The 72,089-nt window shown below is 43.1% G+C and overlaps 1 long non-coding RNA gene across 1 annotated transcript; it reads left to right on the forward strand.

Annotated features, from left to right (window-relative positions):
* The first annotated feature begins 30,079 nt into the window (after nucleotides 1-30,079).
* LOC133820226 (uncharacterized) lies at nucleotides 30,080-35,428 on the forward strand. The gene is made up of 2 exons (XR_009886656.1): nucleotides 30,080-30,584; nucleotides 35,142-35,428. It is a non-coding gene; the product is annotated as an uncharacterized LOC133820226 (long non-coding RNA).
* The last annotated feature ends 36,661 nt before the right edge of the window (nucleotides 35,429-72,089 follow it).

Below are 72,089 nucleotides of genomic sequence, written 5' to 3' on the forward strand. Positions count from 1 at the left end.
AAGAAGAAGATGAGTGGAGGAGCTGAATTGGAGACTTAGGAGATGAAGGAAGCTTAGGGATGGATTCTCCATTTGAGGTAAGGAATTTTATACACATTTAAGGCTTGTTTCTGTTATGGTTTTATGAATTTAAGAATGGTTTAAGTTTGGTTTTGGGTTTTATATTTTCTAAAGTTGAAAATCAAAGATGTGGGTTTTGTGGATTTGATTGTGTGTTTGGTTTCTTTGATTGTGTTTCTGAGTTGTTAAATGGTCTATTTGAAGTTTGGAATTGGATTTTGGGGGCTTAGGTTTTGTTTGGGCTGTTTTGGAGATGTTTTGGATGATGAAATGCAGGGGGAAAACCCAGTTTTTCTGGGTTCGCGTTGGGGCGCCGCGGCCCTGTTCTTGGGCGCCGCGGCGCAAGGCTGAAAGCAGGAGGGGATGGGGCCTCTGACTTGATTAGCGCCGCGGCCCTGTAGGGCTGAGCCACGGCGCTAGGCCATTTTCAGGGGTTGGAAATTTGCATTTTCAGCTTTTGCTCCGGGGGTTCGGGGGATGTTTCCGATGAACTGTTTTAGGAATTTGGGAGTCCCGAGAGTGTGGGATTGGTCCCGGGAAGTGGTTTTGGGTTGGTTAGTAATGAGGGATGTTTCTTGCGTGTTGTGACTAGGTTCTTTGAGAGGCTCGTGCTTGAGGACCGTGCTCGTGGCTTTAGTGCATCAGGAGGCTCGGAATGCAGGTAAGAAAACTATAACACCCGAGGTTAGGGCTTGGCCCCAGATTGTATTATGTGCAAATGTTTAAACCTTAAATGAATCATGATGTGTGTGAATGATTATTTCGAATGTACTATATGTGTGATTATGATGAAATGAGCGGTAAGGGCCGAGTACGGCGTAAGCCGGGGCGGCCGTGGGCCGAGTACGGCGTAAGTCGGGGCGGCCGTGGGCCGAAAGTAACACCTAGCACATGGGATGCTATAGTCAGGGCGGGGCCCGGTGGATACATGTATTATGCTATATTCAGGGTGGGACCCAAGGGATACATGAGTTATCCTCGCGGTGAGAACCGATACCCCAGGGCTTTGGTAAGGCCTCTGGGGCGGCATGGCCGTGTTTGCTTAGTCTAATGGTTGACTTGTTTATATGTGGATTATCTGTTATGATAAATTGTATAAATGCATATGTTATGTTCTGCATGAGTTTTCTTGCTGGGCTTCGGCTCACGGGTGCTCTGTGTTGCAGGTAAGGGCAATGACTGAGTCAACCAACCATGAGTACGGAGAGCGTGAAGCGACGCGTACATGTTTGGCCTGCCCGACTGCTTTGGTTGGGGGTTTATTCGTAAATGGCTGTAATAATCTATGATTTTATGATTTCTCAAAATGTAACCTTATTTCAAGACGTGATTAGTTTTCAAACCTTATTTTGGGATCCCAAATGTTTAATAATAGAAGTTTTAATGAAACGACACATTTTCTAAGATTACAGCCTTAACTTTTAATTAGTCACACTTTTGTTTCAAAACCTCGGTTAGCGAGTTCTTTGCACACTGTTTTGTCTTAAAAACTCACTCAGTAACGGCTCTAAGGAAGTAGGGCGTTACAACTTGGTATCAGAGCGAGCCAAGGTTTATTGGTTCTGGAGATCGACCGAACATGTACGCTCGCTGTCAGTGACAAGCTCGACTCAGGGTTGGTTGGTATGAATGATTGACACGTTTGAATATATGTTTGAATGCCCTGTTTGCCTGCTTATTTATATGGAGCATGAGGAATGAGATGACATATGCATGAGATACTGATAGGGCCTGGCCCTTGACTATTGCATGTTGAGATTAATGCATGCTGAATGACATTATGATGTATATGGATGAATATTGGCATATTGGTTCGCGTTTTGTGTATATGCGATTAATTTTCTGGATGAAATTCATATGTTATATCTGTATATTGGCTTGTATGAAGCATGATGAGTATGGATATACTTAGTGATGTTTGAATCTGGTAGCTAAATGTATATCATTGTGGATTTGACCTAGTATGTGCTTGTGTGTGCATTATACCTGTAAATGTTCGGATCTAGTTGTGGATTGGTTCAGGGTATGAACCTCTGAGTTCAGGAGTTTGGTCGGTTTTGACGGATGAACTCGGGTTGATTGTTCCTAGAAGGGTTTTGGGGACCGGGTATTGTGTTGAAAGGGGATCCTAGCTATAAGTTGGAGTTGAGATCTCCAGTTATCCCTGAAGCAGCAGCAGAGAGTCACTAGTGTGTGAGTAGGCTGTGGAGTTTGTTAGTTGAGATGGGATAGAAGAACAGCGGATTTCTCTAGGGAAATAGCTGATTTATACGCTTCAACAGTAAGGGTTACCAGTGTTGGGTTACTGTGAGGAATGGACAGATAAGGGTACTATATGAAAGGCTTAAGGGGTGTTATCCTCTAGTGTCGAGGAAGGTACGAGTTGACAAGGAATTTACCAGTAGATGAGCAGAGTTAATTCCACCCTTGGTTAAGAGGATGAGATATCCTGATTAGAGAGTTGTGTTCAATGTTGAGGCAGGGAGATGCCTGGAAATGGTACTCGGGCTGAAGTACGGGCTTAATGGGTTGGAAAGAACCTAGGTGACGAATGGTAGGAAGAGATTTTAAAGACATGATTTGAACTGTGGAGACTGGTGGACTTATAAGTTTGGTTTGGACTGTTGGGGGTAACAACAGCGTAGATCGATGGGTTTGGTGATTTGGGTAATTCATTTCGGAAAGTTCTACTGATGGATGTATCCGGAATTGATGGCGACCCATTTAAGGATTTGAGATCGGGAATAGTCTAAGGTATTTGGACTGCTCTGAGGTATGAGTTTATCGTCTGCATGTGGATGGCGGAGAGGGCCATGTTGTTCGAGGAACTGATGGTTGATGATTAGAGCATGAGTGCTAGAGCCGCAAGGGCGGTGCTTCCTTTGATGGAATTAGTAAAGATAGATTCGTGATAATCAAGTTGAAAGAACCCCGGTTAGTGTTGTGGCTTCTGGATTGCCAAGAAATAGGGGAAAAGTCTGACCGATAAGATGGTACTCGTGTTGATAGAACGCGGCGAGGTCGGATTCTCAATTTTGAGGTAGAAGGACCCCAGACAGTGCTTGGGCACCTAATTTGAGTTTGGAAAGAAACATGAGTGGGAAGCTAGTTACCAAGATGGCGATAGGAACCAGGGAGGTTATTGGTATGCGTGAGGGAGAGGATGCCACCTGAGAGGAGGTCAGGCGAGGGCATGACGTCTGCATGGGATGACTCAGTATGATAGAATGGAATTCCCGTGGTGAGGGAACGGAGAACTTGAATGCCTCGCTACATTCGTATTTCGAGGCCGATTCCTCGAGGATGAGTATTTAACAGAATGGTTTATGCTTTGGACATATAACGAACTGGAAGGACTCGGTGTTGTGAATGCTCCGAGAGGGTGATGGACATAGAGAGGTTGTCTCAATGGTGCCATTTGAGAGGTTAAGGACAGTAATGCTTATTGAGAAGGAATTAGAAGCTCTGGCAGATGGGTTGTCGTGGACATCATCTGGAGTACATGAAGGAGACAGAGCTGACCAGTGGGAAAGCTATATGGTTATGCACAGAAAGATTTAGGTAATACTTCAAGGTCAGACTGCAGATAGGATTGGTATAAGGAATGTGGTAAAAGACGGTTTTGGCCGACAGAAAGCCTATTGAAACAATCGAAGGAATTTGAGCCTGGTGTAGCTAGTGTGTTATACTGCGAGGATTGCTAGTATCGTCGGGTTAGAATGAAAGGTACAATGTTGAATACAAGATGGGGTGATGTCCCCAAGAGTTGATCTATGACCTGGTTACTACCAGTTGGAAACCAAGGATAGAGACGTTTCGGTAAATTTTCTAGTCTGCACCGGGTTGGGTGTGAGGAGTTGGTAACAAAGATTCTAGAATGGCTCAAGCTACAGCAGCACAGGTAAGTTCTTTAGGCTGAGAATGCGTGAACGGTCTGGGCAAGTCCCCTTCAAGCTCACGAGCAGTACATGTGGATTACTCCCAGACGGAAATGGTGAGCAACGATTATGCGAAAGGCGTTGGTACCCAGAAGGCAGAGTCTCAGGTAAGGTCCTACGGATTGTTGGTTTGAGCGTCGTCAGGAGTACTCAGATTAGAGCTACAAGAAGAAAGGACAGGTATGAGAAGATTTGATCTGAAGTCACAAAGAAGCTAATGAAGAACGTCCGAAGAATTGAAGGCATAACAAGACTGGTAAGCGCGTCATCTATTGCACAAACATCTCCAGAGACGACTACATCAGAGATGAGGAGGACAGTAAAACTTGAGGTTAGACGGATTGAATGGTGTCAAATCAGAAAGAAATTCAGAAGACAAGGTAAGATCGTTTAGTATCTGGAATTTGTGTATGTTTTGGTTAAGTGAAGAGTGATGGCATAAAGGACTTGATCTATGATGAGGACGTGGACTTGTAGGGGTGTATCACAGATTATGCACGCCCAGGCGCATCTGGCGCGAGGTTGGATTGAACCTTGCGGGAGGCGACTGAATGAACCTGGTTGATACACTTGGAACGTTAAGTCGATTGTTGTACATGGCGTAAGGTACTTAAGTCTTGGGTATGAGTGAGAAAGGTTAACGCTGAGACACAGATGTGGTGAAAAGTAACAGACGGATGATCAGTGTTTGAAATCCTCGATTGAGCAAGGGGAGTTATAATTGGAGACGGAACTCCTAGCTGTGAGGCGTGTGTCAGTCAGGGGATAGCGCCATAGACTGTGATAGAGTGGACAAGGCGACGACTGAGTTTGGCGTAACGCTAGTAGGTATGATTAGCTGGTGAGTGTCAATGATCTATGGAATTCAAAGTGTTGGCTTGAGTTGATGCAGGGAAGGACCCTGCTAAGGTAGTACAAGTTGGGATACCAGGAATGGATGAAGGATCCAATTAGATTTGGTTTATGAACGAGAATTCTGAATGGATATCATTCCACCTCCTAGGGTACGTTGTACCGGGAGGGTCGAGCGGGTGACGGAATCTAGTGTTTTCCTTTGAACCCTGAGGGGTTAAGCGATGTGGTATTGTATCATGAGAATAGACCACTGTAGACCTTGAGTAAGGTGTTTGGACATGAAAAGTTTTAACTCAGTTGATGGAATTAATGTGGTTGGGTCCAGTGAACTGGTTTCAGGATGGAGCGTCGATGATATCGAATTGAGACCCTATAGTATTTTAAATTCTGGATTGGATTTAGAGAACAAAAAGAACAGAGTGGGAATCTGGGATTATCAGTTGATTGCAAGTGTAGTGGCAGTCTGAAAGCCTATCGGATATCTTAAGGAATTTTAGCGCTGAGTAGGCGAATACTTGAGGTATTAAGGGAAGTGTATTCCCTGTTGAGTTGGCCGTAGTGGCAAATGCTGGCGTCTTGTTAAAGTAACACGACATAGGACATGGTAAGAGGCGAAAGATAATGAATACTACAGTTTGGCTTTAGTTCAGAGAGAAAGCCAAGAAGGTCGTTGAAACTTCTTAAGGCAGGAGTGTTTGCCTATTTGAAAGAATAAAGAGCTGGTAAATTGCTAAGTGATGAGGAAATAAAGTTTCGGGAAGAAAGAGTTGCATCTCTGCGTGGTAACAGACGAGGATCTGTAAGGTGTTCAGAGAAAGAAGGGAGAGTTCTGACTCTTAATTCAGCGTAAACTAAAGTTGTACTAAGGGTTAGGCCAGCGGGGCCTACAAGTTGATCCCACCTAGTAGAGGTGATGACTTTTGAGTATCTCTGGAATCAGGAATAAGACAATGAATGGGTCATTGTAATCTAGGCAGACCTTGGGCTTCGGCAGGGTTGCAGGGTTAACAAGGAGCTATCAAGATATGGCTATTAGACGAGATCTTGCGGGGCAAGATTGTTACTCCTGAAAGAGCGTTAATGGGAACTAAAGTAAGGCGATGGACCTTGGAGATTATGGTCAGGTTGCGGGTTGCTGACTGATGTGTTTGGGTAAATTTCGAGGACGAAATTTTTATGAGGAGGGGATAGTTGTAACGACCCAAATTCGCTAATAAGGCTTGAGGGCCTTGATTAGCGTGCCAGGAGGGCACGAAGGGATTCATGTGTGATTTCATGAGTTAAATGCATGGTTATGATTTAAAGCATGTTATTTGGCTATTTGTTTAACTGAGATGCATGGCTATGTTTACTAGTATGCATGTAGGCCCGGATCGTGTTAGAAGGGCGTAATTGTAAGTTTGGCCATGTTGGGCATAACTATGTTGGTATGTGATAATTGTATTCCGTGAATTGTACCACGTGAGTGTGGTTTTATTATTGTGATGCACGTGCCGAGACGGTCCTAGAGAGCTAGTTAACTTCAGAGTCACAACGGGATTTTGTACTCGGCTCGGGAGGAGCCTAGGGGTACCTCGGGAATTTTATGATTAAGTTGAGATTTAGCGGGTAATGGTTATTGGAGATTTAGTAACCTGGGTAACCATTAGTTATTGCTATGAGTAACAAGTTTAGTTTGAAAATGGTAAAATTGAAATATTAGTGAAAGGACTAGAGTACCCTTGAGGACTTAGTTGGGAAAGGATCATTTGGAGGGGTAGCATGGTCATTTGGCAAGGGTAATAGGCAATTCTCAGCTGGGTTTTAGTGGGTCACGGTTTGGGTATTTAGGGGCATTTGTTGGTCTTGATAGAGTTGGAAGAGAAGAGAAAAGAGAAGGAAAAGTTAGGGCATGAAGAAGAAGAAGATGAGTGGAGGAGCTGAATTGGAGACTTAGGAGATGAAGGAAGCTTAGGGATGGATTCTCCATTTGAGGTAAGGAATTTTATACACATTTAAGGCTTGTTTCTGTTATGGTTTGATGAATTTAAGCATGGTTTAAGTTTGGTTTTGGGTTTTATATTTTCTGAAGTTGAAAATCAAAGATGTGGGTTTTGGGGATTTGATTGTGTGTTTGGTTTCTTTGATTGTGTTTCTGAGTTGTTAAATGGTCTATTTGAAGTTTGGAATTGGATTTTGGGGGCTTAGGTTTTGTTTGGGCTGTTTTGGAGATGTGTTTGGATGATGAAATGCAGGGGAAAAACCCAGTTTTTTTGGGTTCGCGTTGGGGCGCCGCGGCCCTGTTCTTGGGCGCCGCGGCGCAAGGCTGAAGGCAGGAGGGGATGGGGCCTCTGACTTGATTAGCGCCGCGACCCTGTAGGGCTGAGCCGCGGCGCTAGGTCATTTTCAGGGGTTGGAAATTTGCATTTTCAGCTTTTGCTCCGGGGGTTCGGGGGATGTTTCCAATGAACTGTTTTAGGAATTTGGGAGTCCCGAGAGTGTGGGATTGGTCCCGGGAAGTGGTTTTGGGTTGGTTATTAATGATGGATGTTTCTTGCGTGTTGTGACTAGGTTCTTTGAGAGGCTCGTGCTTGAGGACCGTGCTCGTGGCTTTAGTGCATCAGGAGGCTCGGAATGCATGTAAGAAAACTATAACACCCGAGGTTAGGGCTTGGCCCCAGATTGTATTATGTGCAAATGTTTAAACCTTAAATGAATCATGATGTGTGTGAATGATTATTTCGAATGTACTATATGTGTGATTATGATGAAATGAGCGCCAAGGGCCGAGTACGGCGTAAGCCGGGGCGGCCGTGGGCCGAAAGTAACACCTAGCACATGGGATGCTATAGTCAGGGCGGGGCCCGGTGGATACATGTATTATGCTATATTCAGGGTGGGACCCAAGGGATACATGAGTTATCCTCGCGGTGAGAACCGATACCCAGGGCTTTGGTAAGGCCTCTGGGGCAGCATGGCCGTGTTTGCTTAGTCTAATGGTTGACTTGTTTATATGTGGATTATCTGTTATGATAAATTGTATAAATGCATATGTTATGTTCTGCATGAGTTTTCTTGCTGGGCTTCGGCTCACGGGTGCTCTGTGTTGCAGGTAAGGGCAATGACTGAGTCAACCAACCATGAGTACGGAGAGCGTGAAGCGACGCGTACATGTTTGGCCTGCCCGACTGCTTTGGTTGGAGGTTTATTCGTAAATGGCTGTAATAATCTATGATTTTATGATTTCTCAAAATGTAACCTTATTTCAAGATGTGATTAGTTTTCAAACCTTATTTTGGGATCCCAAATGTTTAATAATAGAAGTTTTAATGAAACGACACATTTTCTAAGATTACAGCCTTAACTTTTAATTAGTCACACTTTTGTTTCAAAACCTCGGTTAGCGAGTTCTTTGCACACTGTTTTGTCTTAAAAACTCACTCAGTAACGGCTCTAAGGAAGTAGGACATTACACCAATGGTCGACTGATAGCTGTTGTTGTAGGAAAACTCTATCAAAGGTAGATACTTACTCCAGGATCCACCAAACTCCAGTACACATGCTCGCAGCATGTCTTCTAATATCTGGATTGTCCTCTCAAATTGTCCATCTGTCTGAGGACGATAAGCAGTACTGAACTTCAACTGTGTTCCCATGACCTTCTGTAAACTTCCCCAGAACTTGGAAGTGAAAGCAGGGTCCCAATCTGACACGATCGACCTCGGTGCTCCATGGAGGCGCACGATTTCTCTCACATAGAGATCTGAGTACTGGTTAATTGTAGATCATAGTCTTCCCATTATTATTAATAATAACTAATTTTACATTATCAATATTGTTATCCACCTTAACAACAACAACAACAACAATAATAATAATAAAATGCATATATTCCATATCAGTAATAAGATAAATATCCATAGACGAAACCTTTGTTTGTAAATAATTTCGCACAAGTTATAAACAATTACCATAAGTCCATTCATTATAATTATAACAAAATTTCCTCAAAATTATATTAACTTAACCATTATCTTTGGTGAACTATATTATTAGAATTTAAATCCATCATTCCTAAAATAAACTTAATAAAATATTAAGTTTTATTTTTAAACATATCAGTCGCACCTCATCATCTTTATCTCCTTCATTCACCAAAAAGAAAACCTAGCACCTCCTATCTTACAGTGGCACATCCCTTGTCCACCATCTTCCTCTTCGCCAGCCACCATTCTCTTCGTCGCCTGCCACTCTCGAAGTCGTCGCCATTGATCCATGCCGTCTTTGATTTGTGAAACTCATAGAAGGCAGCAATCATTGTGAAAGCTAATACTTGAAAATCCTAGAAGGTCACCGCAGTCAAAGTTGAGCGTCACGACGCCATCGAAGCCAAGCATCACGTACTTGAAAATCCTAGAAGGTTGTAGTTATCATTGTACTACCAATGTATATGATAGCTACTGTGTGATTTAATTGACTGGGTTTTAATGTTTATGAAACCATAGATGCAATGCTTGGGTCAAAATCTTCCCAAATCAATAACTTTCTAAATGAAGATCAATTATGTTCTTCAAATTTAAGATTGCTGACATAGCCTTGGAACACACATTCAATTAACTTGATCAATCCCGATGAATGTGTTCTTCAACAAAATTGAAAGCCTAAATCAAAGTGGGAGTACCAGCAAAAACGTTCTCTGATGCTTATTTTAGTATATGATTCGGTCTCTAATTCCACAATCAAGAAAATGTAAATAATGATTCCAAAGTCTCCATAATGATACCTTCGTCTACTATTTATAGAGAAAATAATAAGAAAGGAGATAGAAGGACTTGTCATGATTGGTCCATGTGTCAATCCTTCTAACGTTCCTTCCTGCTCTTTTTCTCTCCTTCAAACTAAGCTAATAGCTCAACGACATAGCGTCTTATCAGCCTTTGTTCTCATTGTTATATTGCTCACCATTAATTCATACTTCAATCAGTCATCTTTAATTAAATGGTGCGTTTAATCCAAGGCTAACATTCTTTCATAAAGCTCTTACGAGCTCTACGTGTTCAAATAAATTCTACTGAATTTTGTTCTATAGATGAAATTATTTTAAGCTCTACTTTCGAACATGATCGTTTTGATCTCTTTCTTTCTACAAGAAGCTATTGTAAACTTCTTCTTTGGCTCAGAGCTCTTCTCTCTGAGAAGGAAGTTTGACAAGCGTTTATCATCATTAGATACTACTGAGTTCTTTATCACAAAGAGCGCTACAGAATGTATTCTGCTCTGCTCTGCTCAACTCTTCTATTCTTTTATTAAATAAAACAGAGCGTTTTACTTAATTTATATCATCGAACTTTGTAGGAAACTTATTCCCTTACAATTTCCCCTCGTCTTTTTATTCGAGGCACTGAGCATCATTTATAGGCAGTTTATGACCTCTCCATTTTCCACACCCAAGTACTATGTTCAATATCACCCCAGTCAGTGTCAAACATTAAATAACATCAATCTATTCAAGTCACACCGTGAGGGAAAAACTTTATCTCTTTGCAACTGCCACTTCGTTCAACTTTTCCCTTTATATATTTACGATCAGTTAACTGGGCAAGACTTATTTTTATCCCATTTCTAAAATTCTCAAACCCTAATTTCTTCTGCCTTCAATTCTCTCATTGATGCTTTGTTCTTTTTTCACTAACCAATCTTCCTTTTAACCTTCTCTACGATCTACAATGGCCCCTAAACGCAGCTCTAAATCTTCTACTGCCTAATTTATCAAACCATTTGAGACCAAATATGTCGTGGTTTTTGAAGATTTGAAGGAAAAAACTTTCTTTCGGACATTTCAATCAAGATGGTGACTGTTTATGAACTCAAAAGATGGCACTCCAAAGATGTTCTTGCCCCGGGTGAGATAGTAATTGGAGCCAAACACCTGGAATTGCTTCACTTCCTCTTTCTCCCCATCTAATCCATATCTTAGCCATTACCGGTATCTTTCTCATTCAACTCATTCCCAAATGTTATTCAGGTGATTTGTGGTGCAACCATACATGGTACTCTGCACAGAGCATCAATATTTTTTCAAGACATTTTTTGCTGCCTTTCTAAAAGCATTCTTTCTCGTACGGACGGACAATCATTCACTACTTTTTACTTTTCCCACGAGAAAAATCATCATCTCTTCAAAGACTTTCCCTCAGTCAATAAAGGTTGGAATTAATTTTCGTTCGTTATTGGTGGGAACTGGTACCCTGCCTATGTCCCTTCTAATACATATTCATATTGCCCAGGATTTTCAGCCAAGGTGTGCCGCTTTTAGTCCCTTCATTGCCTTATTTCGTACCGTCCTAATACTTCTTATTCTGCGTCTTTTATCTTCTTGGGTATTCTTTTGAAAATTTCTTTCAGAAATTAAATGGCCCACTTATTGCGAATGGTCAAACATGTGAAGAACAACTGAAATCCTTCAAAATAATTCATGTGCCTAAGGATGATGCTATTAGAATTAATCTGATCTTCAATGTTCAATTGTTGTATTATATGACAAGGCTTTGCTTTCCCCATCTCATCGAAAGGCATGCAACTTTTCTCTTAGCTAGGCGGGATACTGTCAAAGAAAAGCCTTTCTTCCACCAATATAAAGAGTGTATTGACAATTACAAGAAATCAAAGGATTCTGTTCCCCATGCTAGTTTGCCTATAAAGGATATGAACACTCTGCTCAGCATTATATCGCAAGCATATTCCATTCAGAGCAACGATCCACCCCAAACATCAGACTCCTCAAGGCGTAGCTCTAAAGAACCATCCGTTTCTGTAACAGGCTCACCGTCCCAGTCTCATGATCTTCTTCAAAGTATTGGAGAGCCTAAAAATACTTCTACCACTTTAACTTTGATAGCTACCCCTTCTACCATTGACTCTTTTGAGGGTATATCTTTCTCTACTGGCGATGACTCACAAATCAGTCAGTTTAAAGTAGTCCCTTCCTCAGGGCGCACAAATAAAAAGAGAATAGGCGGTCGGCGAGACGTTTCTTCTTCAGGTCTAGAAAATGAAGTTGTTATTGAGGATGATCTGTTACCCCTAAATCTAAATTTCACGGGTCTACTCCTGCATCTAAAGCAGACCTCTCTGCTTCTGCTCCTCATGCTACGTATTCTACAACTTCATCTCTTGCCATTCCCCAAGCGACTTTTTCATCCTCTTCACCAACAAAATGGCCTCAGTTGGCTTCTCTTCTTCCCTAAAAGGATAAAGCTAGGCGAGCTAATCCAATTTTATCTACTATGCTTGCCAAGTTGAAAAACATCGTTACCCTTGATTCGAGTTCTACCTCATATGATGCTGCTAAGGTCTTGAGTCTTCTCCTTACATATTCTTCGATCATTGATTTTGCTCTCGTTTTTATTCTATTGTAGTAGCTTCTCAATAAAAGCAAGAAACTAGGCCCCTTACAACGAATGTTGTCTCTTCTATGATTAGTGCTTCTTTCGAAGCAGAGCCCATGCTGGAAGTTCTTCCTTCAACTGTTTCTATACCAGCAACTACCACTTTTCCTTGCTCAGAGCCTATGCATGAAGCTCTTTCCACTACTATTACTGTTTCTACAAATTTTAACTTTCTTCAACCAGAACTTTCACCCGACGCTCTTCTCACAACAACTACTACCTTTGCCAATGTTAACCCTCCACCAAGCTCTAATGCAATTACTACTCTTCCTTCTGGGAGCTTTTCTTCCCCTGGCGTGTTGGAGCAACATCTGAATGCTTCATTTCTCAACACTCCTCTATTTTACCCCGTTATAACCAGTGGGAGTACTGAAAGTCTTGCAATTAGCAATCTCCATGACTTGCAATTATCACAAGAGTTTTTAGAGTCTAAAAACTTTGATGGTTCTATTTCCACGACTTCTCCACCCATCAGCACCATCTTTACCATTGCTCTTGTTTAAGAAGCTTGTATCAGATGTAATTAATGAATTTAATGAAAATGAAAACATGGAATGGGTGAAGCAGATACGCCTGTTCAACATGATGTTTTTGCATAAAATAGCAATCCTTTCGACGAAACAGAGATTCTTCAATTTCCTTGTGCTCAATTTCCTCTTGAGGCTCTACGCATTCCAGAAGTCTTATTTGGCAACTTTATACGCGACCATTTAAATGAGCATCTTGCTATGGTAACATTTTTTGTCTCTATTTGTTATGATCATGTTACACTTATTGGTTATGCAAATAACCTATATTTGTCATGGTTCATGTTCAGGTTAAGTATTATAACTAGGTTTTTGTTGCACGTAACGTGGCTGTTTATGAGGATATGAAATAATCACAAGCCAAAATGGTAGCAATCTACCAGTCCACGATCCGGACACTAAATGATCACATTTCTCATTCACAACAGGCATTATCTGCAGCAAAGAATGTGGTGCAACAAAATAAAACAAAGGTGAAAAGCATTAAGGAATTTGCCACAAAGTGTGCTGAGCTCGAATAGAGGTACACAGAGCTTCAATCAAAATTGAATAGCACCTGTAAAGACCCGACTAATCTAAAGACCTCGGACCTTTAAAACTACTAATACATAACTACTATCTTTTGGATATATACATAAAATAATCAAACTTTATTATTAATACATAAAAAATCCAAAAGTGAAATAGAATACGGTATCCCATTGTTCATACATAAAGTAATAAAGAAAATAAAACCTTTATTTAAATATTCAAAGTGCTAAGTGCAAAATTTTTAACGACATAATTCAAAAGACTCAAAAATAAATAACGCCGTCCTCGATCGATCCCATCGGTTCATTCTTTTAATTCCTCGCCCAATACACAAGCCAACACAGATCCATCCCGCCTTCCATGTTTATTTTCCTGTACAATCTAAATAAAAATGAATGAGCCTAATGCACAGTAAAGAAAAACTACTAAAATCATAAAACATAAAATATAAAAATGGACATTAATATTAATGACCATTGACTCATTATCGTAGCATGTGATAAAAAACGCTATAGTCCTCTTAATTACTATTTTAAAGGTAGGGTTAGACACAATATAGTCTACGATAATAATAAAAATCTCGGGATTTTCTCTCTAAGCAACCATATTTCCTGAGTGACTAAAGACATAAAAAAACATACAAACACATAGCATGTAAAATCTAACTTATTTTCCATACCAAATTCGAGATATTGGAGACAAGTGCGGGATCGGAAACTCCGAAAACCAAACATTAAACCATAAGTTTCCTAAAGAAAAACTCTGAAAACCAAACATTAAACCATAAGTTTCCTAAAGAAAAGAATATGAAGAGAAGATATAAACCATCGAAATAAGGACTTATCAAAAATCTTAAGTTTCAAAGAAACAAGTACCTAACCAAAAGTCATTATAACGTGTTAGGATTTGAAGTAAAAGAAAAGAATGAGAAGAATAGAAATAGAGTAGGCCTAGGGATTAAGAGTACCTTCGATAGCTTAGAGCTTCGATTTATACCTCTGTTGACGCAGTTCTTCGCCAACAGGTAATTAAGAAAAGAAAGAGGAAGGGATTAGTGCTTATGTTGAACCGAAATAGATGAATGATCTTGGGAATGGAATGGTGACACAAAATACGTTTTTTTTAGGTGGTTCAAAGGTTAAAATCCTTCTACTCCACCAGTCAATATTATTGCTATATGCTTGGTATTCTTTTACAGGGTATTTTTTACATAATAGAATCCAACCCCTTGTAACTCCCAGGGTCTCCATATTTATAGGAGAAGACACCTGGGAGTTGGTAAGGTCATCCTGTGACCTTACCTATCATGTCAACTCTGTGACATTCATGATTAATTCCTAAATCTAACACATAAGTGTGGTCAAATCAATAGGTAAGGGGATAATGGGTCGCACGGCCCAACCCAGTCGTGGGTGTCTGAATACGCACGTTCACGCTGCGTGTCCGAGAAGTCAGGGATATATCAGACACGTGATGTCTAATATATGCACGTTTACCTTGCATGGTTGACTTTATAAAGGGTCACAGCCTCCAACTCTAGCTCGTACCACGAGCTGGATGCTTCCCTCTACCTGTGGTCTTCAGAGTCCAAACTTAGTCTATTCTTGGCGAACCCTTATGTTATCTCGAGCTGAGGAGGTAGGGCCTTACGATCCCAGCTCCGGTCTTGGGGATGTCCACGTGGTAAACATTATTAGGCCGACCCTCAAAATTAGGCCGTGTTCTCAGCTTGCTAACAGCCCGTGGGAAAACCAGGGCGTACATCTGCCCCCCAAGCCTCTGCTCGTGGTACACGACGTTGTGTAGGGCCACAGTAGGGGCTTTTAGGCTTCCCCATGAACTCTTCATATTCCACATTCTACGCAGGCACCGAATACGTGGAACATCGTGGTTGGTGACGGTACGTCTTCCGAGAACCGCATTTAATGGCCTAGCCTATACTCAGCCGTCGTTTCGTCTTTCGAGTGGAGGGTCTTGGATCCCACATCAGGGCAATCCAACAGTCCTCCTCATGTGGCCCTTCACGTATATAAAAGGGATGGCCACCTTACGCATGGGCCACCCGTTCATTTGAAATTTTTCAGAAATTTTCCTCTTCTTCTTGCTCTCAAAAATCCCCGTTTTTTTCTCTTTCCGGTTACCATCTTCGGCTTTCCAGAAACTCAGGTGCAAGGGCTCCTTCGAAGCTTTGGAATCACCCACTCCGACGAAGCCCCAACCCAGGCGATTCCTTCATCCTCTTCTCAACCAGAACACTCAGTAAGTCTTCTGACCGTGCATGTGTTGAAATTATATTTTACTGTAGCTTAGGTAAATATTTACTGTAGCCGCATGCAAGGGTTTGCTGGTTTTTTGTGGGCATGAAAGGTGAAAGTCTTTTAGGTTAGGGTATCTTTATAGTAGAAAATCATTTAGGAGCATGATTTACAGGATGCATTTTCTGGGGAAAATTTCTGGGTAGGATTTTTGGGATGTTAGTTCAAAATATCCAGTATTTTGGATGCAAAACCGGGTAGCTTAGGGGACACGCTTCACAGGCGGTTTTGCCTCTCTTGCCTATTGGAACTTTCCCTCCAAGGCAAAATTCTATCCTGACCCTCCTGACGCACGAATTCCGAGTAATCGGGGTTCTGTTGGGAGCACAGGCGCGTGTTCATAGAACCGCGTGGTCTCATTCTCCACGGACTGGGCTTACCTCAACTCGTGTCAAGGAAATACAGATTTTTCTCCATTTTTAGGTCGCCTTCTTTTAAAATTTCTTCTTTTTGTTCGCTAGGCGACCAGATGAGACCCAAGAAGAATGCTCCCAAGAAGCTTGTAGGCAGCTCGTCCTTCCGCCAAGACAAAGGAAAGGAGGTGATGGTCGAATCCCCTATCCCGAACTTCGGGCCAGCAGTGGAACAGGAGCTCGAGGTGGCTCCCAACGCGTTCTTTGAGGCAGAGAGGATCGTCTCAAAGATTACTGACCAGGCGAGGGTAAACAGAATATTCCTCTCCCACAACATCGAGCTGGGGAGAGGATCCGTGATTGCCCGACCTCCTGCAGAAGGCGAGCGGAGCTGCGCGCCGCTTAATGAGGCGTTCTCGGCCTGGAGCGACGAACATTTCAAGGCGGGGGCCTTCCTCCCGTTAGATCAGTACTTCGCTGACTTCCTCAATTACGTGAGGTTGGCCCCATTCCAGCTCCCCCCAAACTCTTATCGTTTGTTGGCGGGGTTAAGATACTTGTTCTTGAGACAGGAGTGGGAGGTCCCCACTCCTGCAGACATTCTTTATTTCTTCTGCCTCAAGGCCAGCTCGGAGCAGCGGGGGCGAGGTGACGGGTTTTATTACTTAACCCGGTTCCCCAACAAGGCCGCGGTCATCGAGCTTCCCAGCCACCCGACTGACTTTAAAGATCAATTATTTATGTCGACGGGGTTCCGAAACTGCGAGCTGCACTACTTCAACCGTCCTCGTAAGTGCCTTTCAATCTTAGCTCATAAGTTAAGTACCATTTAGCTCCTCCTGTATCCCTTTCTGACTTAGATTAATTCTGCAGCTATCTTCGCGAGGACAGAGAAGTCTGTGGTCCTCGGGAACCAGTACGAGACACTGGCGGGCTTGCCCCCAGTGAAAAGGACTATCGTCAGCTCGTGACAGACGAGACGATGGTGGCCTGTAAGCTGATCTTTCTAGGTCAGACTCTGAACCTAAGGAGGCTCCGGGCGCTTCCCCCAGCTCGTGACACCAGGCCTATCATTGTGGAGGAGGTCGCGGGGGATGAAGATGAGGAGGACGAGGTGCCTCTCGTGAGGACGAAGAAGCGGGCATTGGAGGTCGCCCAAAGAACGGACGAGGAGAGGATCCGGTCCGGAGCAGCCGCGGGTCCTTCTGGCCAAGGTAATCCATACATGTTTAGGAGCTTAGATAGGGCCACTGCCGACCCCCAGCTAGCTAGGTACAATCCCAAACAGATCGTCAAACACCATCGAAGTGACCCAGACTTAGATGAAACCCTGCTCCACTGCATCGACCAGCTCGTGCTGGATTACGAAAGTAACCGCCCTAGGGGGACCATAGTTGTAGATAACACCCTAGCTTTTAGGTCGGTCCTATTCGAGGAGTATGGGACTAACCTTCGGTCATGGCCCTCACTCCGGGAGGGTACCGTAGCTCCAGGACTTAGGCAATATGTAGAAGAGTCTAGTCCTGAGCCAGCCTCGGATCCAGAACCCGCGCCAGCTCGAGAAGTGATTGTCTTAGATTCCCCCAAAAAAGCTCCGGGGTCAATGGTCGTAACCGTAGACTCTTCCTCCAGCTCGGGGGGTAGGATTCCCCTTTAGTACATATATATACTTGAATTTTGCATTTTTTTCTTTTCTTTCCTTTGCTTTTGTTTTTGCATGAATGCTGACTTTGTGCTAACCATATCTTTGTTTTGACAGAAGAGATGTCTCAGTCCGGGGGTAAAAGTCTGTGGGCTGCGCTCATTGGGGGGAAATCCCCAGCTGGGGCCTCTGGGCCCAAAATGAAGAAGCTCCGGATGGCGAAGAAAGCCGCTGGGACCCCAACCAAGTCTCCTGCCAAGGAGAAAGAGCAGCCCCCAGCCGCTCAGGTCGTGGGAACTGTTCCTCCTGCTGCAGGGGGGAGCAGCATGCCCCAACCTCCTTCGCGAGCTCCGGCCTTCGTCCGGGACACAGGGGCAGTGCTCGGGACTTCGGCAATTTCAACCTCCGAGGTGCGCATCCCGGTTGACCCCCAGGACCTGGAGAAGATTCCAGAGGCCTTCCGGGGGACGGTGTATGAGACAGGGAACTACACCGTCAGTCACATCTACAAATTCAACGAGAAGGAGCTCAGGGACATTGAAACAAGAAGTCCGTTGGTGTGCTGGAATCTTCACTGGGCATGGCCCTAACGGTAATCTGACCTCAACCTTTTATGGTTTCTGGACTATCATGCCTTACCCTGTTTTTCCTTTCTCCCTTATCTTTTTTCTTTCTAAGGTAGTTGCCTCTCCGTTTTCGTAGAGTGCCGCCGCCCTTCATCGGAGCATAGCTAGGACCAAGGCCCAGCTCGAAGATATGCAGGGCGAGCATCAGGTGGTTAGGGACGCCCTGGCGGCCACGCAGGCCGAGCTGGAAGAAGCCCGTCCCAAGCTTCAAGAGGTCGAGGCAACCAAAGCCGCACTCGCTGCCGCGCGGGCGGAGCTAGACACTGCGAAGGCTGGGGCCGAGGAGGCCAAGGCCGCCCTCGCTGCTGCGCGGGCGGAGCTAGATATTACGAAGGCTGGGGCCAAAACCGCCCTGGAAGCCGAGCAGGCGGCCTCCGGCACCGCCTTGGAGGACATGCTCTATAACAGCTGGGCCTACAACCAGGACGGCGACTTCTCCTTCTTGGCAGCGGACGTCTGGGAGCCCTTGCTGGAAGGGTTTAAAGCTCGCCTCGAGAAAGAAGCATATTCCAAGGCCGGGGAAGTCTCCGGTGCAGCTGAGCAAGAGGGCGAGATGGCGACCTCCACGGGGTAGCCTGGTGGAGCTTAGGGCCTTCCTTTTTGCTCCCACTCTTTTATTCTTATATTTTTTTTTGTGTAACTTTTGCACGAGGTGTTTCCACCTCGAAACAATCCAATTATCAATTTTATTGATTTATTTCCTTGTCTTTGCGCACTTTAGTTACTATTTTGAAAAAACTTAGTTCGCGTTAATTTTTATCAATATCTCGTGCTCTTTAGGAAGAACAACAATCAATCGATTTAAATTAACTTCCAAGTTTTATGACCTGGTTATATCCAGGAACTTAATTTGAAAACTTAGTTCGTGTTAACTTCTATCAATATCTCGTGCTCTTTAAGAAAAGCAACAATCAATCGATTTAAGTTACCTTCTAAGTTTTATGACCTGGTTGTATCCAGGGTACAGCTTAGTTCGCGTTAATTTTCATCAATATCTCGTGCTCTTTAAGAAGAACAACGATCAATCGATTTGAATTAACTTCTAAGCCTTTTAAGGGGACCTGGTTATATCCAGGCACCATATGCCCCCCAAGTAACTGGGAAAGGGTCTTTCGTGGTTACTTAAGATTACACTCGTAAATATGTACAATCATAAACAAAAAAGTTAATTCTCATTGCGCAATACATAAAAAATGACCTTTTTGGCCTTACAAGGGTATCATTGATAATATCTCTTCAAATGGATGGCGTTCCAAGTCCGTGGGACTGCCCCTCCATCAAGCCGAGCTAATTTATAAGTTCCCTCTTTAATGACCTCGATGACTTGATATGGTCCTTCCTATTTCGGTCCCAATACTCCATCTTTGGGATCCTTCCTGGCTAAGAAAACTCTTCTGAGGACCAGGTCGCCAATGCTGAAGGCGCGCTTTTTGACTTTTGAGTTAAAATAACGAGTGATTTTTTGCTGATAATGTGCGAGCTGGAGCTGCGAATCTTCTCGTCTTTCATCAATCAAGTCTAAGGAAGTGCAAAGTAGCTCATGGTTGCGATCCTGGTCGTATGACTGGACCCTATGCGAAAGTACCTTAATCTCCACAGGGAGGACTGCCTCACTCCCAAAGGTCAAGGAAAAAGGAGTATGACCCGTAGGAGTCCGATGCGAGGTCCGGTATGCCCAGAGAACCTGGGGGAGCTGTTCTGGCCAGACCCCCTTCGCTTCATCTAGTCTCTTCTTAAGGCTCGCCTTTAAAGTCTTGTTGACGACCTCGACCTGGCCATTCGCCTGAGGATAGGCCACAGAGGAGAAACTTTTCACAATTCCGTACCTTTCGCAAAATTTGGTGAAGAGGTCGCTATCGAACTGAGTCCCATTGTCGGAAACGATTTTCTTGGGCAGCCTGAATCAGCAGATAATGCTCTTAACCACGAAGTCGAGGACTTTTTTGGAAGTTATCGTTGCCAAAGGTTCTGCCTCAGCCCACTTTGTAAAGTAGTCGATGGCCACCACAGCGTAGCGGACCCCGCCTTTTCTAGTAGGGAGGGCGCCAACTAAGTCGATTCCCCAGACTGCAAATGGCCATGGGGAAGAGATCATCTTCAGCTCGACTGGGGGAGCTCGGGCAACTGAGGCGAACCGCTGGCACTTGTCGCATTTTTTGACATAAGAGATCGAATCCTTGGATAGAGTGGGCCAGCAATATCCTTGCCTCAGGACCTTTAGGGCCAAGCTTTGCCCCCCAGCGTGATCCCCACAAAAACCCTCATGCACTTCCTGCAGGATGGCCTTTGCTTCGCCTAGAAGAACACATCGCAGGAGAGGTAGGGAGTGTCGACGTCGGTACAGCACCCCGTCTACTATCGTATACTTGGGAACTTGATACAACACTCGCCGCACATCATTGCGCCCTTCAGGTAGCCTTCCCTCGGTGAGATACTCAAGGATGGGGGTCATCCAGGTCGGTCTAGCGTCGATCATCTTGACCTCCGTCCGGACTTCTATACTTGGATTTTCCAAAAATTCTATTGGCACTAACCCCAAGGTCTCCGTTTCCCCAGAGGTGGCGAGCTTGGCAAGAGTGTCGGCATTAGCGTTCTGCTCCTGAGGTATCTGCTCGATCGAGCCTTGCCCAAACGCGGATAGCTCAACTTTTACCTTTGCCAGGTAGGCAGCCATCTTGGGTCCTCGTGCCTGATATTCGCCCAGAACCTGGTTTACCACGAGCTGAGAGTCACTGAAGCACTGAACGGAGCTCGCCTTCAGCTCCTGGGCTATCCTCAGCCCAGCCAGCAAAGCTTCGTATTCAGCCTCGTTGTTGGAGGCCTTGAATCCGAATCTCAGCGCCGAGTGGAACCTGTGTCCCTCAGGGGATATCAAAATGATTCCAGCCCCGGAGCTGTTCTCGTTGGATGAACCATCCACGAAGATCCTCCACGACGCCTGGGACGAGGTGACCTGGGGTGAGTCTTTTGCAGGATCCTCCCGGAATCCTATGCACTCTGCTACAAAATCGGCCAAGGCCTGACTTTTTATGGCAGTTCGTGGGGTGTACAAAATCTCGAACTGACTAAGTTCGATGACCTACTTTAACAGACGTCCCGATGCTTCAGGTTTTTGCAAAACCTGCCTTAAAGGCTGATCGGTCATGACGTGTATTGAGTGGGACTGGAAGTACGGCCTGAGCTTTCGCGAGGCCGTGATAAGGCAGAACGCCAATTTCTCCATCAATGGGTACCGGGATTTAGCTCCGAGAAGTCTCTTGCTGATGTAGTAGACTGGTTTCTGAACCCCGTCTTCTTCTCGGACTAATACGACACTGGCTGCATCCTCCGTGATAGCTATGTAGAGAAAAAGAGGTTCTCATGCTTTTGGTTTGGATAATACGGGTGACTCGGCCAGATGTGCCTTCAGGTCGAGGAAAGCGCTTTCGCACTCTTCTGTCCACTCGAACTTCTTATTTCCTCGGAGAAGGATGTAGAATAACAAGCATTTGTCGGTGGATTTTGAAATAAACCGATTGAGGGCCGCCACCCTTCCTGTCAGGCCTTGGACATCTTTGCGCGACCTGGGTGAGGGAAGCTCGAGCAATGATCTGATCTTGTCGGGGTTTGCCTCGATTCCTCGAGTATTGACGATGAAAACCAGGAATTTTCCCGACGCGACTCCAAAAGTACACTTCTGTGGATTAAGCCTTATGCCATACTCCAGTAGTATCTTGAAGCATTCCTCCAGGTCGGAAACATGGTTATAGGCAGTTTTTGACTTGACTAGCATGTCATCAACGTACACTTCCATGTTCTTCTCGATCTGGTTTGCGAACATTCTATTTACTAACCTTTGGTACGTAGCACCGGCGTTCTTCAGCCCGAACGGCATGACCTTGTAACAATAAACGTTAGTCGGGGTCATGAAGCTGGTGTGCTCCTGGTCTGCCGGATTCATGGCGATCTGATTGTAGCCTGAGTACGCATCCATAAAGGACATGAGCTCGTGCCCCGCCGTGGCATCCACCAATTGGTCAATCCTTGGCAATGGAAAACAATCATTGGGGTAGGCTTTATTCAGGTCGGAGAAGTCGATGCAGGTCCGCCACTTCCCGTTGGGCTTTGGGACCAGCACGGGGTTGGCGACCCAAATTGGAAACTTGGCTTCACGGATAAAGCCGCATTTCTTGAGCCGGGCTATTTCTTCCTCTAAGGCTTCAGCCCGGGTTGTTCCTAGGCGTCTTTGTTTCTAGGACTTTGCAGGAACGCTTTTATCCAGATGAAGGGTGTGCATGATGACACTCGGGCTGATTCTCACCATGTCCTCGTGTGACCACGCAAACACATCGAGGTTGTCATGCAGAAATTTAGTCAGCTCCGCCTTCCTCTTGCTACAGAGGTTTTTCCCGAGCCTGACCATCCGTGAAGGATTCTGCGAATCGATGTTTATTTCCTCGAGCTCCTCAATGGCCTGGAGCTCGGATCTGTCCTCGCCTATTCGGGGGTCAATATACTCACTTAAGATGATATTTTCCCCTTCGGCGCTCTGAGGTTTTTCAATCTCAGGACTAGCTAAGGGTTCCTGAGATTCCTCTCCACCACCTTGGATGGCCATTGCTAGCTGCCCGGGTTTTGATTTTCCCTTCATGGAAATGCTGTAGCATTCCCTGGCAGCGAGCTGATCGCCATGGACAGTGCATATTCCCGTGGAAGTAGGGAATTTCATCGCGAGGTGACGAATGGAAGTGACGGCCTCAAAGGCTATGAGTGTGGGTCGTCCCAAAATTGCGTTGTACGTAGCGGAGCAGTCGATGACCACGAACTCGAGGAGTTTGGAGACAGTCCGAGGTCCTTCTCCTAGGGTGATCACCAGCTCGATAGTCCCTATAGCCGCTGATCCTTCTCCCGAAAAACCATACATCATCATGGAGGTCGCCTTCAGCTCGGCGACAGTCAAACCCATCTTCTCCAGCGTGGACCGGAATAGAAGGTTGACCAAGCTCCCATTATCGATCAGCACCCTCCTAACCCTCCGGTAAGCGAGCTGAACTGCTACAACCAGAGGGTCGTTATGAGGGAACTGGACATGGTCCGCATCTTCTTCTGTAAAAATGATCGATTGCTTCTCCAATCGCTGCTGCTTTGGCAGGCGCTGCTCCGGGACGAACTCTACTCCATTATGTGGCTTGAGTTCGTTTACGTACCTCTTCTGTGCACCCCTGCTCGTGCCAGCCATATGCGGACCTCCAGATATTGTGGAAATCTCTCCTCCTATCATGGGAGGAGGGACGTCCTGATCTATCCGAGACCCGGGCTGACTGACCGGGACTTCCGGAGCAGGTCGACTTGCTGGAACCTTGTTCCGCGCGTACTGGGCCAAGGGGCCGGCTCGGATGAGAGTCTCGATCTCATCTTTCAAATGCCTGCAATCATCGGTATTGTGGCCAACATCATTGTGAAAACGGCAAAATTTGGAGGTGTCTCTCTTCCCCTTCTGGTGCTTCAACGGCTCCGGCCTCTTCTAGGGGAGGCGAGTAGAATTTTCCAGGAAGATATTCTCCCTAGAGTGGGTGAGCTCTGTACAAGTCGCGTAGACGGGCTTAAACTTGTCTACGGGCTTATTCTTCTTTGGGCCGTGCTGGCTGCCCTCGCCATTTCCCTTTCTTTTGCCTCCACCGAGCTGGTTGTTCTGTGTGACATTTTGGGTCGCTGCCACGACCTCCGTCCCCACTCCAGCGGGCTGCTCAGGGACCTGGCTGGTCCCTGCAGCTGAGGCTTCGGCCTCCTCCAAGTTGATCCATTCCTAGGCCCTATTAAGGAATTCGTTCACCGAGCTAACTCCCTTCCTTTGTATATCTTTCCAGAGCTCCCCTCCGACGAGGATTCCAGTTCTCAGGGCCATGAGCTTGGAGCTGTCATCCGCGTCTCTGGCCCGAGCAGCGACGTTCGCGAACCTGCCCAGGTAAGCCTTCAGAGTTTCGTCGAGCTGCTGCCTCACGTTAGCCAGAGAATCGGCCTTGACGCGGGCGGCCTGGGAGGCTCGGAATGCCCTTTTGAAATCAGCCGAGAATGCTTTCCAGGAGCTGATTGATTGCCTTTTGCTTTGCTTGAACCACTGCCTGGCTGGTCCAGTCAGTGTGGAGGGAAAGATTAGACATCTCAGCTTGGGGCCAATGTTGTGGGCCATCATCAGGGTGTTGAACATCCCAGATGATCTGACTGATCTCCGTCTCCATTGAACTTAGACAGGTGCGGCATACGGAAACTAGGTGGGTAAGCCGTTGCTGCTATGCTGGGGGCGAAGAGCTCCATCTCATCCCCTGAATCATATTCATCTTTTGCTTTCTCCGACAGGAGCTTCCTCATCAGCTCCTCCATCTGAGCCAGGCGCTCGAGGGTTTTGTCCTGATTTCCTTGGTTATTCCGGGGCTGCTCAACAACTTCGGATCCATTGTACATATTTGGTGGGTTATTGCCCCTCCTATCTTGAGAAAGGTTATTTGGGGCATTCCCACTGTTACGTACTTCGGACAGGTCTCCCCCTGAACGAGCATAGCTACCACCTCCCACTGGCTCTCCTCTGTGAGAGTTAAGGCGATCTCGCAGGTCGCCCCCTTGGGTGGCTCGAGGACTTTGTGCCGTGCTTAAGCGTTGGCGCAGGTCTCCGCCAGAGAGGTCGCTCCGGCGACTGCCGGTCCAGTAGCTCCCGTTAGAGAGGCTCGGAGTCCGTCTTTGGCGGTGAGGATCTGGGCTTTCTCTCGGCGCCCTGCAGAAGGCGGGTCTCTCCTGCTACTTCCATAGGCTGGAATATCTCGGACGGGCCGAGGAGGAGATGGATATCTTATTGGAGAGGGAGGATGCCTGACCGGAGAGGCGATCCTGGTTCCGTCAGGACAGATGAGGTTAGGTGGGGACCTCTCGGCCCTGCCAACTTGCGGGTCCAGCGCCTGGCGATCAGGACGAGGCGCAGGACGGTTGTTGGGGATGGGCTGATGCTGTGAGCCCTCCCCGTATCTCCTTCTGGAATTTCCTCGAGCTCTCCTGGGCGCGCTCGAGGCTGGTTGGGAGCTGGGAGTTGAAGTTCTGACCGAACGGCTGTATTGTTGTTGTTCGGCTCTAGGCATTTCTCCGAAGTTTGCCTCTCGATGGTGCGATGAAGGAATGGAGTTGGCTGTCGGAGGTCTGTCCGAATGGCTATGTCTGGACCGATTACCCCGGCGGGACTTATGAGCCTCGCCTTGCCTCTTTCCGACGTTAGCGTCGGTTGTAAGAGGGGGTAGTCGGGCCAACACATCCTTGATCTGCTGATTAGCTGTTGCTAGCTGGCTCCTCAGCTGAGCATTCTCCATCTCCACAACCATGTAATATCCTGGGTTTGGATTAGATGGCCGGGGCGCCGAACTTCCAGTGTCATCTTGGCCCACCGGCTGTTTTCCTGGCCGCTGTTGGACCTCAGGAATTTGTTCGTCGGGTATGGCGACATGATGAGCCTCCTACCCATCATGTTGTTCCGTCTCGTTACCGTGTCTGGATCGAGTAGTCACCATGGTTGGATGTTTGCGACAACACCAATCTAACTTGCTCTCAATGAAAGCACCAAACTGTTGACGTGGTTCTTCGCCAACAGGTAATTAAGAAAAGGAGGAAGTGATTAGTGCTTATGTTGAACCGAAATAGATGAATGATCTTGGGAATGGAATGGTGACACAAAATACGTTTTTTTTAGGTGGTTCAAAGGTTAAAATATTTCTACTCCACCAGTCAATATTATTTCTATATGCTTGGTATTCTTTTACAGGGTATTTTTTACATAATAGAAGCCAACCCCTTGTAACTCCCAGGGTCTCCATATTTATAGGAGAAGGCACCTGGGAGTTGGTAAGAAGGTCATCCCGTGACCTTCTTACCTATCATGTCAACTCTGTGACATTCATGATTAATTCATAAACCTGACACATAAGTGTAGTCAAATCAATAGGTAAGGGGATAATGGGCCGCACGACCCAACCCAGTCGTGGGTGTCTGAATATGTAAGTTCACGCTGCGTGTCTGAGAAGTCAGGGATATATCAGACACGTGATGTCTGATATATGCACGTTTACCTTGCGTGGTTGACTTTATAAAGGGTCACAGCCTCCAACTCTAGCTTGTACCACGAGCTGGATGCTTCCCTCGACCTGTGGTCTTCAGAGTCCAAACTCAGTCTATTCTTGGCGAACCCTTATGTTATCTCGAGCTGAGGAGGTAAGGCCTTACGATCCCAGCTCCGGTCTTGGAGATGTCCACGTGGTAAACATTATTAGGCCGACCCTCAAAATTAGGCCGTGTTCTCAGCTTGCTAACAACCCGTGGAAAAACCAGGGCGTACAACCTCAAACACCGAAATAACACTATAGCTTACTTCCCAAGTGTTTAGAAAAGCTTAGATTTGAAAGTTTTAACCCAAAACCCTAGTGTTTCTCTCTAGAATGAAAATAGCAGCTTGGAGGCTTTGAAATGTGTTTGAAAGATGATGTAATTGACTAAGTGAAGGTTCCTATTTATAGAGTTCAATGAGTGAAACTAACTCCCATTAAAATGAATAAAAATGGAATTTTTCGCTCAACAATTGCCCAGAACTTGATCAAATACATTCAAGAACAAGTACAAGCTAATGAGGATTGATCCTAGCTTTGGATTTCATGGAATTTCAAAAATGGCTCATGGAGTTGATATATCTCCCCCTATAGGTGATATATTGCCTGCCCTGTTTTCCTGAGGGTCCGTGGTTTTGTTCATATAAAGTCGATGTGTTTTTTCGTATAAGCATAGGCGATATATCGCCTCTATTGGTGTGATATATCGGCTTACACTTATGTACTAAACCACGTATTTGCATATTTTAAGCACCCTTAAAGTTGTTTAAACTACTTTGACTGAGTAATGCGAGATTCTAGCATCTGAGGGAAGGTTCTTGACTTCCTAGGCTTATCTTTGATTATTTTAATCATCTAGAATCTTTAAATTCTTAATAAATATACATGTGAAAAATGTCACATTCTTGATTGTTCTATTTAAATCTTAGGCTATAATAAATAATATTTGTAGGACCAACTTCAATAATTAAACCTTATGATAAAATTAATATTTCTAAACTATATGCTAAATTTATAAAATTCATAACTAGCTCTACAAGTTTCCAAATAATTCCGACAAATATCATAAAAACAAAAATACTAAAATTTCAACGCACTACAACTTAAAAGCTCAATGCAAAATACGATAAGCTTTAGCAACAATGTAAAGAAATTGAAGCGAAGCTCAATAATGCTGTTGAGAGCCATAAGAATTGCGAGAACGAGTTACTTGGCTACTTCAACGATGTCAGCAAGCGTGTGAATGAATTGGAGGCTTTTTGTCTCTAGTAAAGGTGACGACATTGGCAAACTGGAATGTCAAATTTTATTACATCGAAAACTTTACAAGGTTAAGGATGACACTGTTTAGTCGTATAAGACGAGCCTGAAAAAGACCAAAGATGACTTGAAGAATTCGAAATAAGAATGAGCATCATCTGAATAAAAAAATTTATCGACCAATGCAGACATGCAACAGGATTAAATTTCTCTGAGCATAAAACAACCTTTTTGGAAAAGGTATCTGACTCATTGCCCATTGCCTTCTTCATACTATTGGTTCCAATCTAACGTCATTGTTTTCATTTTTGGATCATCATCAGGAACTTAACAAGATTAAGTTCGAGGTTACTAGACCTCGCATCTCAGAAAGATATAGGGCATTATCGGTCGAGTTGATGTTGCTTACTATAAGCATAATCTTATCAGCCGCGATCACTAGAGCATTGCAAATAAGCTCAAGTTATTGCTCAGCTACTGTCATGACATGGGTTTGGAGATTTGACAGTACACGTCTAATTTCTACATAAAAAAGTTGGGAGATTTTTCTATTTCATACCCTACTTGACATCCCAAAAGATTAAAAAGTCTGGGTGACCCTCTTGGTTCCATTTACCTTCCAAATGGAGATCCTTGTGAGATTGATTGTAAGGATGCTCAAAACAATATAAAAGGCTAACCTTGCGCATAATCTACCATCATGAAAGAGTTCTGTGTAGGGACTTCTGAATGTTCCAGCTCTACTCCATCAATTGTCCAAAGACTATACCAACGTGCGCCATCCTAAGCATCTAGTACCTCAAGGGGGTGAAGATGGTACTGCAACAAATTGACCATGCGTTGTGCACACATTTTTGTTGTTATAATCTTTTTGTAAAAATTGTTACTATGTTTTGTATATACTTTGCAACTCAAATTTAAACAGTATTACTTATAAATGTTCTTATTTTGACTACCTGCTTTGCTAGTATTCATTATTACTTTGCATTATCTATTCAGCTTCTTTCACTTGCTATTATTTTCATGACTCGACGCTGCATAAACCATTTATACCTTTTGATTGGTCTAACCTTCATGATCGTTACAAGTGGTGGGAAATGCTCCTAAGTAAAAATCCTACAACATGAGCTTCTCTAACATGCTCTGCTCAATCACTTCCCCTTACACTTTACTTTTTGCAAGTAGGCGAGGACCAATGCATGTATTTCGATCTAGACAGTTGAGTAGGATATTTATAGAGTTTATTGGCGTACCATTTCTTGCTCATTTCAAAAAATGTTGGACAGTTGCCTTCTGTTATCTTTCTCATGCAAGCATTATGGGATTGGATTCCCTGAATTACGGAAAGAAATGATGATCCTCGCCACATGAGTAGCAAGGATTAACCCTGAACATCGCTTGTTTTGAAGACCGTACTGATCAGATTTTATATTGTTGAATCATAAAATTGGTGTTGTTCTTACTCGGTTGCCACCATTTTTTAACCAATCAAATACTTTCGTAAACAAACTTTTGGTTATCAAGCTGAAGTTTGTTTGTGACTATCCTCTACTACTTCTTTAACCACAGTCATGCTGCTTGTTAAACTAGGCTCTTATTCAGTTGCATTTACTATCATTTTTTGACGCTTTATCCAAGAGACATGTAATAAATGTTGTTCTATGATAACTTTGTCAATTGAGCTCTCTCTTCTTCTCTGCATTATTTTGTTCACTTAATCCATTGCAATGTCCTACTATTGGGCCATGATATGTCATTTTTCTTTCTTTTTAGTTCCAAATTTAGGAATCGCGTTTACTGCTTTGCCAAACAATTTTGCTTAAAGTCGCCAAGATGTCAACCTTTCACTAAAAAATGCGTACTTTAAGTAAAATCATACAAAATACAAACTATAATTTGCTCATTCATTCGAATGCTACACTCTATGTTTCATTCAGTCAAATTGTAATGAATACAAACAATGCTTTGCTCATTCATTTGAATGCTACGTTCTACATTTCATTCAATCGTAGTATAATAAATATATGCAATGCTCTGCTCATTCATTTGAATTGTACGTTCTACATTTCATTTGATCGTATTGTAATGAATATAAGCAATGCTCTACTCATTCATTCAACTGCTACATTCTATAATTTATTCAAACTTTGAAAACTACAAGCTATGTTCGACCCATTCAACCAGCCATTATATTTTGCATTTTAATCAATCGAGCTTTATGTCTATCACGTTATTACTATACAATTTCTCTGCTACTCAAACTTTTATAGAGTAACCCAGATCTGCTACTCGAATTTTTTGACGAATAATATGATACAGACCCTGAATCATTGTTAGCAGAACTGTTTCCTCTGCTCATCTGCCTTTCCATGTTTGATTGAGTTCGATTTGGAGGCGATGTTTGTAGGGTTATCAGGGTGTACTGGCTTGTTGGGGTCTCACCCATGAAACAACCACTGGATTAAATTTGAGAGACTGTGGTCCAAACATGTTGTGTGAATCTTGGTTCTCTGGTCGGAACAAAGGTTACCATGCTCTCATTATGCCAGACAGGCAAACACTTAGAGCACTTCGGAGCCGTTGTCTCTCTTCATTATCTTCCCTTTGCAATTGCGTGGAGGTTACCATTGTGTAGTCTTCTTGTAATAGGTTGAGAGGTCACCAACTCGAAGCATTAGACTAGCTAGAAGTTTTGTCCTTTCACTTCGCCGTCGTTGTCGTCCGAGAAGGGCCTCTATCTCCTAGAAGTTCCCTTTAAATGTCGGCCCGACTGTTGGGAGCCTTTCGACCAATTGGCAACCACTTATGGCTAGGAATTTCCCCAGCTTTGCTTAGCCCTGATTTGTCTTCTCATGCATGGATATGGCGTTTCCCCAGATTTGCTCAGCTTTGATTGCTCTTCATTTTTCCTGCAAATCATCTCACCTGTAGCGGTAAGTAGTGTCTTATTTCGTTTTGGATTTTTCTTTCTCATTCAAACTTTGATCACCATCATTTTTTGAACAAACATCATCATCTAAAGGATTGCTGAGAACTTTTGAGATTTATTTCACCAACTGTGATCTTCGTTTAAGCTCTTCATCGCTCCTTTGTTACTTTGAATCAAATTCACTCTGCTCACTTTCAATCTTTCTGTTTGCTAAAAAAAAGTGTGCTTCTTCTCTTTCTCTTGCTGAAAGGTTTGCCTGTGTATCCTTGACTGTTAATATGTGCCCATCGCTTAGGGTTTCTTTACATGTTCGTTACCATCCTATTTATTATCTTTCATTGCTCAGTAAATTCTTCTATCAAAGCCTCTAACTGTTCCTTACATCTCGAGATTTTCTAAGATTTTTCTGTTGACTAATTCTTTTTGCCCGTGCTCTATCTTTTCTCCAGCGAAGCTTTAGTATTTCGGTGGTGCGATACTCAAATCTCTTCAACATGTCGCTAATTATCTTTTATTGCTAAATATGTTGCTTATCATTCTCGCTATTAATCCGTGCAATCGGGAATCAGAAATTCAATTCTCGAAATCTATGATAAGGAAATTAAAAATTGTGAAGTTCTCAAAGTAGAGGAATTTTATTCATAAAATTGGATATTTATGAACAAATGATTATTTTTGCTCTACTACTAAAATATAAACAACTTGAATGAATTACTCTTTCAAAATTATAAGATATTTGCGTACTTTATTAATATCTATTGTAAGGTTATAAAAATACAAATATGGCTATGCTTATTATGCCAAAATCTATGTTTCATAAAGAATAGCTTTGCATTGTCTACCAGAGGTCATGTTACACAAAAAAAATAGCTCTGTTTCATCTGCCAGAATCTATTATCTAAAATATAGCTCTAATTTATCCGCCAGAGGTTATGTTCTATAAATAATAGATATGCTTAATCTAGCCGAAGCTATAGTTTTCGATTCATCAACTCTACATGTTGTCTAATTATTTATCTCTTCTGCTACTCAAAAATTTTGTGGGTGGCTCGTATCTTCTACTCCAACTTTTCTCCTTGTAGTTGTTGAAGATCCCTAGATTGTGAGTACTGGCATCCAGGGGATCGTGATCCTGAAGCAGCTCTATAGTTCTGGTGAGGAATATTGGCACCTGAAGTTATTTGCTAGATCATTGTTTTCCTCATACCACCATATATAGGGTTGCATGCTCCTACCTTCCTTCAAAATGATAAAATATTTTCGTACTTTATTAATATCTATTGTAAGGTTATAAAATACAAATATGGCTATGCTTATTATGCCAAAATCTATGTTTCATAAAGAATAGCTCTGCATTGTCTGCCAGAGGTCACATTACACAAAAAAATAGCTCTGCTTCATCTGCCAGAACCTATTTTCTAAAATATAGCTCTAATTTATCCGCTAGAGGCTATGTTCTATAAATAATAGATATGCTTAATCTGGCAGAAGCTATGGTTTTCGATTCATCAACTCTACATGTTGTCTAATTATTTATCTCTTCTGTCACTCAAAAATTTTGTGGGTGGCTCAGATCTTCTACTCGAACTTTTCTCCTTGTAGTTGTTGAAGATCCCTAGATTGTGAGTACTGGCTTCCAGGGGATCGCGATCCTGAAGCAGCTCTATAGTTTTGGTGAGGAATATTGGCACGTGAAGTTATTTGCTAGATCACTGTTTTCCTCATACAACCATATGCAGGGTTGCATGCTCCTACCTTCCTCCCCCCCCCCCCCCCTCTCGATTCATCAACTCTACATGTTGTCTAATTATTTATCTCTTCTGCCACTCAAAAATTTTGTGGGTGGCTCAGATCTTCTACTCGAACTTTTCTCCTTGTAGTTGTTGAAGATCCCTAGATTGTGAGTACTGGCTTCCAGGGGATCGTGATCCTGAAGCAGCTCTATAGTTCTGGATAGGAATATTGGCACGTGAAGTTATTTACTAGATCACTGTTTTCCTCATACCACCATATGCAGGGTTGCATGCTCCTACCTTCCTCCCCCCCCCCCCCCCCCCAAACCCACCCTCCGTTTTGGAAGACTTAGCCAATGGTTTGAGGTTGCTTGGTTGTCTGATTACATTGTCAAGACCTATGAGATTGCCTCCCTTAGCCTACCTTTATTCTAAGCCACTCCTTTCGAGAAATCACGGAGTGGCTCTCGCAGTGGTCTACAGTTACCTCTACTGGAAGCATTCAGTCAACCATAGGTTCTAATTTCTTTGTTGTCCAAATGGGGCTTAGTCCCCGAATAACTACTCGACTATGGATGACTGGTGGGGGTCTGGAAACCTACTGCGGTATATTTTGGCTGGCAAAGAATATTACATGCGTGCTCAGCCCTGATTGTTCTTCACACCTTTGGACACTACCTTGGCTTGCATTTGCTCAGCACTGACTGTTCTTCTTGATGGCCTCGAATCATATTTTGAAGAGCCTTTTCTAGTGGCTTCCTTGGATTCTTATTTCTCTCTTTTATTTGAAACTTGACTGCTATCGTAATTCTACAAGAAAAAATTGACGCTATAAAGCATCAAAACTTAGTTTCTATTGAATTTTATGCTTTTTTTCTTCTTTTCTTTATAATCTTCCATTTTTCTTGGGTGGATTTTTTGCATTTCTCTTATTTTTTGTTACCGGTCGACTTCACCTTTGTGAAGCATTGTATTTACAGTAACTCAATTATTAGGGCTTCTCCACAATCATCGATTATCAATCCATTTATTTCTCTTTAACGGTTGGTCAACATTTCCATCATTAGTGCCAACTCCTCCTTTCGATTCATGATTTCCCCATATTTGTTATTTCGAGTGTATGGCATTATTTGCGTGCTCTGACTCTACTAAGGGGAATCTTGATGTTTCCTGCAGAGAATATTCTGTACTAGCAAAACAGTTACAACAAATACATTTACACAGTACTTGTCTGTAGAATCCCAGAATGTTTACTCAGCTAGCTAGATAGTTAGTAGTAGTTTGTAGTATGTTAGATTTTGTGGATTTTGGTTCAAATCGGGACTTAATAGGACACTCGTAGCAATAGTTATGGATTTTATAAGTTTAACCTATAGTTTAGAAATATTAATTATAACATAAGGTTTGATTAATTTTTTTGGTCATAGAAATATTTTAATTATAACCTAAGGTTTAGATAGAACCATTAAGAGCATGACACTTGTCATAATCATGCTTATTTAAGGAGTTAATCATAGTTTAAATAAAAGAAAGTTCTAGAAACTCTAGAATCTTCCAGAGCCATTAAAAACATGACACTTGCACAATCTTGTTTATTTGAGGGATTTAAGCATTTTTAAATGGATAATTCAATAATAGAAGTTTCTAGAAGCTCTGGACCCTTCCAGACCTTGCTGGAATCACGTATTACTCAGTCAAACCTGATTAATCAACTATAATTATCCTAAATTCGTGCAAAAACGCGTTTAAATTATCTACGTATGGATAACGGAAAACACGTTGACTTCGCACGAACGAAACCACGAACACTCGGGATATAGGGTCAGGCGATACATCACCTAAGGTGGGTGATATATCGGCCCTAGGTGCAGTTTTTCGAACTTCGTAGAATCCAAGCTTGATTCATCCCTTAACCTTTTGACTTGCCTCTGAATGTTTTTGACCGAGTCTTAAGCATTTGATTGACGAATATTCAAGTATTTTTCATTTAATATTCATTATTTTATTCAAGCCAAAAATGAGATATTTTCATTCCTTGAACTCTATAAATAGGACCTAGTACCCAGCCATTTCTCTCATTCTTCAAGCTGTGTTCAGAGCCTTCAAGCTGCTAGGATTTCTATAGAGTGATACACTTGGGTTTTGGGGAATAAAAGCTTTATCATCTTAAGCTTTATAAACACTTGGGTAGTGAGATAAAGTGTGTTTTCGATATTGAAGTGTAGATCGGTTCTAGTTCATCCAAGGTTATATTATTCATAAGTTCTATTCTTTATGATTCCTTAGCTTTCCTTAAGTTTCTTTCAAATCCTAACTTCTGTTTATGGTTTTATGGTTAGGTGTTTAAGTTCTTTTATTTAAGGTTCTTCTCGGTAAGTTTCCTCTTGTTTAGTTTCCTTTTCATCTCTTTTCATTAGAAACTCACCATTCTTACTTTTGGTTTTAGGAGTGTTCTAATCCCACTCTTGTTCTCAAATATCCCGGTTTTGGTAAGGAAAATAGGATAGATTTTATATGTTTATATGATATATTATGTTATGTTATGTTATGTTTACGTTATGAATAATATGTTTATAGTCCTTGGGCACATGACTTGTCTAGCTCGCAAGCCCCGATAATTTATGGGCATATGACTTGCTTGGCTAGCAAGCCCCACAAATCTATGGGCACATGACTTGCTTAGTTAACAAGCCCCAAGAAGTATGATGGCCATTGTATTTTTATATGATATATGTTTTATAGTCTTATGTATATGATTTATGTTATATGTTATATGTTATTAGTAGATTTTCCTTGCTGGGCATTATGCTCACTCCTTTTTCTTTTAGTGTGATGCAGGAAACTAGATACGGAGGCGGAAGGATTCTTGGTGGCTTGACTTGTGTATTGAGGATGAATGGAATGAATGGGCTGCGAGTCGATCAAGGATGGCATTTATTTTAGTTTCTGCATTATGTTTTCTTTTGTAATTCCACATTTAGTTTTGAACAAATAATTTAAAGTTATGTTTTATGTTTTATTAAAACAATGGGTACCCATACCACATTTTATATTTTACTTTGTAATTTGCACAATATTTATGTTGAAGTTTTAATAAAGTTGTTATTATTTCTTATGTATGCTTTCTTCAAAGTAGTAGCTATGTCTAGTAGTTTTAATGGTCCAAGGTCTTAGAAAAGTTGGGTCATTATAGTTGGTATCAAAACAACGGTTCATTTGCAGGAAGTTCTCCTTGGTACACACGCTCAAGCTCCGAATCTAACCGCCAATGTAAGTGTTTATGTTATTAGCTAACGTTTTAGCCTTATGTTTTCTGTTAAGAATGGATGTAGCCTTAACCTATGACGATATTCGAGCCATTAAGGCCTTAAAGAGGATTAGAGAGCCAAGGAATATAGTAAGGGTATCAGAAAGAATCACTCGGAGATTACTTTTATTCCACAACGAGATAAGTCACCTCCAAACGACTAAACAAATCATGATGAGAGCAACGGAGCAATATGTTTTAGTGATTAGACTTTTTAAAGATTTTCCTATTGTAATTGCAAAGAAATATGGGAGACAATAGATGATGAAGATGAATTATGAGTAGCTATGAGATATTATTTTCTCATACTTAGGTTTACCTCTAAGATGGAATTCCAATTCACAAAAGAACAAAAAAAAAAAAAAAAAGCTTTTTTACGAATCTTCCTAGAGGAAATTTTGAGGCTCACGAAAATGATGATTATGAGGAGATAGATGATGATATGTTAGATGAATGATCAGATGTAGAAGATCCTGATTTTTAGAATAGATTAGTTTCTTTCTTTATTTTATTTATTATATTTGCATTTATGATTGCACTTAGTGAAAACTGTTTTTCCAAATAAATATCATTGTTATTTTGATGACATGTATGAGTTTGATTTTTTTTACAATCATAATAAATAATAAATTTAATAAATAATGACCAAGTTCGGCGAGGGTGGATACAAATCAATGGATCGGGTTCCATATTAAGAGTTTAGGGGGCCATAGTAGTGGGAACGATTTTACTGATCCTAGCCCTCCCTCAATATGGTTAACTTTGGATCAACGATGAGTTTCGAGCCTGAGAATTAAGTCATATAGGATAATTAGAAACACACTTACAAAATAATAAAGATGTCTTATTTTTCTAAGTTTAGAAACACACCCTAATTATAAAGAAGGCTTATATAACTTTTTCATAAGAAATCATAATTAATAGGTCTGAGTTATGATTGCTTAGATTAAGTTTTTGCCTTAGAGCCTATTAGGGTAAGTTCTAACATGTTTTTCTTGACTGTTAGAATTCCGCTGAAGATGTCGCTTAGAAGGTCTGCTTGCACCAATGCCAATGCCTCCAACGCCGCTCCTGAGAGCAATGAAGCCCCTCCAGTTCACAGAAGGGGAGTGTGTGCTACTGCCAACCATATGAACCGTCGCCGCTGCTGGTTGACAACACTACAAAAATTTCCAGGCTACGACAGCAAGTTGAGGAATTACTGCAGCAACAACGACTACAGGCTCAGACTCAGACTCAGCCTTCACCTCAACCGCAACTGCAGCAATGGCTCTAGCACCCCATCAAGTAGGTTCTTATGGGGGATGGCCAATGGCAAGCTATGCGCCATATCTAGCTCAGCACATGGAGCCAATCTACGAGCGGTTCCGTAAGCAACACGCTCCGAACTTTGAAGGGACAACCGACCCCTTCAAGGCAGAAGAATGGCTCAGAAATGTAGAGCAGATCCTAGCGCACATGAATCTTGGCAATGCGGACTGCATATCCTGCATTTCATCTCTTCTCAAGAAGGATGCTAGAATATGGTGGGACTTAGTTCAGCAGACTCACGATGTCGCCACCATGACTTGGACTCGATTTGTGGAGCTGTTCCACAAAAAGTACTACAACTCAATTGTCATCGCTACAAAAGTTGAGGAGTTCACTGGTCTGAAGCAAGGGAACTTATCAGTAGCAAAGTATGCTCGGCAGTTTGACCGACTAGCCAAATTTGCACCAGAGATGGTTCCAACTGACTTTCTGAGGGTTACCAAGTTCGTCAGAGGACTTAGACCAAAGATTGAGTTAGGGGTTAAGCTAGCAAACTCGGGATATACTACTTATGTCGATAATCTAGAAACGGCTATAGAAGTAGAAAGGCTTCAGGCGAATGTTAGTAAAGAGGAGGCCAGTGAGCTTGAGTCTAAACAGCAAAGTCAACCTCAGAATGGTCAAAACAACAACCATCAATCCAGCAACAATAATGGTCAAAAGAGACAACATCCTGACAATAAGCAGTCCGATAACGATAAAAGGGCACAGACGAACAATGGAGGTAATAGGCCGGGTTATGTAGAATACCCGCAATGTGCTAAGTGCCAAAAGAAACATCCTGGTGAGTGTCGTGCAAATACCAAAGGATGCTACAATTGTGGTCAGGAAGGACACCAGAAGAGAGAATGTCCCCAGCTCAAGACTGAGGAGAAAAGGGACAACACGATGGTTCCTGCCAAGGTCTTTGCCTTTACCCAAGGAGAAGCTGACGCTAGCAATAAAGTAGTCACAGGTCAGATTCCTATCCTCAATAATGTATGTTCTGTATTATTTGATTCGGGAGCCACTCACTCGTATATCTCGTTAGGAATGATAGAGAAATTAGACAAACCTTGTGAAAGATTTAGAACTAGGTTTGTAACAGAATTGCATTCGGGTGAAATAGTCCTATCATCACGGATAGTATGAGGTGTACCGATCAAAATCGAGGACGTAGAACTAGAAGGAGACTTGATAGAACTTGAGATTAAAGATTTCAATGTGATAATGGGAATGGATTGGCTAGCACGGCATGGAGCAACCATCGACTGCAGACGTAAGCAAGTAATGTTCGAGACTCCTGACGATCAGAGACTATGCTTTATGAGAAAGGTTTCAGGGCTACGTACACCACTTAGTTCATCTCTCAAAGCTCAGAGGATGATAGAAAAAGGATGTCATGCATTTTTAGCCAGCGTCATGGATGTGGTAGAGGAAACACCACTAAAGGCTGGAGACATCCAAATTGTAAAGGAATTTCCAGAAGTATTTCCTGATGACTTACTAGGATTGCTGCTGACTCAGGAAATTGACTTCACAATCGAACTGGTACCGGGCACCGAGCCTATCTCCAAGGCACCATACCGGATGGCACCTACCGAACTCAAGGAGTTAAAGACGAGCTACAAGAACTCTTAGACTTGGGATTCATTAGACCGAGCCATGCGCATGTGCATAGATTACCATAAGCTGAATAAAATGACGATTAAGAATAAGTACCCTCTACCCCGGATTGACGACTTGTTTGATAAACTTCGAGGAGCAACCGTGTTTTCAAAGATCGATCTACGGTCCAGGTATCATCAACTCAAAGTACAAGAAGAGGATATTCCTAAGACAACTTTTAGAACTCGTTATGGGCATTACGAGTTTCTAGTTATGTCTTTCGGTCTTACCAACGCTCCAGCCGCATTCATGGATTTGATGAACAGGGTTTTCAAGGATTACTTGGATAAATTCGTTGTAGTGTTCATCGACGATATTTTGGTGTACTCAAAGGACGAAGCACGAGGAACATTTAAGATTGATCTTGTTACGATTAAAGGAGCATCAACTTTACACCAAGTTCAAGAAGTGCGAATTTTTTCTTTCACAAGTAGCATTCCTCGGGCACATAGTATCCAAGGAAGAAGTTGCTGTAGACCCATCTAAAGTAGAGGCTGTGAAGGATTGGCCAAGACCAAAGAACGCGTCAAAAGTAAGAAGTTTTATGGGACTAGCAGGCTATTATCGGAGGTTTGTAGAGGGTTTTTCTAAGATAGCCACTCCACTTACCAACCTAACCCGGAAACAGCAGAGGTTCAACTGGACTGATAAGTGTGAAGAGAGCTTCCAGTTGCTTAAAGATAAGCTGTGTTCAGCACCAGTACTTTGTGTACTGACACCCAACGACAAGTTTGTAGTCTACTGCGATGCGTCGAAGCAAGGTTTGGGTTGTGTGCTGATGCAAAATGACAAGGTGATAGCCTACACCTCAAGGCAGTTGAAGGAGTACGAGCAACGCTATCCAACACACGATATGGAGTTGGTAGTGGTGGTCTTAGCTTTGAAAATATGGCGCCATTATTTTTATGGAGAATAGTTTGAGATTTATATGGACCACAAAAGCTTAAAGTATTTATTCACTCAGAAGGAGCTCAACATGAGGCATCGCATGTGGTTAGAATTAGTGAAGGATTATGACTGCGAAATCCTATACCACCCGGGAAAGGCAAACGTAGTTGTTGATGCGCTAAGTAGGAAGAGCTATGGAAGTCTAGCGGCATTAGCTGGATTAGAAAAGCCGCTACAACAGGAGCTGATCAGTGCCAGAATAGAAGTAGTCATCGGTAAGCTGGATAACTTGTCTATCCAGTCAAGTCTGTTAGAAGAAATACGGATTGGGAAAGGGCAGGATGACACATTAGTAGTACATATGGATGCAGTTAAAGAAGGCAAGGCCACATATTTCTCAGTATTAGGACAGGGGTTATTGAGATATAATGATCGGGTATGCATGCCAAATGATCAAGGGATTAAGATGAATATTTTAGAAGAAGCACACAATACCCCATACTCCGTTCACCCAAGGTCGACCAAGATGACTCATGATCTTTAAGCACTGTATTGGTGGCCAGGAATGAAGAAGAATGTAGCGGAGTATGTGTCTAAATGCTTAGTATGCCAGCAAGTAAAAGCAGAACATCAGCGGCCTGCAGGCTTATTGCAACCACTTAGCATTCCAGAATGGAAATGGGACGAAATAGCCATGGATTTCGTGACGGGTTTGCCACGAACGAATAAGCAGCACGACTCAGCTTGGGTAGTAATAGATAGATTAACCAAGTCAGCTCATTTCTTGCCTATCAAGATTTCATATACAACAGATCAATACGCAGACATTTATGTTCAAGAAATAGTAAGACTGCATGGAATTCCTAAAACAATAGTATTTGATAGAGGATATGTGCTTACATCGAGATTTTGGGGAAGCTTGCAGCAAGCCATTGGTACCAAGTTAAGTCTTAGTATGACATTTCATCCTCAGACAGACGGTCATTTCGAGCGTACCATACAGATTTTGGAAGATATGTTGCGCGCTTGTGTACTTGATTTCGTAGGATCATGAAATAAGTATTTGAGAATTTTCCTACAACAATAGCTACCAGTCAACAATCGGGATGGCACCCTACGAGCTACTTTATGGAAGGAGGTGTCGATCGCCGTTACATTGGGATGAGGTAGGAGAAAGACAACTACTTGGACCCAAAGCTGTTAGAGAAGCTCAGGATGCAGTTGCGTTGATTAGAAAGCGTATGCTCGCTGCTCAGAGCCATCAGAAAAGTTATGCGGATGCCAAGCAGCGTGATGTGGAATTCAAAGTCGGAGATCAAGTCTTCTTAAAGATATCTCCTATGAAAGGTGTGAAGCGATTCGGGAAGAAAGGCAAGCTTAGTCCCAGGTTTATAGGTCCTTTTGAGATTTTGGACAAAGTGGGAGTAGTTGCATATAGATTAGCCCTACCGCCAGCACTAGCAGATAGCCATAATGTGTTCCACATCTCGATGTTGTGTAGATATGTGTCAGACCCATCTCACATCCTCAAGTATGATACGATACGATAGCACTCCAGAAAGACTTGAGTTACGGGGAACGACCGGTTAGCATCCTAGATAGAGGGATGAAGGAATTACGGTCTAAGAGTATTCTGATAGTCAAAGTCCTATGGAGTAATAGTTCTGAACGGGAGGCAACGTGGGAGTTGGATGAGGACATGCAAGCTCGGTAAGTAAATTTTGGGGACGAAATTCTTTGTAGTAGGGGAGAATTGTAGAGTCCCAGAATGTTTACTTAGCTAGCTAGATAGTTAGTAGTAGTTTGTAGTATGTTAGATTTCGTGAATTTGGTTCAAACCGGGACTTAGTAGGACACTCATAACAATAGTTATGGATTTTATAAGTTTAACATATAGTTTAGAAATATTAATTATAACATAAGTTTTGATTAATATTTTTGGTCATAGAAATATTTTAATTACAACCTAAGGTTTAGATAGAATCATTAACAGCATGACACTTGTCATAATCATGTTTATTTAAGGAGTTAATTATAGTTTAAATAAAAGATAGTTCTAGAAACTCTAAAATCTTCCAGAACCATTAAGAACATGACACTTGTCACAATCTTGTTTATTTGAGGATTTAAGCATTTTTGAATGGATAATTCAATAATAGAAGTTTCTAGAAGCTCTAGAGCCTTCCAGACCTTGCTAGAATTTCGTATTACTCAGTCAAACCTGATTAATCAACTCTAATTATCCTAATTCGTGCAAAAACACGTTTCAATTATCTATGTATGCCAATATATCACAGCATAGGAGATACGAAAAAACACGTTGACTTCGCATGAACGAAACCATGAACACTCGGGATATAGGGTCAGGCGATATATCGCCTAAGGTGGGCGATATATCGGCCCTAGGTGCAGTTTTTTGAACTTCGTAGAATCCGAGCTTGATTCATCCTTAACCTCTTGACTTGCCTCTGAATGTTTTTGACCGAGTCTTAAGCATTTGATTGACGAATATTCAAGTATTTTTCATTTAATATTCATTATTTTATTCAAGCCAAAAAGGAGATATTTTCATTCCTTGAACTCTATAAATAGGACCTAGTACCTAGCCATTTCTCTCATTCTTCAAGCTATGTTCAGAGCCTTCAAGCTGCTAGGATTTCTATAGAGTGATACACTTGGGTTTTGGGGAATAAAAGCTTTATCATCTTAAGCTTTATAAACACTTGGGTAGTGAGATAAAGTGTGTTTTCGATATTGAAGTGTAGATCGGTTCTAGTTCATCCAAGGTAATATTATTCATAAGTTCTATTCTTTATGATTCCTTAGTTTTCCTTAAGTTTCTTTCAAATCCTAACTTCTGTTTATGGTTTTGTGGTTAGGTGTTTAAGTTCTTTTATTTAAGGTTCTTCTCGGTAAGTTTCCTCTTTGATGGTTTAGTTTCCTTTTCATCTCTTTTCATTAGAAACTCACCATTCTTACTTTTGGTTTTAGGAGTGTTCTAATCCCACTCTTGTTCTCAAATATCCCGGTTTTGGTAAGGAAAATAGGATAGATTTTATATGTTTATATGATATATTATGTTATGTTATGTTATGTTACATTTACGTTATGAATAGTATGTTTATAGTCCTTGGGCACATGACTTGTCTAGCTCGCAAGCCCCGATAATTTATGGGCATATGACTTGCTTGGCTAGCAAGCCCCACAAATCTATGGGCACATGACTTGCTTAGTTAACAAGCCCCAAGAAGTATGATGGTCATTGTAGTTTTATATGATATATGTTTTTATAGTCTTATGTATATGATTTATGTTATATGTTGTTAGTATATGTTGTTAGTAGATTTTTCTTGTTGGGCATTAGGCTCACTCCTTTTTCTTTTAGTGTGATACAGGAAACTAGATACGGAGGCGGAAGGATTCTTGGTGGCTTGACTTGTGTATTGAGGATGAATGGGCTGCGAGTCGATCGAGGATAACGTTTATTTTAGTTTATGAATTATGTTTTCTTTTGTAATTCCGCATTTAGTTTTGAACAAATAATTTAAAATTATGTTTTATGTTTTATTAAAACAATGGGTACCTATACCACATTTTATATTTTACATTGTAATTTGCACAATATTTATGTTGAAGTTTTAATAAAGTTATTATTATTTCTTATGTATGTTTTCTTCAAAGTAGTAGCTATGTCTAGTAGTTTTAATGGTCCAAGGTCTTAGAAATAGTTGGGTCATTACATTGTCTTTTCAAAACAATTCTTTAGCTACCCTCTCGTACTCTGTGTGACCCTCCATTATTTAAATCATTCAGAAAGAGAACATGCTCTTACTTCAATATGTGCTCTTCAAATGATTTCAAAGTTAATACAAAATCTGGTTCAAATACAATGAAGATTTAGTAAATTGTTCAGTAATCAAATTAGTGAAATGGGCTATCATTAACTTTTGAGTCGCGATGGCATCACACATTTGAACTAATTATGCTTCTGCTAAAAATAATATTTCTTTAATATTACATGAAGTTCCATGTTCTTGGGACTCTTTGTCCCCTATGTATCTTCTTCAATGTGTACGAGCCCTTGCCAAGCACTACAACTATTTAGAATGGTCCTTCCCATATGGGTTCTAGCTTCTTTCAATAGTCGGTGACACGTCTGAGCACCCATTCATCCACTTTGAACTCTCTGGGATTTACTTTCTTTTTGTATTGACGCCTGCTAGGCTCTTGCATTTTATGTTTCTAATATGTGCAACTTGTTTGAACTATTCAATAAATTCAAGGTTGTGAACTAGTTGTGTAGTATTCAAGACTTTGTTTTAGGTTGTAACTTCTCGTGTTTTGGACACCGTTAGTAACCGGTTGGAGCCGGTAAATAATTTTGTGACATATTATTTCGATAAATAATATTATGTTAAATTTATGTTATTTCGTGAATTTTATAGTCGTTGTGCTAATTTGGCAGAGGGTTTAGGCCTATGCAAATAAAATTTGTCTTGGACCGAGGGGCAAACCTTAATAACAGAAAAAATCTCGGATTAGGTAAAATGAGAAATACTATGGCATAAAAATATTTTGCAACTGGGATTGTATAGTCGAGCCAATAAAATTAAGAAAAATTGATTGAGGATTTAATTCCAATCTACCGGGCTTAAGAATGGAAATTCTTGCCCGAGCCTCTAATGGCATTTTGGTTAATTTGAGTAAAATACCAAAATTATGTGTTATGGGACAAAATTTTATTTTTGGTCACATTTATTTAATTTAATTCAGCTTGGAGATATTTGAAAACTTAGGGTAAAAATTTGGTTAAATTAGAAAGTGAAATTACCAAAGGGCCCTTGAGTGCATTATAAGTGAGATAAAAGGAACAAGGGCATTTTAGTCATTTCCAAAGGTGGAGAGAGGGTGTGATGGGTGGCTAGGCTATGCCCTAGGTACTCAAGTGTCTAGGAGACCTACCCTAGGAAGAGTAAGAGACTTACCCACTCATGTGCTAAACCCCAATCACTCCCTCATACACATCAAATTTTTTTTTTTTAAATTTCTTTTTTCCTCAAGAAAACAAAAAGAACTCTCTCCATTCTCTCTCTCCAAAACCAAGAGCTCCCCAAGCCTCCATGGCTGTATTTCCTTCCTCTCCTCAAGCTTAGGCACTCACTCTCCATTGAAGGAAAGATAAGCTCAAGGAAGACTAGTGTACAAGTAAGTATGAAACCTTGTCACTTTGTTTCCCTTCTTTTTCAAATCTGAAACCCTAAGGGGTGGATATGCATGCATGAGATCTAATGGACATGCATGGCATGGATCTTGTATTCTAGGGTTCAAGAGAGGTGGTTATAGGAGAATCTCAAAATTTTAAGCTTTTTGGTGATCTAGTGAAAACAAAGGTAAGGGTTCTAGAGATTTTATGTTTTTCCACTCATCTCCATCTTCTACCCTAACATTCTTTTAAAAGTATACATGTGGAACTTTTGGGGCTTAGTTTGAGTGTGTAGAATCCAAGGAGGAAGTTTGAAAAGCTAATGAATATCATCTCCGAGCTAGAACTACAAAGGGTGAGTTTTTGGTTATTATTGTTAGATCTGGTTGTATAGGTCATTTTGTTGTTTTTTTAAGTTTATTTTATGCTTGAAGGTTAGTGTAATGCCCTAGATAGCCAAGATCGTTACACTGTGTATTTATAAAAGTGCAAGACTTGCTAATCAAGTCATTTAGTTAAAAACGTGTTACTGATACTATAATTGAACTAGGGTTAAAAGATTTTGGTCACAAAAGTTGCATTTCATATATTTAAACATTTTAGTACATGGGATCCCAAAAGAAATAGTGTTTAAAAGACAATTTACAAAATTTCTGGTTATTGGTACAACTACTAGCCACTCTAAGGGCAAAACAGACATTTAGGCTTGCCCTTCCAATAATAACTAAGCCTTTAAATCATTATAAGGGCATTTTGGTCATTACTCCCAATTCCCGCTAATTCCTCGAGTGTCTCTAAAATTTACCGCTTACATCCCAACACCTAACTATTCACCAATTATATTCCTCAATATCAAATAATCTCTAGTATACTTCTCAAATTCCCAAAAATACCCCCAGACTCCCCCGAGCTGGGTATAAATCCCCACCGTGACTTTTCCGATAAACTGCTCACTAGGATCACCTTGAGTCACAAGTTGCAAATATATCCACATAATAATGTGGTCTAAAAAATAAATCACAAATATTTACATTTACTCCCTCAACGGGCCAAAATTAGGAATATACCCTTATGGCTTAATCAGAGCCTACATGCATACTAATACACATAGTCATGCATCACATATATATCCAAATAATCATATAAGCATGCTTATCACATAATCATGCATTTAAATTACATATAATCCAATTATGCCCTCCCGGCACCCTAATCAAGGCCATTAAGCCTTGTTAGTAATTTTGGGTCGTCACAGTTAGCTTGATTGATTTGTTGATTCGCATGCGTGCATGTGGCTAGAGTTTTTCTAGTTGTGTTTATTTTGCTAGAATGTATAAAAATTCATGCTGCCATGTAACGACCCAAAATCACTAATATGGCTTAAGGGCCCTGATTAGTGTGCCGAGAAGGCATATTTGGTCCATGTGTGGATTAATTGATTAAATACATGATTATATGTTAAGAATGCTTGTGTGATTATATGAATGTTAAATTGTGATTAAATGTTATACTTGTGAGAACCACATTATTATGTGGGTAAATCTGCAGCGTGCGACATGAGGCGATCCTAGGGAGCTAGATAGCGGGAAAAGTCACAACGGGGCTTAGTAGTTGACTTTGGATAAGTCAGGGATATTTTAGGTATCAGGTAGCTATCTAGACTATCGGGTTATGAAAATAAATATATGGAGATATATTTGAGGTTAGGAGGTCTAGGCGGGAATATTGAAGAATTTTACCGTTTTGCCCTCGGGGACGTTTCTGGCACCCCGAGCCTCGGGTTTGACCTAAGTGATAAAGGGTAGACTTACAAAAAAAATAGAAAACAGTAGAACAAAATTAAACCGACTTTTCTTTCTCAGCCTATTTTCTCTCTTCTCTCTCAAGGAAAAACACAAGCTAGACACAGGGAAATTTGGAGGATTTCAGCTGGAATTTAGTGACTTGAAGAGAGGATTTTGAGGTTTAACTCAAGGATTATCCAAACAATTTAATCAGTACTAAGGTAAGCAGTGATTCCTTTCCTTTTTGGTTAGAAAATTCTAAGTTCTAGCTGGGTGTTGAGATAGTTGCAATTTTGATGTTTAAGGTTGAATTTAATTAGTACTAAGGTAAGCAGTGATTCCTTTCCTTTTTGGTTAGGAAATTCTAAGTTCTAGCTGGGTGTTGAGATAGTTGCAATTTTGATGTTTAAGGTTGAATTTAAGCTGGAAGCTTGGGAATTAGCTGGGAATTTACTTGGATTCTTCTTAGAGAAAGGGTTCAGCTGAAGAGGTAAGTTATAATTCATGATTTAGAAGCTTAAATTTGAGTTTTGACAGGCTGGTTTTAGTGTTTGAAGTTCTTGAGTTTCAGAAATTGAAAAGAGATTTTAATGTGTGTTAGGCTGGGTTTTTCTGATAAATTATGTTGCTAAAGTCATCTTAAAAGAGTGGGAATGATTGTTATTGAAATAGGGAGCTTTGGGATGATTTTGGGTAAGGTTAAAGGGTTAGAAATGGTGGAGTTTCTGGGCTCGAAGGGAAGGGTCGTGGCTCTGTTCTAGAGTGCTGCGACCTTAGGATGAAGATGAGCCAGGAGGGCTCGACCAGGGGTGAGCGCCGCGGCGCCCAAAGCAAGGGCTGCAGCGCGTGTCTTCTTCCAGGGAGGCCTTAGGTTCTGTTTTAGGGTAGGGCCGCGACTAGGCTTCAAGGGCCGCAGCCCTTAGATGCATACTTGAACGTTTAGGGTTTTTAAGCATGGGAATCGAGCCTAGTGTGCTCGAGATAAATTTCACCACCGTGCTTGGTGGTATTTGATTTCCCAGAAGTTAGTTTTGTACCCGAAAACCTATATTTGGATATTAATGGAACCCAATACCTTGGTTGTGATTAGGTGCTAAAGTTAGGGCTCAGGAAATGATCGTGCTCGAGGGACGTCGCTTGTAATTAATAAATGAAGAAGTTAACGGTAAGAAAACTACACCCGGTTGTATATTTGAAACGGGACTAAGGGCTCCCTAATATGTACGTTTGAAAGAATGCTTAAAAAGGTTACTTGTTTGCTAATACTGTATATGATGTGTGTTGTGTTTTCTTACTGGGCCTTGGCTCACGGGTGCTGCGTGGTGCAGGTAAAGGCAAGGGCAAGCTTGATCAGTCCAGATTTGGAGAGCTCTGCGAGCTGAATGTACATGACCGGCTGCTTAGCCGCCACGGTTGAGAGGGAAGGCAGGGATGAGAGGACCGAAAATGCTTACTTTGCCTTAGTATGGCTGACGATTGTCTTTAACTTTTGAAATTTTGTAAACCAACTTTTAAACACTATTTTCTTTTCGGGATCCCATATGTGAAACTGTTTAATTTTATAAAATGTATCTTTTGAGGCCAAAACTTATTTTTAACCCTAGCACACTTATGATTAGTGACATGTTTTAATTAAATGACTTGATTAGCAAGTCCTACACCTTTACAAACACATAGTGTAGCGGTCTTGGCTATCCAAAACGTTACATGCCATGTTTTCGTGGTCTTACTTCCAACGGGTCAGATCATATCCTACTACCTCTTTTTGTGAAAATAATGTGTATGCTTGCATATTTCTAGATGAGTACTTGAGTTTGGGATTTGGAAAATTGAAAAATGGTGTTTTCAAACCTAAGTTATGAACTTTTTGGCATCTTGATGCAATCTGAAAAATTTATGGGTAGCATCCACTGCCCAGGTTGTTTCGAATATTGAACACGTTTTACTGAGTCAAAAACCATGAAATTTGGTAAACTATTAGTTTAAATATGTATAAGGATCACATAAAAAGTTTAGAGGAAAATTCAAAATATTTAAAGAGTAATGGTCTTTCAAAGTGTTCCCTAATAATCTTAAAACGAAATTTCTGGGCAACAAACACTGCCCCGATTGTCTTACATCTTTTAATGGGTTCCCTTATCTAAAAATTATGAAATTTTCAGAGAAAATAAATTAGATATGATTAAAGATCCTGGTAACATTTTAGAAACTAGGCTATGTTGTAAGAGAAATATAATTTCAAATAACCCAAAAAATCTGAGAAAAACTCTTGGGCAGCAGGCATTGCCCAGATTTCTTTAACTGGTTTAATGGGTTTTGCCATCCCAAAATTATGAAACATGGTGAGAAATTTTTTAAGATATCTATCAAGGCCCTGGTAACATTTTGGATTAAAATATGTCACGGTTAGGAGTAGTAATTTTTCTAAGTTGCCCTAAAAAAGGGGGAAATTATTAATTTCAAACCTTAACAAAAAAATGAGTTTTGGGAGGTTAGTTCTCTTAACCTAAATTAGGACACATATTACGTGAATGAGATTTTAAAGGGGTTGTGGTTAGAGAACCTATCATAGAATATGAGCTTAAAAGCGGGATTTTTATCACGCAAAAATGAATAGAGAAAAAGTTAGGTTCGAAATTGGAAATGAAGTTATTTTAAAAAATAGCTAAATTTTTGGATATCTAACCAATCCCAAATTTGCTTAAGGTTATTGAAAACTCATTTTTACCATTTTCTAAACACGGGGTCCACTTTCCCTTTCTTTTCGAAAATGATGTAATAAAGATCCTAAGTTATGGAATAAAGATGGTAAAAATAGGAGTTTAGTTTTATAAAATCGTAAATCAAAAAGTATTATTGTTAACGGATAATAAATTGTAAAAGGTTGAAACGCGGTATTTTTGGGTAAAATGGAAAAAGGTAAACTCCGTACTTGAGTAAAAAGTTGGTAGTTTTCTAAGATTAAGAGTTGTTTAAAACTCTTTTTATAAGTAAGCAAATTAAGCGTAATACGATTGGGAGAGACATCTAGAGATAGAATATTAAAATGCACAGCGTGGAGAGCTTGTTGCGGTAAGGACGATTTTCTCAGGAAGCCGTAAATTGATTAAAGCGAAATTTGCTCTTATACATGGTAAAGTGTATAAGAGAAATTTTTAGTATAGAGTCTCTAAGAGAACTTTATTGAATGTAGCTATCGTATAATATTAGCTATACGGGTATGCCATTGTTTAATCTGAGTACATTGTATTAATTACAGTAACCGTGAAGGGAAAAGTGAATAGCGGAGTTAAAAGATCCACCTGGCACCTAAGGACTCCAAGTAAGTTAGCCTTTCTCTTTCTTGGCTACAACATGAATATACTAGTGTGTGCTTGTAGTAGTAGATTATACTAGTTTTGTTTGGGTCATTAAGACCAGGGTACGCTTAATGCCTACTCTTGCAATGCTTTGGCATTCTGAGGATAAATGGTAAGTAGGTTTGGGTTGAAGCCAGAAGCTTAACATAATATAGTTCGGGTTGAAGCCAGGACAATGGTAATATAATCCGGGTTGGAGCCAAGACATAGTAAGTATATAGTCTGGGTTGGAGGCAGGATATGGTAAGTATATAGTCCATGTTGAAGCCAGGACAATGGTAATATTGTCTGGGTTGGAGCCAGGACATAAATGCTGGAATCGGGTTGTGGCCCAAATCCCTTGTTGATAATTTAATTGCTTATTCATGATGTGTGGTAAATATAATTGAATATTCTGAGAATCTTCTGAGTGCAGGATATTACGATATGAGTGATATATTGTATGTTCTGGGAATTTGCTTAGTGCAGGTTATTGTGTTAAGTGTGAACTTGGTTGATAGAAACAACCAAAGTTATTGTTTGATATGGTTATCTATGTTGGATGCTTTGGGAAATTTCTGAATGCAGGTTGTTTTGATATGTATGAACATTCGTTGTTGGGCACAAGCAATGTGTTTGATTTTCTATTAGGACTATTATTGATAATTGTATGATAGGGTTGGAAATTACCCAATACCCTATGACTGGTAGTGGTAACTACCTTAGGGCAACCCGTTGCTGGGTTTAGTATATTTGTGTGCAAGGCTATTCTTACTAAGCGTTTTCGCTTACCTAGTTGTTTCATGTTGTAGGTAAGTGCAAAAACAAAGTGGAGCAGTGAGCGCCAGAGTCTGCTTGTGGATATGTACATGTGGCCCGACCTGGGGAGGTTTTGATGGAACACCATTTTGAAAAGAAACGTTGGGAGATTTTTATTTCTTTTATGACATTTGTTTTGCTTTAACTCTATATAAGAATAGTTGTAATTCCATTTGCTAAAACTAAAAGTGTGTGCACCCAATTTTTTTATATGAATTTTTGGTACAATGAACTAAAGTAAAAGTTTAGATTTCCACATGATTTTGTCTTGTATGTTTTGAGGGTTTTTACAAAGGCTATTCAGTTCTCAACATTGGCGGAGTGGGGATAACAACTTTTATCTCATATACCATCGCGTAAGGGGATTTCGTAGTGGAAGTTGTTTAGTAGTCTTGTATGCCCATAAGAATTTTGGGATGTTTTCAAGCCAGGAAAATTACATATCTTCGATATCTTTTTTTTATATTAGCAAAGATGACCTTGTTAGTAGCTTATGCTTGGTCATTTCCCTGTGATTAACTGACCCTTCAAAAAGCCCAAATAAATCGTTAACCGTTGGCAGAGCTCTTTGACCTTTGCATTATTGAAGGGGTGCCGTAATCTACTATAATTTCCTTGGGGATTCCAAATTGTCAAATAATATGTTTCCATATAAAATTGATCGTATCTCCTTTTCCCAGAGTCTTATATGCTTCCCCCATGACCCATTTCGTATAATAATGTGGCCAGCAACACATATCTTTTCCCCTACACCTTGTATTCTATGCACCCATGGTTTGCCAATAATCACATTATACCGAGTAAGAGTCAATCACCACAAACTCTATTGTTAAAGTTCTTTCTGCTACAACCACCTTTAGCTCAACTGCTTTTCTCAGTACGACTTTCGCATTGTTGAAAGACAAAATGGGAATTGTTGAAGCTCTCATCCTTTCCTCTGGAATTCCTATCACCTAAAATGCGTCATCAAAAAGAATGTTGTCGCTACTCCCTCCTTCCACTAATACTCTTCCCAACTGAAATTTAAATCTGTAATTTTATGACTAGAGCATCATCATGTGGGAGATTTTCTTTCTTTAAGTCTTCTTCAGTGAAAGTGATCGAGTGTGGTGGGAAATAACATTCTGTTGGCATGATGTAATTCACGGAGTGCTGCAATTAGCACTTCCTTTTAACCCTTTTCTCAAATCTTAAAGCGACTTCTCTTTCCACCGATGGTTTTGCATAACTGAATATCATAAAAATTTGTTTCAGAGGCTGCTTCTTAGGGTCAGGGCTCGTGGCCTATGAGGTTTTCCCTTGCTCTGTCGTTGCTTGAACTGACTACTTCGTTGTCATAGCTGCAACTTTAATGAATTATGGCAAACCTCCAGTCCTGAGCATGCCCTGAATCCTCCAGTCCTTTTTGAATGGGCAATATTTTTCTGATATATTTTTTCCAGCACTGAAGTGATTTTAAAAGGCTCCTTCCATATTGGGTTTTTATTTACACTTAAGATTTGCTTTATCAGTATCGTGTTTTGGATGTCAGGATATTTTTGTACATTCTTTCCTCCTCTTTGAGAGTGTTGATGCTCTACTTTCCTTTTTTTTTTCTTTTCTCTCCTCGAGCGGTGGATTTCCCTTGGTTGGCTTCATAATTAATGAAGCTATTTTGGCCTTCTCTTCTCTAATATCCGGTATATTTAAAACTCCTTCTCTGATTTGAATATTGTTCAAATCTCTTGGCTGATTCAAATAAAGTTTCTCACTAAGGAATGGGTGTTTCTACAAACTTTTTCTAAACAAATTGATTGCAATTTTTTATCCACATTATTGATTTGATGTACGAGCTTCATGTATCTTTTCAAAGATGCTTTGGGATGTGCATTGATCCCTTGCTGTATGGAACAGAGATCACCCATAGTGTTTGGCACGTTAGAATTAATATCCTAAAAGCATGTAAATACATTTTATTGATTTAAATAAAAGTACAATTTTATTATATTTTAATGTTATAATTATATAATAATATTGAGAAAATTCCTTATTCATTCATGAGAATATGATATTGAATTAGTACAAGAGAATTAAGATCACATATAATGAATAAAGTAAGGAATCTTTAATTAATGGTTACTAGTGCGGTTTACTAAGCATACATGATGCGAGTGATTTAGATTCAAATTATTGATGTTGATAGACATCTTAGTAAATGTAGTGTATATAATAGAGATTATTTATGATAAGACCAATGATAATAAATTATCTTTTTAAACTTGTCGTTTGACATAAAAATTTAATTATTATCATAATAGATGATCATTTGTAGATCAGTCTAAATCCTGAGTATTCATGAACTTCTGTTTATGTTTATTGAGTCTTTTGATTCACTTTTTATGGTTTCTTAGTAAAATTAGGCTAATGACTTTTGTTTTGGAGATTCAATATCTGGGAACATGATTTATAATAATGGAATCCATACTTACCGATTGAATATTGGTTCCCTTAATGGTTAATTTTGGAAATTTATAGTTATTGAGCTCAAATCTATAATATGACTATAGATTAATTATTCACTAGTGAATTAATAGTACTTAAGGATCAAGAGGTAATTAGAAGGGTAAAACGGTAATCTTGACCAACTCTAATTAATGAACCAATAAATGGAGGACAGAACTACATTTATTTATTATATCAATGGACTAAAAGAGAAAAGTCTGTAAATAAAATTCTATAAATACTTAGAGTGCAATTCCATATTTATAGTGGAGTAATCATGGAATTAACAAATAAGATATTTGATTAAGGAGTTTAATTAATAATATGGTTTATTGGAGCTTCGTATTATAGGTCTATGGTCCCCACATCACCTGTGTCCTACACTATCAAGGGTAAGGATGTCAAAAGAAAGATTTGTAGAGAGAATGACTTAATTGCAAATGAATTAATTTTCCAAGGCAAGAAAATAATTATGTGATAATTATGGTCAATTGATTAATTATGAAATGATTAACTATTTAACTCTATAGTTTTTATTTTGAAAAACTATAGGTTAAAATAAATATTAATCATGTTCGGATTAATATAAAGAGAAATGAATCATTATCTTATTTAAAATAAGATATTTATTTATTTATTTAAAACTGATATTTTAAGATGAAGTTAATTTTGAATGAACTAATATTTATTTTGGAATAATTATATTGTCTTAAATATTAATTAAATAAACAAATGAGAAAATTAGGGATAACCCTAATGGTGTGGTCGACACACTCACTGTATAGAGAGTGTGGCTCACACAGGGATTTCCTATCCTTGGGATTTGAATTTTGAATTTCAAATAATTTGTTTATTTTAATTATATATTTAATTATTTTTTAAATATGATTTTAATTAAATAATTAAATAAAGTTATAATTGATCAGTTTTATTTTAATAAAATAAAGATTAATCAAATTAGTTAATTATCTTTATAAACTTGAAAAGAAGCGATACTTTTCAAGAAAAACAAGAATTGGTTTTCATAGACAGTGAGACTCTCTCTCTAAAGAGAAAGCGATAATTTTTCCTAAACCTGAAAAACTATCCAATACATCTTCTTTCTGTCAAACCTCTCTAGATCTGATGTATTGAGTACATCTAGAGAGTCCCAAATCAACATTTTTGAATCCTACATGCCCACACAAGTCCTTGTGTGTTTGATGATTGGTCTGGAAGATCAAGGTGTGAGCTTGCAGAATCTTGATTGAAAGATCATTAATTTATACAAAAAGATTCGCGGATACTTGATAGGCTTCAAGAGGTAATCTCTAATCTATTTGTATATAATTTAATATATCTATATATGTATGATATTGGCTGGTATTAATAAATTTTTTAAAAACCCAAATTTCTCCGCTGCGTATCTCTGATTTATACTTTTAATACCAACAATTGGTACTAGAGCAGTCTACATATATATATATATAAATATATATATATATATTAAATGTTGTGTGGATTTCTTGCATTTATTATATGTATATTGAATGGATTGATATGTTTTGTGAATGTATGGTTTAATGATGGATCGTTAATTATATGGTGTTATTGGGTTAGGAATTTGAATTTCTATAACTTGTGTAAATCATAAAGGGCATAGGATTTCTGTAAATTTTATTTTTTAAGATATGAAAATTCTATACAGAAGAGAAAGAAGGACTTGAGCCACCATCCACCAAGTCGTGGCCCTAGCCCCACGGTTGCCTCACTTGTGTGCGCCCCAGGCCCCTGCATGTGCCAACCACACGGCCACCAGCACCCAGGTGTGTGCGCGCATCAGCCCTGCGGCTCCCTGCACATTTGTGCACTGCACTTGCAGCCAACTTGCGCCCTTGCGTCGTGCGGTTCCCCAGCCACCTGCGCCACCCTTGTCGAGCCCTTGGCTCCTCCTTGCTGCCACCGACCCTAGTGGTCTATTGGCCCCCAAATCTAGATCCTATTTTTGTGGAATTAATCTTTTATTTTATTAATTTTTAAATTGTTTAAATTTAAAAGTGTAATTATCGTATTTTACTTTTTTTAGAAAAATAAAATATTTAGTTGGTTAATATTTTATCTTAAGTTTAAATAATTGTTTGAATATGATTATTTAATTATTTAAATTCAACTAAATTAAAAAGATGACAAAAATGATTATTTTATTAAAAATTAGTTTTAATTAAATGAATTAATTGGAAAGTTAGTTTCTAATTAATTAGTTGGGCCTAACAAATTCCTAAAGATTTGTAAAAAAGCCTAAAAGTGAGGAGAAATATTTTTGGAGTCTTGAAAACCACCTAAAGGCTATTTTGTAATTTTATTTTTATTTTTTCAAAGATTGTATATTTAGAAATACCCAATAGTACTCGGTTCATCATTTATTGTTTATTTATTTATTATTTCTATTTTAAAAAAATTAATTAATGTTTGATAAATACCATGATCATGCATTAGTCAATTACATGTCATTCATGAAACCTCATACAATTTTTTCATTAATCATGCATCTTTTAGAAACATAATTATTTAGGATTGTCCTAACTGTTTATGTGAATTATTTTGGAGAAATCAATTCCATATAAATTACTAAGTATTGAATTAGTTAAAACTTGGTAAATTACACCATAATAAATGCAATAGTTATTATTGGCCTTTAAGATAACCAAATTTAATTAAAAAGTGTTTTAGTAAAGTTAGATGAATGTAATGGGCAATTATCTAGATCACATTAATTGTAGAAACAAGCTCTTTTTATAATTAAATGTATTTTATAATTAATTACATTAATAGGTTATTAATAAACTAGTAATTAATTTAGAATTAATTTATTACTTTAATAAAATACATTTTTTCTAAAATAGTAAGTGGAAGAAGGTGAACATCTCAATGTGACCCGTTATCTCCATTATTAGTACAACGCCATGAGATATATAAATAGGGCCTTGAGGCGGCTTTGTTTCCATCTTCCTAAGGAATGTTTCTAGACATATTAATATCAAGGTTGGCTTCTTACGAAAATAAGGAGTGATGTATTTTAGGCTTGACTGACCCTAAGGCGACACTCTCCAAGTTAAGTCATGAATTCTAAAATAACAGATTACACTTACAAAGATGCAATTAAAATTTTGCAGTGGATACTAGCATCTTGACCAAACCAGCGGTACTTTATTTTTAAAATAGGAAAAAAAGAGTTATTTTAAGTTTTAAATAATAAATATCAGATTGTCTTATAAACTATCTGAATTTAACTTGATCGACCCTAAGGCGACACTTTATTTGTTGGCTAGTTTTATCCTGTAATAGTAAATGTTAGTTTATGTGTTTTAATTGTTGCATTCATGCATCAATTTACTTTCCGAATAATTGATATTTTTCAAATAGTAATATTATTGTATTTTATTTCTTTAAGTAATGTCGAACGGTGGCAATCCAATAACTATTTTACTTTCACTTGAAAAACTTAATGGTGATAATTTTATAAGATGGAAATCGAATCTAAATTTGATGTTAATCTGTGAGAACCATAAATTTGTCATAATTGAGGAATGTCCTGAAGAGCCCGCTGCCAATGCCCCGAAGACTATTTGGGACCAATATGATGCATGGATTAAATCCAACAATAAGGCTAAGTGTTACCTGCTTGTGAGCATGAATGATGTTCTGAGAACAAAGCATGAACCTATGGAAACTGCTTTCGAGATAATGGAATCTCTGCAAGCCATGTTTGGGCATAAATTTGATCAAAGTAGACATGAGGCTACTAGAACCTACATGACTACTAAGATGAAGAAAAGTGTTTCTATGCGTGAACATGTCTTGAGTATGAATAACGTGATACATGAAGCTGAAATACATGAGGTCATCATTGATGAGCGTACACAAGTAAGCCTCATACTTGAATCACTCACTCTTGCTTTCTTTTCGTTCACAACCAACTGTATTACGAATAAGTTGGAATTCAACATGACCTAGCTGTTGAATGAACTGAAGACATTCGAGTCTCTTAACAAAACCAGAACCAAAGAGACTGAGGCAAATGTGGCAGGGGAGAAACCTTCAACCTCTAAGGACAAAACCAAGAAGAGGAAGAAGAACACTGACAAGGAAAAAAGTAAGGACAAGAAGTCCAACAAAGGCAAGAAGGCGCAAAAATCCAAGGAGAACAAGAATGACAACATCTCCAAGAAGAAGGAACCAAAAGGAAAATGTTTCCACTGTGGAGTTGAAGGTCACTGGAAGAGAAACTATAAAAAGTATCTCGCTGAGCTGAAAAAGAAAGTTAAATATGATTTTCTTGTACTTCAAGCTTGTGTAGTGGAAGACGATATGTCATCCTGGGTTTTAGATTCAGGAGCCACTAACAATGTTTGTTCTTCTATGCAGATACTTGAGTCGTCAAGAGAAATAGCTGATGGTGAGGTCACAATGCGAGTTGGAAGTGGAGCACTCGTTTTAGCTAGAGCAAAGGGAACAATCCATTTATATTTTGGGAACAATTATCTTTTTTTGAACAATGTTTAATTTATTTATGGATTTTCTAGAAACTTAGTTATTTTATCTATGTTGCACGAACAATTTTTTTTTATATTTCTTTTAATAATAATGCAATTGTTATTTAGAAGAATGGTTTCAAAAAATTTCAAGCAGAACATACAAACGGATTGTATATGCTCAAACCTAATGAACAAATGCTAAATAACTCAGAATTAATTAAAGTTGCAAAACCGCAAGGAAAAAAAGACAAAAGTCTCAAATGAAGATGAAACATATCTTTGGCATGTTAGACTTCGTCATATAGGACTAGATGGTATAATCTGGTTAACAAAAGATGGACCTTTGAGAGAACTAAGAGTTGGAACTCTTCCAGTTTGTGAATCCTGTCTAGAAGGCAAAATGACCAAATGCCCTTTGTCAGCGAATTGAAATAGAGATAAAGAACTTTTGGAGCTTGCACACAGTGATGTCTGTGGTCCAATAAATGTACAAGAAAGAGGTGTGTATGAGTACTTCATCACTTTTATTGACGATTACTCAAGATATGGTCATACTTATCTAGTGCTTAGGAAATCTGAAACCTTTGGAAAGTTTCAAGAATTCAAAGCTGAGGCTGAGAAGCATTTAGGTAAGACTCTTAAAACAATTCGATCTGATCGAGGTGGTGAATATTTGGATTTAAAATTCAAAGATTTCATGCTGGAGCATGGTATTCTATCCCAACTCACAGCACCTGGAATGCCACAGCAAAATGGTGTTTCGGAAAGAAGAAACAGTACCTTGTTGGACATGATCAGGTCTATGTTAAGCTACTCTTCACTTCCTCTCTCATTATGGGGATATGCACTTCAGACGGCAACTTACATTTTGAATGTGCTCCCATCTAAGACCATAAGCAAAACTCCATTGGAACTGTGGAATGGAAACAAACCTAGTTTGCACTATTTCCACATTTGGGATTGTCTTTCTCATGTTCTTAGACCTAAATCGGGGAAACTGGATTTGAGCTCTGAAGTATGCATTTTTGTGAGCTACGCCCAAGAAACAAGAGGCAGTTATTTCTATAGGCCCAAAGACCAAAAGGTATTTGTTTCAACAAATGCGACCTTCGTTGAACACGACTACATGAATAACTATAAACTTCAGAGAAACGTAGTTTTGGAGGAACTCAAAGTTGATAATATTTCATATCTTTCATCGTCACCATTAAATGATAAACGACAAACCAAGGAAACCACTATTCCTGATAAGGAAACCCTAGTGCAACATCGTAGTGGGAGGATTGTGAGACAACCTGTTTGCTATGAACAAGAGGCACATGTCTTTATTTCCGATACAGACAAGGACGATCCATTAACCTTCAAAGAGGTTATGGATGATCCTGAAAATGAGAAATAGCAAGAAGTCATAAACCAAGAAATGGAATCCATGTATTCCAATTTTGTCTGAGAACTTGTAGACCCAACTGAAGATGTTAGGCCCATTGGGTGTAAATGGATATACAAAAAGGAAAGAGGTGTAGATGGGAAAGTGGAGACTTTCAAAGCAAGACTAGTAGCCAAATGTTACACTCAGAGAGAAGGTGCTGATTATGAAGAAACATTTTCATTTGTGGACATGTTGAAATCCATTCGTATTCTCATACCCTAGTTGCCACGAATGATTATGAGATACGGAAGATGGACATCAAGAAGACCTTTCTTAATGGCTATCTTGATGAAAATATCTATATGGTACAACTAGAACGGTTCATCAAGAATGGGGAAGATCAAAATGTGTGTAAGTTGTTGAAATCCATTTATGGATTAAAGCAAGAAACTAGATCTTGGAATATCACCTTTGATGAAACAATTAAAACATATGGCTTCAAACAAAATGTTGACAAAGCATGTGTATGTAAATATATCAAAAGAAAAGTGGTGGTTTTCCTAATTCGTTATGTGGATGACATTCTCCATATTGGCAACAATATAGAGACACTGTCAAACGCAAAGAAGTGGTTAGCCGAAAAGTTCCAAATGAAAGATTTGGGTGATGCGAGCTATATTATGGGAATCCAAGGTGTTATCCCCATTTCCTGTCCAGGTTCTGGGCCTTTGCCCCGGCTCGCGTTCTGGGGACCAAATTTGGTATATGGGCCTTACCCAAGGACTACGGACTGGGCCTGTGTAGAGTGGTCCGGGACGTTCCTCCGGGTTCATCTTCAGATGGGACGGTCCCGGCCGTGTCCGAAGTGCCCGGACCGTCGCGGCCATCGCGTCCTCTGTCCCGGACCTGGAATGGTCCGGGCTCGAAGTAAACGTAGCCGGCCAAAGGTAAACGAACCTGGATCGTTTCTCCCCCAGGAGGCCAGGACACTGAAACCGCCTCATTTCGCGTGAGCTTTGTCCCCCCACTTTTCGTCTGCGGAAAGGGTCACCTCGGGATTATCTGCTGGTGTGTCAGGACTGCGCAGCCAAGTACTCTGACCGGTCTTGTCCCCTGAATCGGCCTCGTAACTCGAATTGGTCAGAACCAAGGTGTCGTTTTGTCTGGAGAAGGCTTGCGTCTCATGGCAACTCGTTGGGCCTGAGCTGATTGGAGGTCAGTGTGTTGTTTATCTTTTCTGCTTGGGCCTCCTCTAGGAAGCCCCCTTGTGCACATCCCCCAGATGGGCCCGGGGTGGATCCGGCCCAAACCCGATGTCCCCTTCGATCTATAAATACAAGTTGTAATGCAACGTAAAAAGGGGAGAGAGGCAGAAACTCTGTTGAAATAGAATCAGACCATTCCATTGTAAAAGCTGATCCTAGCTCTAGTACAGATATATATACATAGACTCGTGGACTAAGGCTAGTTAACGCCCCAACCACGTAAAAATCTTGTGTCAATCTTCCATTTTCATTATTATTATCAGTTAATACCCCACTTTAAGATAGTTGCCGAAAATCTCGGTTAACAGTTTGGTGCTTTCGTTGAGAGCTGAAGGAAGCTAGCGCCGACGTCAGGCCTTTACTACGATGGTGAACACTCGTAACACCACCTTCGACCCTGCCAACCCGGAGCAGGACAACGGAGACCCATTGCCTTCTCAGCGCATCCCTCAAAACCTGCCTGAAGACGTGCCTCCTCAGACGTCTCACCAAGACGAGTCGCAAGACTACGAGGGTGAGACAGAGTACGAAGTAGGAAACGAAGAAGAGTACTATGAGGAGGAGAATGAGGGGGAGTATCATGATGAAGCCGCGGATCCCGAGGTCCCTCGCGACGATCAGCAAGACCCGGAGGTGACTAGACTGAGGCAGCAGATCCTGGATCAGGAAGCCAGGATGGCCGAGCAGGCGGAGGCACACCGCCGGGTGCAAGAGTCTCTCCAGGCCCTGCAAGCACTGATGGCCGCGCAGGGCCCGGCGGCCAACCCCGCAGTTGGCCTGCACCCAGAAACGCAACAACCCGCTCCCCAAGCGCAAGCCGGGGGCCCCAGGGGGGCCAGCCCGATCCGTTTCCCAGAGCCTCCCCCCGACACGGCTCCGAAAGTCCCGGACAGGGAGCGACGGACGACTCGGAAAAAGACTACCCCCGTCAGTAAAGACGGGGCACGTTCACGGCCGTTACCTAGGAAAGAAAAGGTGTGCCCTGTCCCAGGACGAGGCCACCCAATCGATCCGCAGGGGGTACGGCCGCAGGACGGTCAGCCCCGGCCCGCCCCAAGGGCGAACGGGAGGGAAAAGTCTTTGCACCCGAGTGCCTCAGTCAACAAGAACCATCGGGAACGATCCCGCCGCGAGGATCGTGACGCTCTCAGCTCCGGGGACGACACTTCCCGGGTAGATTTACGCGACGGACTGAATGTCCGGAAAGAGCGGGCCCGCAAGCAAAAAATCCTTCCTCGGAACGGCGACCTCAGGAACGACATAAACGACAGGCGCAACGAGAAAACCCCCCTGGGGGATAGCGCGGCCAGGCAGCTCATGGAGCAAATGGCAGCATTAAAAAAGGTCACCGACCGCTTGGTTCGCAAGCAAGAGGGCGCGGACACTAACTCTGATGAAGAGGACAAGGAGCCGTGCGCGAGACATATCCTAGACGCCGTGTTGCCCAAGGGGTTCAAGATGCCCAGTCTCACCGCCTACACTGGAAGCACGGACCCTAGGGATCATCTGTCCCGGTACAACCGACTCATGACCGTGGCTCACGTCAGCGACAACGGCAAATGCCTCTGCTTCTCCATCACGTTGGGCGGTCCTGCCGAAGAGTGGTGGAAAAGGCTTAAACCGGGGTCCATCCAAACATGGTCCGGGCTACAGTCGGCTTTTCGGAAGCAATTCGTGGCCGCCATGAGGATGGTCATGCAAATCAGTGCCCTCGCCAATATTAAGCAAATGCCCGCAGAAACATTGAGGGCCTACATCCAGCGCTTTACTGAAGAAGCCTCCAAGACAAAGGTCGACGACGGACAGCGCCTGGTGGCACTACAGTCTGGAATTCGGGCCGGGTCCCCGCTCTGGGACGACATGCAGCGCAATAAAGCCGCCACCCTAGAAGAATTTATTAGGAGGGCCCAAGGATTCATCAACTGGGAGGAGGCCCAGATCCAGGCCTTCGGATGGCCCTCGGCTCCTCATCCAGTCCCTCAGACGATTCCAGGAGGTACGGGACATTTCCCCGCGCAGTCCTACGCATCGCCCCCCATCGTCCCGGGGGCGGTTGTCGCGCCCGGCATTAGTTACACGCCTACGGTGTACGGTCCTGCCGCTTCGGGATACGCCCCGGCCCAATCAACGCCCTTCTCCGGGTATGGTGTCGCGCCAGCGGGGCACAGCATGGCCCCCGTCGTGGCCCAGCAATCGCAGACCGGGGTAACCGAGGCAAGCGTGAATCCCTCCCGGAGTAAGCGGGCCGGCAAAGGCCAGAACCGGCCGGAGTCAGCCAATAAAGGGAAGAGGGGCTATGAGCCCCAATACTTAGAATACACTAACCTGGTGGATACCCGGGAAAACATCTACCTGGCTACAGAAAGAGCGGTCCATTACCGGAAACCTAGCCCCATGTTTAGAGGAGGGAGGAACCCCAGAGACACCAGAAAACGGTGCGCCTATCACAAAGATGTGGGCCACACCACCGACGAATGTCGGCAGCTCAAAGATGAAATTGAAAACCTCATCAAGCTGGGACACCTCCATCAGTGGGTAAGGATGCCCATAGGCGTCCCGGGCATGACAGCAAATCCCGGGCAGTCTGCGGCGCCGGCAACGACTCGTGCATACCCGCCCCAGGGAGGGTATGCGCAAGGGCTCCCGGCAAAGACCCCTCAGGGGGCCGTCGCCACGCAGGCCCCCGGTCCTGGGATGCCCTATCCATCCGAGGCAGCGCCCCCTCGAGTGGACGGGCACGTGTCGACCATATCAGGCGGACCCCACCTAGGAGGCCCTTCGAAGAATGATCAAAAGCGCTATCTGAGCGAGCTGGACCATGACCAAGAAGTTTGCGCCCTCGTCCAGGCCCCTGCTCAGCGCCCCAAACTGATGAACCTCCCCATCACGTTCATGGAAGACGACGCCCGTAACGTCCATTTACCGCACCACGACCCACTGGTCATAGATGCTCAAATTGCCAACAAGATGGTGTCCCGAGTGTTGGTGGATGACGGAAGCTCCATCAACTTATTGTTCAAACCCGCCTTTGCCGCCATTGGCCTGACGGAGGCTGATCTGGCGTCCTGCCCGACCCATATCTACGGTTTCAATGGGGATGCGATCCTCCCCATGGGAAAAGTCCAGCTGCCCGTAACTCTGGGGGGCGAGTTGCAGCACTCGTTCAAGTTCTGCACCTTTGTGGTGGTGGATTGCCCGACCGCTTACAACGTTATCTTTGGTCGGCCCGCCCTGGTCGAATTCGGGGCCATCACCTCCATCCGCCATCTGTGCATGAAGTTCCCGTGCAGCAACGGGGGGGTAGGAATGGTCCGCGGAGACCAGAAAAGCGCACGGAAATGTTACCATATCTCTGCTCGTCCCGTCTGCATGGTCCGGGATGAGCCCGTCGATCCGGGATTCCGCCCGGCCGAACAAGCTGACCAGGACGAGGATGACCTGGACCCACGATTGGGAGATGAGCGCGCCCTTGAGCCGATGGACGAAGTAGAAGAGGTGTGCATCAGCGACTCCGACCCAACCAGGGTCATCCAAGTGGGAAAGAACCTGCCGGGAGACATTCGGGCCGCCATTATCGCCCAAGTCAAGGAAAACCAAGACCTCCTAGCATGGTCACACTCCGATATGACCGGGATCGACCGCAATATTATATGTCACGCATTAAGTATTGACCCAAACGCGACACCGGTCTGCCAGAAGCGCAGACCTTTGGGGACGGAGAGGGCCGAGGCCCTCAAACTGGAGGTGGAGAAGCTGTCTTCCATTAACTTCATCCGCGAAGCCGTGTACCCCGTATGGCTGGCCAACCCGGTCTTGGTTCCGAAGCCTAACGGGACATGGAGGACCTGCATCGACTTCACGGACCTCAACAAAGCGTGTTCGAAGGACTGTTTCCCGCTCCCCAGGATAGACCAAATGGTGGATGCTACGTCCGGTTACGAGATCTTGAGTTTCATGGACGCCTACTCGGGCTACAACCAGATCTCCATGCACGTGGCAGATCAGGAGCACACCAGTTTCCAAACTGACAAGGGCATCTACTGCTATGTCGTCATGCCGTTCGGACTCAAGAATGCCGGAGCAACCTACCAGAGGCTCGTCAATCGAATGTTTAGGGCCCAGCTGGGGCGAAACATGGAAGTATACATCGACGATATGCTGGTCAAATCCAAGACATTGCGGGAACATTCGAACGATTTGGCGGAGGCTTTCACGGTTATCCGGATGTACGGGATGAAGCTGAACCCTAAGAAGTGTACCTTCGGCGTCGCATCCGGAAAATTCCTGGGCTTTATAGTAAGTTCCCGAGGAATTGAAGCCAACCCCGAGAAGATCAAGGCCCTGATCAACATGGCCTCTCCCCGGAAGCACAAGGACGTTCAAAGCCTGACGGGGCGAGTGGCCGCCCTGAGCCGTTTTGTCTCCAAGGCCACGGACAAATGCGTCCCTTTTTCCAACGTCCTCCGGGGAAGCCAGCGGTTCGAATGGTCACCCGAGTGCCAAGAAGCCTTCCAGAAGCTGAAAGAGCACTTGGCCAAGGCCCCTATCCTGGCAAAGCCAATCGAAGGAGAGCCTTTGTACTTATACCTGGCCGTAACCGAGCACGCCATCAGCACCGCGTTGGTGCGCGAAGAGGAAAGGACTCAACTCCCGGTGTACTACGTGAGCAAGCGATTACTAGACGCCGAATCTAGATACCCACTAATCGAAAAACTGACTTTCTGCCTGCTGACGGCATCCCGGAAGCTTCGAACTTACTTCCAGGCCCACACGATAAAGGTCTTAACCAACCACCCCCTGCGGCAGGTGTTGCAGAAACCTGAGGCGTCGAGGAGACTCCTGAAATGGGCAATGGAGCTGAGCCAATTTGATATATCTTACGTACCCCGGGTATCCATTAAGGGACAGGCCCTGGCCGACTTCATCATCGAATGTTCCGGGATCATCCCAGAAGAGAGTACCCCCGCGGCCTGCAGTTCTCCCGTTTGGAAAGTCTTCGTGGACGGAGCATCGAACGAAAACGGGGCCAGCGCCGAGATCATCCTGGTCTCCCCGTAGGGGCATCAGCTACAAAACGCCCTCCGTTTCTAGTTCAAAGCGTCAAACAACGAGGCGGAGCACGAGGCCGTCATAGCCGACTTGCGTCTGGCCCGAGAAGTAGGGGCGGCGAACCTCGAAATATACAGTGATTCTCAGCTGGTAGTCAGAAAAATCTCGGGGGAGTATCAGACCAAGGGGGAGCGAATGGCAGCATGCGTAACCCAAACGAGGGAGATGCTCCAAGCGTTCGCGGCGCATTCCATCCGCCAGATACCCCGGGAGAAGAACGTCTTCGCGGACACATTAGCAAAGCTAGCAACCGACGTAGAGTCCGAGTTGGCCGGGCTGGTCCCCGTCAACCATCTCCCCGTCCCAAGCATCGGGACTCCGACCGTCCATGCCGTCGATCACTCCAATTCATGGATGGGGCCACTGATCCGCTACCTCTCCACCGGGGAGGTTCCGAACGAGCGAGCCGCGGCCAGGAAGCTTTTGTACCAGGCCCACCGATACGTCATGATGGACGGGAAACTTTATCGCTGGGGACTGTCTATGCCTTACCTGAGGTGCGTCTCCGAGACGGAGCTGGGCACCATCATGCATGAGGTCCACGAAGGCTTCTGCGGAGATCACACAGCCGGACCCAGTTTATCCAAGAAAATTTTGCGCCAAGGATACTTCTGGCCCACCATGAAGCGGGACTGCATAGACTACGTCCGCAAGTGCGAACAGTGCCAGAGGTACGCGAAGATCCCTCGGGCCCCCCCAACAGAGATAACCTTGATGAACAGTCCCTGGCCCTTTGCAGTGTGGGGGATCGATCTCGTGGGATCCCTCCCAACCGGGAAGGGAGGGGTGAAGTATGCCATTGTGGCGGTAGACTATTTCACGAAATGGGTTGAGGCGGAGCCTATGAACACGATCACGTCCAAGAAGGCCTTAGATTTCGTCGTTAACAACATAGTGTGTCGGTATGGCCTCCCCTACAAAATCGTGTCTGACAACAGGAAACAATTTGACAGCCTCCACTTCACGGACTTCTGCGAGAGGCACGGTATAGTGAAGAGTTTTTCCGCCGTGGCCAGGCCCCAGGCAAACGGACAGGCCGAAGCCGTGAACAAAATCCTAAAAGGGACCCTGAAGAAAAAGCTTCAGGCCTGCAAGGGCAAGTGGCCCGAAGAGCTCCCCCGCGTGTTGTGGGCCTACCGGACGACCGAACGGACATCAACCGGGCATACCCCATACTCAATGGTGTACGGATGCGAAGCCGTCATCCCAATTGAAACAACCATCCCGTCCCATCGTCGCGACACATATGATCCCGCCCAGAACCACGCCTTGCTCCAGGAATCTCTAGACCTTATCGAGGAGATCCGGGAAGAGTCGCAAGTGCAGTTGAAGATGTACCAGGGCAAGGTCGCTCGGCATTTCAACTCAAGAGTCAAGAGCCGTAAATTTGAAACCGGCGATCTGGTCCTGCGGAGGGTCTTCCCTGCCACGCAGGATCCCGGAGTAGGAGTTCTGGGCCCGAATTGGGAAGGGCCGTATGAGATTCAGCAAGAGATCTGCCCCGGAACATACCGATTGAAGCGACTCGATGGCTCCGAGGTTCCACGCGCCTGGAACGCAGAACACCTCCGTAAATACTACCAGTAGCCCAAGGGCTCGTCCCAGTTTAATGTTTACGTTGTAACATGTATGCCTCAGGGCTAATTCCCTTTTCTGAACAATGAAAATGACGTGTGCAAAACGTCATAAAAGGCTTTTATTTCCACGCAAATGTGTGCCTCAGGGAAAATTCCCTCTTGAACTCCTTTCTCAAGTGACCCCAGACCAGTCTCCGCTCACTTGCGGGGGGTGTCATCCCAGGCACAAAAATAAAAATAAGAGGGCCGAGCCCAAGGCTGGTCCCATCCCGGACGAACGATGTTCGAGAGTATAAAAATAAGAGGACCGAGCCCAAGGCCGGTCCCATCCCGGACGAAAGATGTCCGGGAGTATGAAAATAAGAGGATCGAGCCCAAGGCCGGTCCCACCCCGGACGAACGACGTCCGGGGGTACAAATAAAAGAGGACCGAGCCCAAGCCCGGTCCCACCCCGGACGAACGACGTCCGGGGGTACAAATAAAAGAGGACCGAACCCAAGCCCGGTCCCACCCTGGACGAACGACGTCCGGGGGTACAAATAAAAAAGGACCGAGCCCAAGGCCGGTCCCACCCCGGACGAACGACGTCCGGGGGTACAAATAAAAAAGGACCGAGCCCAAGGCCGGTCCCACCCCGGACGAATGGCGTCCGGGGGTACAAATAAAAAAGGACCGAGCCCAAGGCCGGTCCCACCCCGGACGAACGACGTCCGGGGGTACAAATAAAAGAGGACCGAGCCCAAGGCCGGTCCCACCCCGGACGAACGACGTCCGGGGGTACAAATAAAAGAGGACCGAGCCCAAGGCCGGTCCCACCCTGGACGAACGATGTCCGGGGGTACAAATAAAAGAGGACCGAGCCCAAGGCCGGTCCCACCCCGGACGAACTACGTCCGGGGGTACAAATAAAAGAGGACCGAGCCCAAGGCCGGTCCCACCCCGGACGAACGACGTCCGGGGGTACAAATAAAAGAGGACCGACCCCAAGGCCGGTCCCACCCCGGACGGATGACGTCCGGGAGTGTGAAAATAAGAGGACCGAGCCCAAGGCTGGTCCCATCCCGGACGAACGATGTCCGGGAGTATAAAAATAAGAGGACCGAGCCAAGAGCCGTTCCCACCCCGGACGCACTACGCCCGGGGGTATAGAAGTAAAAGGAGCCCAAGGCCGGTCCCACCCGGACGAGCACCGTCCGGGGGTATAAAATCTGTCCGACCCGGACGTGTTGATCCTCGGAGCACAGAAGCATCAGGTCAACCCCGGAACAAACCCAGGACCTAAAATTCCAGGGAAAGCACACTCCGGGTTAAACAAAGTCCCAAGGGCCCTGAACAGAGCAAAGACTAGTCGTTGGGTCCAGTCCCGGCCGTTGGAACCGGGACAAAACCCCCTGCAATCAGTTAGTCGCGACATCAACTTCTTACTGAATGGGGAAAGGAGAAATCTTTTAAAAACCAAAGGAAGAAGCAGTGTTTGAAATTAAATTACAAGCTAAACTAATTAACAAAAAGAACGAGGCCGAGACAAGGGCCTACAGCGCGTCCGCCCGGAGGTCCGCATCCTCCCTCTCCTTGGCCTCGTACTCGGCACGCTTCAAGTCGGGATCGGGGAAGATAAGGAGGTTCATGTTCTTGTCCTTGCACCAGGCCATATAAATGGCCTCGTTAAAGGTGACATCCACTAAGTTGTCGGCCTCCTCCTTCTCCCGACGGGTGGTGTCGTGTGCCGCCTTCTCCTGAAGAAGGGAGTCACCCAGCTCAAGGACACGGGCTTTCAGGATCCGGATCTCCTCCTTGTCCAAGACGGACTGTGCCGCAGCCGTCTCCAAGAGAGTCGCCCTTTCGTCAGCAACCTTTGTCGTCCGGGACAACTCCTCTTCCACCCTGGCCTTGGCATGACTAATTTCCTCGCGCTCCGCCTTCGCGCGGGCTAGCTCTTCTTGGAGGCGAGCTGTCTCCTTGCTGAGATTTTCCTTGACAGTCTCCCTCTGGTTCACGGCCGCCTCTATTTCCAGCTTGGCCGTCTCCATCTTGAGGGCAAGCTCGGCCATCAAATCGGCACTCCTTTGAGATAACAAGGCAACCTGGGGCAAACGAAAGTTAGAAAAAGAAGTCACCACCAACGAATGACTAAAGGACATGAGTTGAAAATTACCGCGGTAGCCTGGTGGCGGAGAGCCTGAGAGATGAACAGCCCGTCCGGATTGGCTATCATGGCGTACCTCTTCAGCTGGAGGTTAGACATAGTGCTCCCAACCTGATCGAGCAAATCAGCGGCCATGGGGGCAATGTCCTGGCCCAGCTTGGGGCGGAAGCCCATCTCAGCAGCTAGCCGATCCACGATCGGCTGAGGAGCGCTGAACTCGGCGGGACGATCCGAAAACTTGACCTGGCGACGGATCATCAGGGCCTTGTAAGCGTCGTCTCTCCAGCATCAGCCGCTCTCCCAGGTCCGGTTGACCAGCCGGGACTGCTCGTCCCGCAGAGCGGACTCCCCCTCCTCGAGAAGGGTTGGGCGGAGAGGAAGGACAGGCGGAGCAGGGATCTCCTTCGCGGTTAGCCTACTCTCCCCGTGTGACTCCTCGGCTGTCTCTGACAACGTCGTTTGAGGCCTCTTCCCGAGTTTGCCCTCCCGGGCATCCTCTCCGGGGCCTCTCTTCCCAGAGCTCCGGCTTGCGGCTCCGCCCGTTTCCAAATCAATTACCGGGGGCTGGTCCGGGAGACCGTCTGCGGCCGACTCCACGGCCCTGAATGGTACCACGGCCAATGCCTCACCTGGCCCGGGCGTTGTCCCGGATCTTTCACTGGTTGGGGGGAGCTCCGCGCCGGCCGCGACATTTGACCTCCTGGCCGCCTTCAAGGTTGACCTTTCCTTGATGAGCCTCCTCATCTCGCTGGCTGGGTCAGACATGTTGGAGTCCTCTACAAAAATACAGGAAAATGGGTTAGCACAATAAGCCTAGCGGGAAAGCACAACAGAAAAATGTACAGCCCGGGACAAACCCTTGTCTAGGCCCCGGGCGAGACCCAATTCCCCTAGAGCAAATGAGTGTATCCGGTCTCCTACGTCGTCCTGGGTTAGGAACCCCCCGTACTGGAGGAACCCGGACAGGAACATTAGGGTTTCTGATCCTACAGGGATGGGAGATGAAGGCCTCATCCCCCAATCAGTCCTAAACGCGGGGCCCGGCGGCTCTAGCCTATCCCTAGCCAAGTCCCCAACTTGAGGGGCGTAAGTTAAGACTAAAGGGGAGTTACCTCGCCCCGATACGCTAGCCCCGGGAGTGCCGATGTTTGGCAGGGCGTCTTCGAAAAGCTCCTCCAGCTCCTCCGACGTGGCCTCTTCCACCGGAAGTTGTTTCTTCTTACGCTGAGCCGCGGTGGCCCGCGCCGCTCTCACCACCTCGGCGATGTGGTCAAGGGCTAGTTGCTCCCAGACCTCGACGTTCCTCTCAAACGGGAGGCCCCGGTGGCTAGGGACAACAATGGTCTGGGAGGCTGCGAGCAACCCTATTAGCCAAAGATTTCTGTCGTTGACGTAACTCCCGACGTCCAGCTCCTCCACGGTCAGCTTGGCGTAAAACCTCCTCCTCTCCAGGAGAAAGGCGGTGAGGGGGGTTTGAATGAAGGGACCTGCAACCCGGGAGATACGATGAGAGATGGAAAGCGTAAGATGAGTAAAACCGAGGGTCCGGAGAACTACTTACCCACTCGCTGGAAATCCAGCAGCAGCGTGGGATTCTTGTCAATAAGGAACCCGGATGTCATAAACCAGTAATGCCTGACATCCGGGGGGTGCTGGTAGGAGCCGGGTAGCCACTCCGCTGCTGCAGCTTGTAGAAGTCGTCCAGGTTCTTGTCTTTGACGCTGACCTGCGGCACCAGCTTATAGAAGTACAAGACTTCCGCCGGGGTAGGGTCCGCGATCTCTTTCGCGACACAGAAGACCTTCCACCCGGCGAGCAGGAGATACGCCTGTGGCAGTAGTTGGAATGGTGCGATCCCCACATACGTCAGGAACCGCACGAAATATTCATGAAGCGGAAGCGTAGCTCCCGCGCAGATGTGGCCGGCGCTCCAGGCCCCGAATCCATCCACGGACGTATGCGCCCGCTCCTCTAACCTGGCCATACGGTTGTGGAATAGGCCCGGAGTCGATTCGATGCCCAGCCATGTCTCCAAGAGCAGCATCATCTGGTAGTTCCGGAACAGGTTGGGCGTTACGTCCATCTCCCACCTGTTGCCCTTGGGCGTCCCGGAGCCGGGAGCGACTACATGAGCCCTATTGACCTCCTCGTCGGAGTGAATTGTGACGCTCGTGGCCATGATTGACGATCTGGGGACAAAGAAAGAAAGACCAAGCAGTCAGTACCTAAACCCAAAAGAGTCGGTCGAGGTACAGGGAGTCTCCTAAGGACTGCTTGGAGTCCCGTCGGATCAGGTCCGGGACCCCGAAAAGCCCCGGGACCCTGATCGGGAGGAGAAGCTACTAAGGCCCATCCCTTGTCCGGGGAGCAGCCGAAAAGGTGCAACCCAAACCAGACCGCCTTCCTAGCAAAGTCTAAAACACTGAACCTAGGTGCGTGCGTCTAGAAAGCCTAGATTCACAAAGTTGGCAATAGGATGAATAAATACTTACTGTGTGATTCCGACGGTTGAGGCTGGCAGTTGTCCGATCGCAAGGACGGTAGGACCTCGTTCTTGAAGTGGCACAGCCGGTGCAGCAGTTCGTCGACGGGGTAAGTCCGAGAGGCACCATCGGGTTGCAGGACGAAGGTTGAGGCCCTGGGGAACAGGCGGTGGCGCAGCACTAGTAGACGGCGAAATAGTTTGTCGGCGAGGTCGGACATGCAAAGCTCTAGCGAGCGCTCTGGTTTTTCTTTTTCTTGAGCTGTTTCGGAAGTGGAAAAGTGCTGAAGGTTTGTAGTCTGAGGCTTTATATCAGCCCCCGAATCCTAGCCCCCGATCCAACGGTCAGACGCCTCTTCATCCGACGACCGAAGATCGCGCAGAGGACATTTATGAGCCCTTTCTGGTCTGAATCCTCAGCACCTCCAATCCGACGGCCCAGAAGCGGCGGATGCCAAAGGACGCCCCATCCTACGGTCCACCCCGTTCCAAGGAAATTAATGATGACACTCCCCGTGCGGATGGGACGCCTCGT

Source organism: Humulus lupulus, chromosome 1 (genome assembly GCF_963169125.1).
Source record: "Humulus lupulus chromosome 1, drHumLupu1.1, whole genome shotgun sequence".
NCBI lineage: Eukaryota > Viridiplantae > Streptophyta > Magnoliopsida > Rosales > Cannabaceae > Humulus > Humulus lupulus.